Source organism: Polypterus senegalus, chromosome 3 (assembly GCF_016835505.1).
Source record: "Polypterus senegalus isolate Bchr_013 chromosome 3, ASM1683550v1, whole genome shotgun sequence".
Classification (NCBI taxonomy): domain Eukaryota; kingdom Metazoa; phylum Chordata; class Cladistia; order Polypteriformes; family Polypteridae; genus Polypterus; species Polypterus senegalus.
This window is the reverse complement of record NC_053156.1, coordinates 26,044,825-26,114,290: the sequence shown is the minus strand read 5'-3', so window position 1 is coordinate 26,114,290 and position 69,466 is coordinate 26,044,825. Positions and strand designations below refer to the sequence as shown.

General features: G+C 40.8%; 1 protein-coding gene and 1 long non-coding RNA gene across 3 annotated transcripts; one reads left to right on the top strand and one right to left on the bottom strand.

The window, feature by feature from the left end:
* Positions 1-11,262: 11,262 nt before the first annotated feature.
* On the bottom strand, positions 11,263-13,838 carry LOC120524944 (transcription factor Sp1-like). Its single transcript, XM_039746828.1, has 3 exons — positions 13,647-13,838; positions 12,945-13,024; positions 11,263-12,702 (listed from the first exon to the last, which is right to left on the bottom strand). The coding sequence occupies exons 1-3, from the start codon at positions 13,651-13,653 to the stop codon at positions 11,278-11,280; spliced, it is 1,512 nt and encodes a 503-aa protein (XP_039602762.1). The 5' UTR covers positions 13,654-13,838; the 3' UTR covers positions 11,263-11,277.
* A 15,686-nt stretch (positions 13,839-29,524) lies between these two features.
* LOC120524945 lies at positions 29,525-48,203 on the top strand. 2 transcript variants are annotated; one of them, XR_005632868.1, is made up of 3 exons: positions 29,525-29,684; positions 38,913-39,022; positions 48,165-48,203. It is a non-coding gene; the product is annotated as an uncharacterized LOC120524945 (long non-coding RNA). The 2 variants fall into 2 exon arrangements; XR_005632869.1 differs by lacking the exon at positions 48,165-48,203 and adding an exon at positions 47,060-47,126.
* The last annotated feature ends 21,263 nt before the right edge of the window (positions 48,204-69,466 follow it).

Below are 69,466 nucleotides of genomic sequence, written 5' to 3'. Positions count from 1 at the left end.
TGTTACGTTAGCCTTTCTTGCAAAAAGTTACAAAGATACTGTAGTTTAATTACACAAAAATGCAGTGTTACTGTTACAGTTATCATTAACAATCCCAGTCAATTCATCAAGAAGGAACACCCCCCCAAACCCCATTTCCAAATGCAGTCTGTGACTCGTAAAGGAATTTAAAAAGGTAAAATTGCACTCAAAGTGAATGACATTTACAATAACGAAAGCCAATCTAATGTAGCTTAACAAATGTAATTAATTTTTAAGTTTACATGAAGATGTACTTTTCCTGTGACTTTTTAAATAGGAGTCACACTCAACAAACATCATATCTTCTTCTTTCTGCTGCTCCAGTTAGGAATTACCACAGCAGATCATCATCTTCCATGTCTTTCTGTCCTCTCCATCTTGTTCTGTAACACCCAACACCTGCAAGTCCTCCCTCACCACATCCATAAACCTTCGCTTAGGCCTTCCTCTTTTCCTCTTCCCTGGCAGCTCTATCCTAAGCATCCTTCTCCCAATATACCCAGCATCTCTCTTCTGCACATGTCCAAACCAACGCAATCTCACCTCTCTGACTTTGTCTTCCAAACATCCAACTTGAGCTGACCCTCTAATGTCCTCATTTCTAATCCTATCCATCCTCATCACACCAAGTGCAAATCTTAGCATCTTTCACTCGGCCACCTTCAGCTTGGTCTCCTGCTTTCTGGTCAGTGCCAAAGTCTCTAACCCATATAACACAGCTGGTCTCACTACCGACCTTCCCTTTCATTCTTGCTGATACCCGTCTGTCACAAATCACTCCTGACACTCTTCTCCACCCATTCCACCCTGCCTGCACTCTTCCACAATCCCAATTACTCTGTACTGTTGATCCCAAGTATTTAAACTCATCCACCTTCGCCAACTCAACTCCCTGCATCCTCACCATTCCATTGACCTCCCTCTCATTCTCACACGTGTATTTTGTCTTGTTCCTACTGGCCCTCATTCCTCTCCTCTCTCGAGCATATCTCCACCTCTACAGGGTCTCATCAACCTGCTCCCTACTATTGCTACAGATCACAATGTCATCAGCAAACATCATAGTCCATGGGGACTCCTGTCTAGTCTCGTCTGTAAAACTGTCCATCACCACTCAAAGTAAGAAAGGGCTCAGAGCTGATCCCTGATGTAATCCCACCTCCATGTTGAATGCATCAGTCTCTCCTACCACAGACCTCCCCACAGTCACACTTCCCTCGTACATATCCTGTACAACTCTTGTGTACTTCTCTGCCACTCCTGACTTCCTTATACAATACCACAGCTACTTTTGAGGCACCATGTCATATGCTTTCTCCAGGTCCACTAAGATGCAATGCAACTCCTTCTGGCCTTCCCTAAACTTCAACAACATCCTTAGAGCAAACATTGCATCTGTGGTGCTCTTTCTTAGCATGAAACCATACTGCTGCTCACTAATCATCACTTCCCTTCTTAACCAAGTTTCCACTACTCTTTCCCATAACTTCATGGTGTGGCTCATTAATTGTATTCCCCTGTAGTTACTGCAGTCCTGCACATCCCCCTTATTCTTAAATATCAGCACCAGTACAATTCTTCTCCACTCCTCAGGCATCCTCTCACTTTCCAATATTCCATTAACCAATCTGTTTAAAAACTCCACTGCCATCTCTCCTAAACACTTCCATGCTTCCATAGGTAGGTCATCTGGACCAACGGCCTTTCCATCTTTCATCCTCTCCATAGCTGTCCTTACTTCCTCCTTGCTAATCCGTTGCACTTCCCGATTCACTATCTCCAAATCATCCAACCTCTTCTCTCTCTTTATTCATCAGCCTCTCAAAGTACTCTTTCCATCTGCTCAACACACTATCCTCACGTGAGTACGTTTCCATCTTTATCCTTTATCACCCTAACCTGCTGCACATCCTTCCCAGCTCGGTCTCTCTGTCTAGCCAATTGGTACAGGTCCTTTTCTCCATCTTTAGTGTCCAACCTCTCATACAACTCATCAAACACCTTTTCCTTAGCTTTCGCCACCTCTCTCTTCACCTTGCGCCTTATCTCCTTGTACTTGTCCACTTTCTGCATCTCTCGGACTATCCCCCTTCTTTGCCATCCTCTTCCTCTGTATACTCTCCTGTATTTCCTCATTCCACCACCAGGTTTCCTTTTCTTCCTTCTTTCCAGATGTCACGCCAAGCACCCTTCTTGCTGTCACCCTTACTACCTCTGTTGTACTTTCTCAGCTGTCTGATAACTCTTCACTGCCACCCAGTGCCTGTCTCACCTCCTCCCTAAACTCAACCTTGCAGTCTTCCTTTTTCAACTTCCACCATTTGATCCTTGGCTCTGCCCTCACTCTCTTCCTCTTCTTGATCTCCAATGTCATCCTACAGACCACCATCTTATGCTGCTTAACGACACTTTCTCCTGCCACCACTTTGCAGTCTACAATCTCTTTCAGATTAACTCTTCTGCACAGGATGTAATCTACCTGTGTGCATTTTCCTCCACTCTTGTACGTAACCCTATGTTCCTCCCTCTTCTTAAAATACGTATTCACCACAGCCATGTCCAACCTTTTGGCAAAATCCACTATCCTCTGACCTTCTTCAATCTTCTCCTTGACCTCATACCTACCCATCACCTCCTCGTCTCCTCTGTTCCCTTCACCAACATATCCATTGAAATCCACTCCAATCAACACTTTCTGTCCCTTGGGTACACTGTTCATCACTTCATCCAACTCACTCCAAAAATCTTCTCTCTCACCCATTGCACACCCAACTTGTGGTGCATATGCACTAACATCATTCATCATCACACCTCCAATCTCCAGCTTCATAATCATTACTCTGCCGGACACTCTTTTCACCTCCAAAACACTCTTGACATACTGTTCCTTCAGAATAACTCCTACCCCATTTCTCCTCCTATCCACACCATGATAGAACAATTTGAATCCACCTCCAATCCACCTGGCCTTACTCCCCTTCCATTTAGTCTCTTGCACACACAATATATCAACCTTCCTTCTCTCCATCATATCTGCTAACTCTCTCCCCTTACCAGTCATACTGCCAACATTCAAAGTTGCTACCCTCAGTTCCACTCTCTTTACTTTCCTCCTCTCCTCCTGCCTCTGGACACGTCTCCCCCCTCTTCTTCGGCCAACAGTAGCCCAATTTCCACCAGCACCCAGTTGGCTAACAGTACTGCTGGTGGTCGTTGTTAACCCATGGCTCGACCATTCTGGTATTGTAATTTGTATTGTTGTCCACATATTGATTTGGCAAAATTTTACAAATCTCATATCTATATAAATAAAATTGCAAGCCGTTTCAATATGGATGTCTGTTTCTTTGCTAATCATGAATAAAGAGTTGAACCGATTTTCACAAAATTTTACATGTGTTTTTGCGGTTTGTCCAACTTAAATGGAGTTGCTAAATTTAATCAAGCAAGTCAAGGCACTGGTTTTATTTAAGCAAGGCAAGTCAAATCATAGTTGAGAAGACGAGTAAAAAAAAAGTGCTGACATTTTCACTACTACACTGTGTGCACAATTATTAGGCAAGTGAGTATTTTGACCATATCATCATTTTTAATGCGTATATTCCAACTCCAAGCTGTATTAACTTGAATGCTTATTGGATTTAAGCACGTCAGGTGATGTGTATTTGTGTAATGAGGGAGGGTGTGGCCTAAGGAGATCAACACCCTATATCAAGGTGTGCAGAATTATTAGGCAGCTAGTTTTCCTCAGGCAAAATGGGCCAAAAAAGAGATTTAACTGACTCCAAGTCAAAAATTGTAAAAAGTCTTTCAGAGGGATGCAGCACTTTTGGAATTGCTAAGATATTGGTGTGTGATCACAGAACCATCAAACATTTTGTTGCAAATAGTCAACAGGGTCAATTTGAGAACAAAAGACGCAAATTAGCTGCCAAAGATTTGAGAAGAATCAAGAAGCTACCAGGAACCTATTATCCTCCAGTACTTTCATATTCCAGAGCTGCAACCTACCTGGAGTGCCCAGAAGTACACAGTGCTCAAAGACATGGCCAAGGTAAGGAAAACCCAACCACCACTGAACAAGAAACATAAGTTGAATAAAACTGGGCCAAGAAATATCTGAAGACAGATTTTTTCAAAGGTTTTATGGACCGATGAGATGAAACTCTTGATGGACCAGATGGATGGACCTGTGGATCAGTAATGGGCAAGAGCTCCACTCCAACGTGGAGGTGGGGTACTGGTATGAGCTGGTATTTTTAAAGATGAGCTAGTTGGACCTTTTGCATTGAAGATGAACTCAAAATCAACTCCCAAACCTACTGCCAGTTTTTCACTTTGAAGTGATTTTTATGCTGACTATATATACTATAGATTTTCTACCATTTCTGATAAAAATAATAATACATTTTATTTATATAGCACCTATTTAATCATAAGTGCAGGGTGTCTAATACACATAGTAAAGAAAATACATTTAAAAAAAGTTATGTCACTTCAGAACTTCAGAGTACCCATTCCTCCATTTTCATTTTTACTTTGAAGACCTACTATAGATTTTCAGGTGCCTTACCTAGCATTTAAAAAGTTATGTCACTTCAGAACTTCAGTGCACCAGGCAAGCAAGCATAAAGTGCAAGGCAACAATCTTTCACCAGGGCATAAGTTCACCTCTGCATGAACACATAGGCTCACACTGCGACCAAGCCACCTAGTGTGCATTTCTTTGGAATGCGAGTAAACCCATACGCCACGATGAGTGGACCCAGGACATGAACTCTGGGTTGCCCACTTCAGAGTACTCTTAAATAATTTTAAAATGAAATTTGATTATGTAATTAATACATATGCAAAATTATGTAAAGCAATTGATGTTTCAACAATCAATCATTTAAAATGCACTGCACTTGCAGAAAATGAAAGTTTATCACTTATTTGTGAACAATTTGGTCACTTTATCATCCCCCATAACTTAACACCTACTCATTAAGGTAACTGGTTAAAGGCACTCCCATTACTCTCATTGGTACTTTGAACAATGAGGGAGAGTGGGGTAGACCATTCTGACCATCATATTAATATATTAAAATTATATATTCAAGTAGTGCTTCAACGTAACACTGCAACTTTTAGGTTTTTTTTTTTTTTAAACACTTATGGTAGGATGCAAGAAGTGCGGATTCACTACTACCATCACTTGGGTCCTGCTCACTTAACTACGATCATTTCTAACAAAAAAAATATATAGAAATATTAAAACTTCAATACACCTAAACTTGCAAAAATGTAATGACATGCCAGCTGTAGATCTAACTGTATAACTTTGGCAATGTTCCGCTTGTGTAATGTTTGTATTTTCTCAGCTCCTGTGATACAAATCAAAGTTGCCATGTTACAATGAAACATGAGGGTCACTGCGAACTCTCCAATCAGGGATACAGCCAGTGTGTTAAAGCAATCTGAACTCTGATATAACTTAGGTTAGTTAACTAAATGTTAGGTATCTAAACGTTATCTAATTTAGCATTTCTTAATCTTCAAGACTGCAGAGCCTTATTATAAAAAAAAAAGAAAACAGAACTGATATGCAGAACTGCTGTCAAAATGTTAAAAGAAAAAACAAAAATACTAGATATTTCTAAATATAAGTGTATATATACTACATATTCATAAAGATAAAAAAAACTTTTATATTTCAAGCATAAGTGTAAATGAAAAGTATGTGTACCTACCATATGACACAAATCAGCAGTATTTGATATAAGATTTGTTAAAGATGGTTTTAAATGTAGGGGTCAGAATTGGCCTATTTTGATAATTTGTTTTCATTGCACCGACAGTCCAAAGTATTTCATATAAGCATTTCAAAGCCATTTTAAATTGAGGAACTATGATCCTAAATATACGCCTACTTAAAGGTCCATATTCACAATAACATTTTACCTAAAATTTATCACAAAGTAAAGTTAATCTACAATTTTTTTAATATATATATTTGAGACAGATTGGTCTATCTACAAATTAACATATGTTGACTATTCTTAACTTGTTCATTAAGATTAAATTGATCCAAAACCCACAATAAACCTTCTTTTGAGTCCCAACTTTTAGAAAAATAGTCTTCATATTTAACAAATGAAATTTTGCAAATGACTGATCGCAATACATATTTGTTGGTTAAAACTGATACCTTCATGTCTCTTTTCTGTCTCATTCATCTGGTCAGTAAGGTGTTTATCAAAGGAGATATTTGTATCCACAGTTTAATAAATACAGGGCTTCAACACTGGACATAACACCAGTAGCCTTGCAAAGCACTTAGGAAATAGCACTTAGTGGCTTCACTTACTGCATATAATAAAGCACTTACGAGTTCTCTCCTTTGCAGCATCCATTTGCCTGGCTTAGCGTTGGATAAGACACAGGAAAACAAGTACCATGTGTGTTGCACTTACAACCCATGTGGTGACTCGAATCAGCACAGACGTGTACAAAACTTCAACAGAATTAGTCCATTGTTAATCAAAATGTTTCATGCCAGACGTGAAGATGATTACAGTAGGTGCTTTGTGCATGAATTATATACAAAAGTGACTAAAAATAAACATTTTCACATTTACATACAGATTATACTAATAAAAATAAAGGTGGACCTTGAAACGTCATTGTATTTTTAAATTTCATGAACACCCTTGAGAAAATGGTCCTGGACTATGAGTCCTCTAGTGGTACAACATCTGGACACAATGTAGTTTTCATATTGGACGAAGTGGAGGAGTCAATTATCCATCTGCTACACAAAGCTTTTTCTCACCTGGACAAAGCTGGCAGCACTGCGAGGATTACGTCTTTTGATTTGTCCAGTGCTTTCAATACTATCCAGCCACCCCTGTGTTAAGGGGTAAACTCAGAGATGTCTCTGATATGGATGCGAGCAGCAATCGAGCGCCACAAGGAATGGCCCTGTCTCCTTTTCTCTTTACACCTCTGACCATAAATATAACACCAGGTCATGTCACTTGCAGAAATTCTCAGATGATTCTGCAATTATGGGGTACATTAATAAGAGGGATGAGACAGTGTAGGAGTCAGGTGGAGAACTTTGTTTCTTGGTGCAGAAACAATTCTTTTACTGATATTAAGTTGTAGACCAATCACTTTTACTGCTTTTATTCTAGGAGACTGTGTTTCTTTAATGTGGGTAATGACATCCTTCACATATTCTACAAGTCTAGGACGGTCAATGCAAATCTTCTACACTGTGGTGTACCGGGCCAGTAACATCACTTCAGAGAGGCCCACTGAATGAAGCCAATTTAAAAAAACGAAAAAAGCGGGCTCAGATATGGCATGCACTCTGTACCTCATGGAAGTCATAGCGAAGGAGACAATTAAAACAAAACCGAGAGTCATTAAAATGCTGCACATCCTCTCTCTGACACACTAACACCGAGTACTTTTAGACAACAGATAAACCCAAAGAAGTGTGTCAAGAAATGCTAAGGCTCCTTTATACCAATGGCAATATACCTTCACAATGCCTCACTGTAACTTTAACTGCCAAGTCAGAAACCTTCTTTTCAGTCGTTCTTGTGTGTGCTCATACCATATTATGTGTGTGTGTGTGTGTATTATATATATATATATATATTTTTTTTTTATTTAAAAAAAATCCATACACACACACAATCCTATAAATCTAAAGAGCTTCTGTAAAAAAATACATTTTCCCTCTGGGACAAATAAAGTTCTATCTAGAAGAAAGGACTGTGTCATTCAAAGGCTCTTTTTTGCACCCTAATTTTTGACCACTCTTGTAAAAATAAAAAAACAAACAACAACAGATACTAAACTACAAAAAACTGTTTAACCATCCAGCTGATCCTGTTCCCGGTACCATGGCATATTCAGATGTCTAAATTGCACCTAGAAGATGTTGATAATAAACACACTGAATAAAATGGATGTTAATAAGGGCTGAAATTTGTGCAAGAGCAAAGGAGAGAGGATGGTGGAGAGGTTATTAGGTATACTTACCTGAACAGGTCAGGGCACTTGAAAATTTTTTTGCTTTATGTCTGATCTTAATACAACAACTAGGGCTTGTACCGATTTAAAAAATGAACTGCATGTTATTAAGCGTGATTAAAATGCATCTAACATTAAAAAATTTAATCATAAAATAAGAGAAGAAATCATGTGATAAATACCAACTGAATCAAGAATGAACGAAAAAAAAAAAAAAAAAACATTTAATGACATAGCTTAAACAATGAACTTTTAACAAAATACTACTTGAGAAATACACAACCCGATTTTTGAATGCCTTCCTATAAGGCATGATGAAAAGAAGGTAATAATAAAATAAGGGCCAATAAGCACCAACAAAAATAACAAATAATTTGTGTATTAATTCTCAAATTGGCATAGTATAAGAAACACTGATTTGTCGAAGTAAAACTAAACGATCGATGCGACTGTAGACTTTGAATGCACTGCTAAAGTCGGATTTAAATGAAATACAAGCATCTCTTAAATGGGCATACATTAAAACTTGTGTTAACACTCTGCAAATATCATCCTCAATTGCTTATCATCATCAACGACTTGATAATTATACTCTACACAAGTGTTTCTCAACTAGTGCGGTAAGGAAATAATAGTGTAGTGCCCCTGGGTTGTGATCTGAGAGAAACACATTCCTCAGATAGTCAAAACCTGGCCGAGGGCGACAGGACTACCTGGAGAAGTATACATAAAAGCAACTCCATGATCACCGTTTTGCAGAGGGAGCACTTTAGCAACCAGGAGACATCCTGGTGGTCCATCTACCTGGGTGCAAGTTCACCAGCAACCCTTGCAGAGCCGAGGTACAGTGGGCATACGACTTGCCTCGGACCCTGGGTCTGTGGAGTGAGGAAGAGAGAGGATCACCTGTACGAATGGGCAAAATGAACAAAGCAGCTGGAAAATGCATCCAAAATGCTCAATAAGTGCTGTGTCTGGGAATGCCAATCTCCAAACTGATTTTTGATGGCATTCCTGGTGGTTCTGACCATTTAGTTTTTCACGTGTACAGATTTAATGCTTTTTTGGTTGATAGAATCATGGTGTGCCGATTTTTTAGGTTACAAAAAGTGTGCCCCCTCAGAAAAAAGGTTGTAAAACATTGCTCTACATCTTTGCTTCTATCTTGCCTATAAATTGACACCGTGCATTACTTGGGTGGTTATGTTGTATTCTTTGCATAAATTAGAAAAAAGATACTGCAAACTGGAATAATGGGTAGGAATAATCATTATACTTCTATTTGGTAGAATTTTGTCATTATATCAGTAAGCAATGTAAGCTACCCGACAGATTGGCAAGTTAAATACAGAGGTATTAGGGGCTTATTTTGGTTTTAGTGCCATTTAAAGATAACTTATTTTGCACTTGTATGGTATGACATTGATTCAGTCTTATTACAGAAATGTGAAAAAAGAAAAAAACAAAAGAAGCACAATCTTTGCAAATTTTCTCTAGCCTTGCACCAGGACTGCCATAAACCAACCTATCCAACATCTTTCCTCCCACTCCCCTGCATCTATGTCAGTATGTATAAATCAAAAAAATAAACACAAGTATGAAGCGATTGCCTTGTTGTCCGCCCTGGATGCAAAAATATTTTTTAAAATATTGCAACTAGTATAATAAAGGCTGTTAGAAGAAAAAAAAAAGAAAACCAATAGCATGCTTATATTTAAATAAAACTTATTTTGGACACTGAATACCTAATCTTCTCGTGAAGTTTAATATGAGCTCTAGTTTTCCACATTAGCTTGCTAAGATAAAGTACTTGTACCCATCCATCCATTTTCCAACCCGCTGAATCCGAACACAGGGTCACAGGGGTCTGCTGGAGCCAATCCCAGCCAACACAGGGCACAAGGCAGGAAACAATCCTGGGCAGGGTGCCAACCCACCACAGGACAAACACAAACAAACACACCCACACACCAAGCACACATTAGGGCCAATTTAGAATCGCCAATCCACCTAACCTGCATGTCTTTGGACTGTGGAAACCCGGAGCGCCCGGAGGAAACCCACGCAGACACGGGAAGAACATGCAAACTCCATGCAGGGAGGACCCGGGAAGCGAACCCGGGTCTCCTAACTGCGAGGCAGCAGCGCTACCACTGCGCCACCATGCCGCCCCAGTACTTGTACCATTATATAAAAAAAAAAAAACATCATTATAACATCACTCTACTTATACAAACTTTAGCTACATATAGTACATACATACAAACATGCATGGACAAGCCTGAACCACTGGTATCAGATTGCAGAATTCCATTTGCCTATTGTCACAGCAGATGAAGCTCTTCATGAACTATAAAACTTAACTATGCTCAGTAGTCCCACACAACCAGACAAACTGGATCTTCAGGAACAACTAGTAAACTAAGGCAGTCATTACTTCACTGTAGTCATTTCATTATTTCTTACTGATCTTTGTAGCTTAGCAGGCTTCTGTTAAATTAGGACATTGTAATTTAAGTCTTCAAGGACATGTGCATCATTAGTCTGGCACATTTCTCATTATAAAATTAAACGAAGGACATCACAGAATTTTCTAGTTTTACTTTCACCTTCAAATGTAAGAAAAATAAATGGCCAATAATTCTACCTACTCATCCATTCATAAGTAACTATTAAAGGGCAGTGAAAGACCTTGAACTGCCACTTTAAACCAAGCAAGCCAACCAGGAAAGGGTTAAGAGCGGAAACAGGGGAAACTAGGCAAGATTTGTAGTATGAAAGGAAATGTAGTTTCACAATGGGGAGGAAACAGACTTTGTTGGAATTAAACATCATGCCAACAATGGATCCATAAGCTTTATTACTAACAATATTACTAAATGTCTAAAAGAGCATTGTAATTTGTGGCATGACTAACTGTGACGTTATAAAGAAATAAACGTTATTACATTTTACAAAATGGGTGTGATTATAAAAATAACAACATCATACTTAAAAGGATTTACAAATGAAGTTTTTTTTTTATATAAATGTTAGTAAAATCACATTAAATAAAGTCACGAAACGGCATATAGTACTTTGCAAGAAAAAGTAACATCTTGTGTGTATTAACACTTTTAAACCATATTGAATAAATACCCACAGTAATATGCCAGTTAATAAACAAAAACAAAATGCACAAACACGCACACACCATTCTATGCCAGGAATATCATGTCTTTCACAACATCAACCCTGCTCACACACTAAATAACGTAGGTTGTTACCTGCAGTGCTGGCAATAGCAATCGGCACACCTTGCAGTTGATGCATCTGAATGCCAGCGGTTCCCAGGGTATTCAGGTTAATGGTCTGAAGGCCGGGCACAGCAGAGAGTTGTGCTGCATTAACAGCTACTGTTCCAGCTGAAGTATGTGCCAATTGAGGGATGGACTGCATTGGTGCCAAAGTGATTGTTGGAGTGCCAGTTGGGTTCTGCACTTGAAGTGTCTGCCAGGTCACCTGGCCATTAGGACCCATGGTGCGAATGAGGATTGATCCAGTATTAGGGATTGTCTGGATTTGCAAACCATCCTGAGAGATGGTCTGAGCAGCGAAGGCTTGGCCAGCAGGCACCGTTGCACTCTGCAACGCAGAAATAGCTGAAGTCCCTGGAAGAATTTGTGGCTGGATGACAAACTGCTGCTGAGGCTGGGAGTCTCTACTCTCTTGCTGGCTAGGCTGGATCTGCCCATTGTTACCATTTCCTGAATTCTGAAATGCACCTCCTTGCCCACCACTTCCAGAACGTTGTGCTGACTGAGAGCTTGTGATAGGTACACCACCTATACTGAAACTGGGCAAGCTGTTACTAGTGGCAGCCTGAGTGGTGGATGCTAAAGTACCAGATGTGGTAAGGAATACCCCACTGGAACTGGAGGTTGGCTGATGGAGGCTAGTTGTAGTGCCAGACTCTGAACCACTCACTGCTACTGTCTGAGGGGTACCACTGACTGGCAAAAGGGTGATGTTCCCATTTAGAGTCACAGGCACATTTGCAAGAAACTGTGTTGGACTCTGGAGCACATTGTTTGCTATGCCTATATTCTGCAAGGGAACAGCTTGCTGGATAAGGTTGGGCATGGTAATAAGGTTGCTCCCTCCACCTCCGGAGGCAGCAGATCTGTTTGCAGCAGCAATAATATGCTGGCCGCCTCCTTGAGAAATGAGCTGAAATTGTCCAGAAGCATCTGCCTGCACATTGACTTGTGCGGGAGGGGCAAATTGCAACTGCTGCCCGTCCACTGTTTGGAACTGGGGGATTACCTGATACTGAATATTGGGCATCACACCAGTCAGACTGGCTAACACTTGCTGACCCTGAAGCCCAGCAGCTGAAGCAACTACAAACTGTTGACTGTTGGCAAGCTGACGATTTTTACTGGCATCGCCAGCTGCTGAAGTGGTGGCAGCGGTGGAGGCAGAGGAGCTGGAGACCCCGGAGACAACAGCTGGAATGATCTGCCAGCCGTTTGCAGTCTGAGTGATCTGGGCGGTGGTCAGGTCCAGCTGGTGGTCAGCAGAGCCTGGCTGGCCCTCTTGTGGGCTCTCGTTAGGAGATTCAATCCGACTGCAGGTGGCTGCCAGCAAGGCGAGGGGGGACGGCTGCGAGTCCTGAAACAGACACAATGGGAGGGGTTAATTCCGACGGAGGCCACCCTTGTCTCTCAGCAGCAGCCCACAGTGGGCAGTGCAAATCAGCCCAAGAGTGTGGAGCTTAGGCAGGAAGATCAACACCCCGATTTTTTTAGCATGTGCAAAACGTGCTGTCAACAACAGACCCCGACCCACCGGCTTAAGCCATGAGGCAAACCTTGACACAAGAGTCATGATGACAGAAAACAAAAGTAAGGCACCTGGCCGGAGCTTGTGCTTCTCTTCGAGAGGTAACTGCTTTCCACCAGATTGGCCATGTCATCTGGGTGTTGGTCCTGATCTAAGGAAAAAGAATACAATTAGAAAATGTACAACCGGGCTCAAATATATACTTATCCTTAACACAAGGCCGGCGCTTTTTACCATATGCGCGCGCGGGGAGGAGGGGGTGGGGGCGCTTTACGGGTTAAAGTCTACTTTTCATTTACTTAAAATGTGACGGTTAGCAGGACGAAGCAGGGGAGCACATAATTAAAAATAGATGCGGTCAAATTCTTTTCCGTTTTACATATTTGGCGGCATTCTTGCAAATCGAATACGGCACATTTTAAAACTCCCACCAACGGAACATTCTACTTCTACGTACGTTGCAAACTTTTTTGAACTTTTCGTGACTCTTTACACTGATGCAACCCTACGTGCATTTATTCCGTGTTACGAGAAGTTTTGAATTCAACCGTGTGTCACGTACACTGGTTCACACTTTCACATCCAAACAACTTGGAAGTTTGTGTCACACTAACTACTTTGAAGTGGAATAAACGGAGCCATTTTAGACCTTCCGGGTTTTTGGCGAGGGGATCTTAACTTGAACCTAACCTGCTTTAAAATAATTGCTTAATTTTTGTAATTAATTTGTTGTTTTATTTTCCCCATGTAACTAAAAAAAAAAGTTTCCTTACCACTCATTTTGGGGGGACGGGAGGAGCTTCGCTGAGCTTCTTGTGGGCCGACATCAACTTGGAGACGTTGCAACCGAACTACAGAACACCAAACCTCAAGACGCGGAGCGACGTGTCCTACCACCAATCAGCACGCAGAAAACGTCGTCAATTGGCCATTACTAAGCCTCTGGAGGTGGGTTTTAGTGCGCGAAGGCGGTAGGATTTTTTCACCGCCTCTTTCTTCGTGAGCTTGGAATGTTAGACGTGAGCGACAGACTTTGATAGCCAATCAAATAGAAGTATGTTCTAGCGAGCACCCAATCAATAACTTCAGAGGGGGGGTTGGTTTTGGGTGGGGTTAAATCCGGGTAGGTTGTACCGCAACTGTTTGACGAACGCCTTTGGGAGGGAGAAGAATTTATTTTGGCGGAAAAAGGTCGCCATTAAGGAGCATTGGAGGGAAGTTTCGTTTAAAAAGTAAAAAATAATAAATACAGTAAACAGCTAAAACATTTTACTTGTCGCATAAATCCCGACGCGTAATCAGTAACAATCGTGATCTTCTTACGTACAGAGAAAATTGCTGTTTTTCTTTTTTATTTAAACGTATTCGCTTGTCCGGAAATAAAAACTTAATTTATGAGAATTAAGGTTTTTGGTTATCTTGGTTGCTGCTCAGAAAGTGTTTATATTTTAACTACTTATTGTTTGGCCGTATTGGTTGATGTTGCATTAAAGAAGTGGAAATAATGGCGTGATTTTTTTCATTAGTACGTCGTATAGCTGTTAAACGAATCGTGCAATGTTAAAAATTAAAATACGGTGGCAGTTTTCCTTTGTCAGATGTTAAGACTTTTTTGGTGTCTCGGTCGCTTTGAAAAATCCTATTTTTTGTATATCTCCTTGAGGTTGCTTTTAGTTGTTTAGATAATGTTTCTCAGAGAAGTGTCAGAAGTAAATAGTATAGTTATTTGTTTACCACCGGTATAATATTTATTTTGTTACAAAACTACTTTGGAGGATGCAGAAGGGGTCGGGAAAATTAAAGTGAGGCATAGTGGTTAAGGCTTTGGACTTCAGACCCCGAGGTTGTCAATTCAGATCCTGTCACTCTGACACTGTGTGACCCAAATCATTTCACCCGCCTGTGTTGCAGTTGAAAACACAAAAAACAAACAAAAAATGTAACTAATTGTGTCTTAGTTGTAGTAAGTCGCCTTGGATAAAGGAGTCAGTCGAATAATAATGTGAAGGCTGTGTGGCATAGTGGTTAAGGTGACATTGTGTGACCCTGAGCAGATCACTTCAACTGCCTGTGGTCGATCTGGAAAAACAAAAGTGTAGGCAATTGTATGTCAAATATTGTAAGTCACCTTGGATAAAGATGTCAGAAAGTAATAATAGTTCACATAACATTTGAAGTGGCAGCATTGTAATTCACACTGCAATGCCAAAGACCAGCTTATAACTATTGATCCAGTATATTATTGTCAGTCAGATCTCTTTTATTAGGAACTTTTTTATATTAATTTTATATTAAAGCTTTTTACAGATGGGACAGCAGGTAAAGATATTCCATATTTGTGTGTTGTTTATATTTTAAATATTAACTTTTTATTTTATCTTATAAAGCACTTTGAGGCGCATTGTTTGTATGAAAATGTGTTGTATAAATAAATGTTGTGAATACAGGTGGGGTCTTACAGGGGAATTAGTAGCCAAAGAAGCAATATTTGGGTTATTAGTCAAACATGAGTGAATGTACCCTTTGCCAGACTATACTTAACATCTTTTTTATTATTAATTAGAAGCTGTAATCCTATCCATTTAGAACATAAGAAATTTGACAAACAATAGGAGACCATTCAGTCCATCAAATCCGTTTGTTTAGCTAATATAGTGAATTTTAACCTTTTTTGAGTCACAAACCCCTTTTAAGAAACTGATGAAAGCTATGGACCCCCTTTCCCCAGAAATACTCACAAAGACAACTTTGCATGCAATGAACATAATGTACTTTATCCCGATTTAATTGTCTCATACATATATGACATACACAAAGTATTATTAAACTTTAAAGTAAACAATCTAAAAAAAATCACTCCTTTTTATGCAAATAGTAATGACCACCAATTATATTTATGAAATACAATCCTCTTGTGCAAATTTAAACAGATCTACTACTGCTACATCTACAGTACTCTAAATCAACAGTACTGGGCTTTATAGTGAATATAAACGTTAATTTTTATTTGACCCTCACTGACCCCTGAAACCCAACCATGGACCTCCTCAGGTTAAGAACCCCTGAGCTAATAGCTAAACTGTCCCAATCTCTCATCCTGATTCTTCTTAAAGGTGATCAAGGATTTTGTTTCAACTCCATGTCTCAGTAGTTTGTTCCAGAATCCCACAACTCTTTGCGTAAAGAAGTACTTCATGAATTCAGTTTTAAATGCACTTCTGCTTAATTTCTACTGGTGTCCTATTGTACTTTACGTGATGCACCATTTAGTTGAAAACATTTTGCTGGATCTATCTTTATCAATGCCTTTGAGAATTTTGAGGACCATATTCAGGTTTAATTCTCCCGCTCTGTCACAGTATGACATTTTCTTAAAGTCCTAGGATGTATCAGGTTGCTGTCCTCTGCACAGCTTCAAGTGCTGCTCTGACTTTCTTGTAGTGTGGTGACAAAACTTGCATACAATACTCCAGATGTGGTCTCACTAGACTGTTATGTAGTCTGAGCATGACGTTCTTTGATTTATATTCAGCAGTTATGGGAATAACCCAACATTTTACATTTTATTTGCCTTTTTAATCGCTTCTGCACATTGCTTAGATGATGAAAACATTGTGTCAACATAAACCCCTAAATCTTTTTCAGAGGTTGCTTCCTGTAGGTCAGTGTCTCCCATCAGGTATTTATTGTTGACATTCCTTTTGCCTACATGTAGCACTTTGCACTTTTCTATAATCTTCTTCTTTCGGTTGCTCCTGTGAATTGTCTTTTTCCATATCTTCTTGTCCTCTGCATCTTGGTCTGTCACATCCATCAGCTGCATGCCCTCTCTCACCACAGCCATAAACCTTCTCTTAGGCCTTCCTCTTTTCCTCTTGCCTGGCTGCTCTATTCTTAGCATCATTTCCCCAATATACTCAGCATCTCCCCACTGCACATGTCCAAGCCAATGCAATCTCGCCTTTCTGACTTTGTCTCCTTACCGTCCCACCTGTGCTGAACCCATTAACGTACTCATTTCTAATCCTGTCTATCCTCATCACACCCAGTGCAAACTCCATTTTACAGATGATGCTTGTCCAGGTCTTCTTGAAAACCTTTTCAGAGTTTGCTGTTCCTTGGATATTAGTGTCCTCTGCTACAAGCTATGGCAAAGTCTTTGTCATTAATGTAAATCAGAAAAAGTACCAGTCCAAGGACAGACCCTTGAGTGACTCTACTGGTGACCTCACTCCACAGGGAGCATTTTCCTTTTATTTGTCCTTCTTATCTCCAGCCAGTTAACCAACTTGAGATCCATTTCAATTCATAATGGACAATTAATATGACAACCTAAATTTTATAGAGCAGTATCAGTGTCAATATTATCACAGTTAGTCAAAGGTACTTTATGAGAACAGAGGTTGCCATAATTTTTTTTACTGTTATATCACAGGCTGTTTGTAACTTGCTCAAGGTCGTGAAGCAGGCTGGTGGAGACGCTTTAAACCAGCAGGATTGGGTCTTAAAGTATTGTGCCTTAGCCACCAGGCCTTGCTGTCTCCCCAGTGTAATATGCACATTTATTTCATTCTGAAAGGAGCTAAGGCAGCATTTACCCCACCACTCTTATATGATCCTATTCTGATATATTTTTGAAATGGATCTACTATATTTATATTAAATGTCAGTCAAATCTCTTTTGATGTGCACCTTTTTACAGTAATTTTATATTAAGAGTTTTTACAGATGGGGCAATAAAGTATATAAGTGTTGTGAATACTGGCAGGGTCATACAGGGGAATTAGTTATGAAGGTCTAATGCTTGCTGGCAATTAGTTGTGAAGGTTTAATTCTTGTTGGGATAGACTTCAGCTGTCCAGTAACCCAGTTCAGGATATAGCGGGTTTCAAAAATGGGTGGATGGTTTACGAATTCCTTTTCCTTCTTGTACACCATACCTATATTATATGAGACTTTCTGCAGGAGGTGGTCTATCTCCTTGATGAAGAACATGTATTTTCTGTAATTCAAAGTTTTTTTGAGATTATTGGCAGTAAACCTGAGACGTTAAGGGACCAGTTAAATATGTTTAAAATAAAGCCTGAGTCTTTGCCCAGAAAAGTTTTTTTTTCTTGCACCCTTTTATCTTACCCAATATTTTATAATTCATGGTTTTAATGTAGGTTGATTGACATCTTGTAATTGCCTCAGTGTGACTGTGGTCGTATGTGCCTTGCCACCTGTCCAGAATGGAGTCTGTGTTGTTCTCATTGCTGTTGGGACAGGTCCAGTTCTCTGTGCCAAGCCAAAACTGGAAAACAGATGGATTTCTAAAAAGCATTATATGCCTTTTTTGTGGCCTGTGTTGTTTTGGTGTGCCATGGAGGTGTAGTGGTTAGTCATGCATCCAGTCCTGGGCTCTAATCCTGGGTCTGGTCATTGTTTGTGTGTCCTTTAGGTGGATTTTCCTTTACACATCTTCAAAAAACATTTAGGTTCGGTTCAATTGATGATCCAAATTTTCTCTGTGTGGGCGTTTACAAGGGTGTTCTCTTCAATTGCATGTCACCCTGTCCAGGACTGCTTAGATAGATTCTAACCCCGAGGACAGATATTGTATTGGAATAAGTGGGTTGTGATTGTTATTTTGCGATTTTAGTGTTTTGCAAAGTGATTTGCTGATTATTTAAGTTACTAGTGACATTATGTTAAAGGAAGATCGATTTGATTCATGAGTAGATGGAAGGAATAGCACTGTAGCTTCCATTCCCTCAGGAATCTGGGCTACATTTCATACTAAATCACTGTCTGTGTTCAATTTGCACATTCTCCCAATGGCTGCAAGTGCTTTCTTCATGTGCTATGGTTCCTGCAGTGCATAATATTGCTGGGATGGGTTTCATCTTCTGTGACCCCAAAATGGAGAATGCCTCTTAAATAGATAGATAGATCGATATGAAAGGCACCTATATAATAGATAGATATGAAAGGCACTATATAATTCATAGATACAGTGGTGTGAAAAACTATTTGCCCCCTTCCTGATTTCTTATTCTTTTGCATGTTTGTCACACAAAATGTTTCTGATCATCAAACACATTTAACCATTAGTCAAATATAACACAAGTAAACACAAAATGCAGTTTTTAAATGATGGTTTTATTATTTAGGGAGAAAAAATCCAAACCTACATGGCCCTGTGTGAAAAAGTAATTGCCCCTGAACCTAATAACTGGTTGGGCCACCCTTAGCAGCAATAACTGCAATCAAGCGTTTGGATAACTTGCAATGAGTCTTTTACAGCGCTCTGGAGGAATTTTGGCCCACTCATCTTTGCAGAATTGTTGTAATTCAGCTTTATTTGAGGGTTTTCTAGCATGAACCGCCTTTTTAAGGTCATGCCATAGCATCTCAATTGGATTCAGGTCAGGACTTTGACTAGGCCACTCCAAAGTCTTCATTTTGTTTTTCTTCAGCCATTCAGAGGTGGATTTGCTGGTGTGTTTTGGGTCATTGTCCTGTTGCAGCACCCAAGATCGCTTCAGCTTGAGTTGACGAACAGATGGCCGGACATTCTCCTTCAGGATTTTTGGTAGACAGTAGAATTCAGGGTTCCATCTATCACAGCAAGCCTTCCAGGTCCTGAAGCAGCAAAACAACCCCAGACCATCACACTACCACCACCATATTTTACTGTTGGTATGATGTTCTTTTTCTGAAATGCTGTGTTCCTTTTACGCCAGATGTAACGGGACATTTGCCTTCCAAAAGTTCAACTTTTGTCTCATCAGTCCACAAGGTATTTTCCCAAAAGTCTTGGCAATCATTGAAATGTTTCTTAGCAAAATTGAGACGAGCCCTAATGTTCTTTTGCTTAACAGTGGTTTGCGTCTTGGAAATCTGCCATGCAGGCCGTTTTGCCCAGTCTCTTTCTTATGGTGGAGTCGTGAACACTGACCTTAATTGAGGCAATTGAGGCCTGCAGTTCTTTAGACGTTGTCCTGGGGTCTTTTGTGACCTCTCGGATGAGTCGTCTCTGCGCTTTGGGGTAATTTTGGTCGGCCGGCCACTCCTGGGAAGGTTCACCACTGTTCCATGTTTTTGCCATTTGTGGATAATGGCTCTCACTTTGGTTCGCTGGAGTCCCAAAGCTTTAGAAATGGCTTTATAACCTTTACCAGACTGATAGATCTCAGTTACTTCTGTTCTCATTTGTTCCTGAATTTCTTTGGATCTTGGCATGATGTCTAGCTTTTGAGGTGCTTTTGGTCTACTTCTCTGTGTCAGGCAGCTCCTATTTAAGTGATTTCTTGATTGAAACAGGTGTGGCAGTAATCAGGCCTGGGGGTGGCTACGGAAATTGAACTCAGGTGTGATACACCACAGTTAGGTTATTTTTTAACAAGGGGGCAATTACTTTTTCACACAGGGCCATATAGGTTTGGATTTTTTTCTCCTAAATAATAAAACCATCATTTAAAAACTGCATTTTGTGTTTACTTGTGTTATATTTGACTAATGGTTAAATGTGTTTGATGATCAGAAACATTTTGTGTGACAAACATGCAAAAGAATAAGAAATCAGGAAGGGGGCAAATAGTTTCTCACACCACTGTAGATATGAAAGGCACTATAAATACAGGGTGGTCCAGATCTAATTATGCAGATCCAGATCATCTGAATGACTTTGATTTATGCAGGGACGATTCCACAATTCTTCATGTCGTCATTTCCACACTTTTGATGGTCTGGAATTTTACGGGTGATTTTCTATGTAATAAACTTAAGTTATAGCGTAATGAAAATTGCATATTTTGATCTGGACCACCCTATAGATAGGTAGCACTTTATTTGTATTTGCCAGTTTAGATTATCAATAGTTATACCTGATCAGGTATTCGCGGATATGTTTATGTGATATGAAAATCAATGTGATGTAATAGGACTGTACACTATTTGGATCATGTAATGAATGTAGAGGGATGGATAAAAAAATGCTTAATGCTTTTTGTATTAAATTGAAATACGGTAGTGGCTTTCAACTCATCCACAGCACTAGAAATGAAAAAAAAAGTTTCAAGCCAAAAAAAATGGTATTTGGTTAATTGTCCAGGGGTAAGCAAATCTGTGCTTTATTAGATTGGTACATGCACCTGGGTTGCTACCTTGTGCCCAGGCATCCAACAACCCAGTAAAGGAACGTGCCTTGAAAAAACGGATGGCTGCATTTTAAGTTGTCCATGTTTGTTTTAACTTTATTTGTTATTAGTTCTGTATTTGGTGAGTGGTATAATCTATTCTTGCATTTTGCTTTGTAGTTTACACTGTTGTAGTTCCGAGGTGGCAATAGTAGATTGGCCATCAAGCTCTGTGATGAGGGTTACTTGTGGTTTCTTTTGTGGTTTCTTTTGTGACTTGTGTTTACACCATTTTTTAACACCCATTTCACACACATCCTATCTGGAAGGGGGTTGCTCATTAAATTGCTTTTTCTAAGATTTCTTGTACTTTTTTTCCTACCAGATTTTTTTGGGAGTATTTTCTTGTTTTCTTAGAGAGGCAAGGTTGATGGCAGGGCCTGTTAAAGCCCATTCATTCCTTTTGTGATTTGGCCTTTACAAGAAATAAATTGCTGTTGTTATTATTATTGATTAGAACCAGTAATACCATCCATTTCAGTTCATAATTGCCAATTAACATGACAACCTTACTTTTATATAGTAGTATCTGTATTAATATTGTCACTAGTATGCAAAGAAACATTACAAGAATGAGCTTTAGTGCAGTGGTTTCCATTATATTTTATTTTTTGCAATTAGATTACAGGCATTTTGTGACTTACTCAGGGTCACATTGAAGGTTGGTGGTGAGGCCTTGAACCAGCTGCCTTGTAGCATAAAAGTGTAAACTACAGTTCTTTCACTACTAGGCCTCAATGTCTACCCAATGTAATTTGCACTTTTTGATGAGATTTTTTCCTGAAAGAACTGGATTGATTATATCATTTTTGTTAATCCTGTGACACATTAAAACAATTATGGCAGATGAAGTGAGCAGTCAGGCTGTGTCCACATTACTATGTTTTCATTTGAAAATGGCCTTTTTAGATGAAAACGATCTCCGTCCACACTAGTGTTTTCACATTGTATACCAAAGTATCTCCATTCCCCCTAAATATTATCATAGATAGATAGATAGATAGATACTTTATTAATCCCAAGGGGAAATTCACAAATGCATGTGATGTAGCCGTTTCCTACACTGGACGTGCACATCGGCAGAAAGAGAAAGAAGAAATGTCCTTCTTAAAGGGAAAGTTACGCCACAGTCATTATTACAAAGTTGAAGTGATCATTGTTTGCCTTTTGTGCATGCATGAAGCATTCACACTGTGCAAGACACACTTTAGATGTATACTCCGCAAAAAAAGAAACGTCCTCTGACTTTCAACTGTTTTTACTTTCAGTAAACTTAATGTGTAAATATTTGTATGAACACTAAAAGAGTCAACACCATAAAACATAAACTAAAAATGTTTCACAATGTGTCCCTGAATGAAGGGAGGCTCAAAATCAAAAGTACCAGTCAGTATCTGGTGTGGCCACCAGCTGCTTGAAGTACTGCAGTGCATCTCCTCCTCATGGACTGGACCAGATTTGTCAGTTCTTGCTGTGAGATGTTACCCCACTCTTCCACCAAGGCACCTGCAAGTTCCTGGACATTTCTGGGGGGAATGGCCCTAGCCCTCACCCTGCGATCCACAGGTCCCAGACGTGCTCAATTCCTTCGACGATAAACATGAATCCGTCCATCACCCCTGGTGAGACAAAACCGTGACTCATCGGTGAAGAGCACTTTTTGACACTCCTGTCTGGTCCAGCGAAGGTGGGTCTGTGCCCATAGGCGGCGTTGTTGCTGGTGATGTCTGGTAAGGACCTGCCTTACAACAGGCCTACAAGCCCTCAGTCCAGCCTCTCTCAGCCTATTGCGGACAGTCTGAGCACTGATGGAGGGATTGTGTGTTCCTGGTGTGACTCGGGCAGTTGTTGTGGCCATCCTGTACCTGTCACGCAGGTGTGATATTCGGATGTACCGATCCTGTGCAGGTGTTGTTACACGTGGTCTTCCACTGCAAAGATGATCAGCTGTCCTTCCTGTCTCCCTGTAGCGCTGTCTTAGGCGTCTCACAGTGCGGACATGACAATTTATTGCCCTAGCCACATCAGCAGTCCTCATGCCTCCCTGCAGCATGCCTAATGCTAGTTCACGCAGATGAGCAGGGACCCTGGGCATCTTTCTTTGGGTGTTTTTCACAGTCGGTAGACAAGTCTCTTTAGTGTCCTGCATTTTTAGAACTGTGACCTTAAATGCCTACTTTCTGTAAGCTGTTAAGGTCTTAACGACCATTCCACAGGTGCATGTTAATTAATTGATTATGGTTAATTGAACATGCATGGAAAACATTGTTTAAACCCTTTACAATGAAGATCTGTAAAGTTATTTGGATTTTTAAAACATTATTGTTGAAATACACAGTCCTGAAAAAGGGACATTTCTTTTTTTGCTGAGTATATATAGGTAAGTGACACAAAAAACACAATGGAAAGTCCTGTAAAAATAAAGTTTATTGTGTAAAGAGAGGGCCAGAAATAAGCACAAATGTGATTAGAGGCTGCATTTTCAAAAATCTGCGTTCTTGCCTGTCTACGGCATAGTGCTGAGGCTGTGTTTTCAGAAGTATACAGCTCTGGATATAATTTTCACAATTTTTTGCTTTTAGGGGTTGAAAAAGCCAGGATAGTGTGGACAAAAGGCACATTTTTTATGTTTGTAAACAAAAACGTAGTAATGTGGTCAGGGCCTCAGTTTGGCTGTGAGGAATGCACAGGTTTCCTAATTTTATTCATCTGCATTCAAAAGTTCTCCAGCCAGTGAGAGTCACCAAAACAGTCCCACCAGATTGTGTATCCAAATTTGTCTCTGAATGGAGATCCAGGAAATAACATAAAATGCCATAACCCTTCTTGCATAGACTTGCCATGTTTACAAAATGAGCACTGCTTCTAAAACTTGTAAAAAAAAAACAACATGCGGAGATCCAGGTTTTTGCCTTACCTGCGTTAAAAGTCATAGCACGTGCACAGCCCATACACATTCTACATACTGTAAGTTGAATAATAAACTGTCGGGCCACATTCAAGATAGTGTAATGCAAGTACCACAGACATCTCTTTGAGAGCTGGTATTGTAAACGTGGCCTGAGGCTCCTTGTGGAAAATCCACATGGAATGTGGGTGAGCTCTGCATAAACCATGACTAAGTTAAGAATTAAACCCAGGTCCCTGGAGCTGTTTAGGTGCCAGTATCAGCACTCGTTTAGGAATTAACTGTTAATACATCACAGTAAATATGTGGAAGTGCCTGAACTCAGTGAAACGTGCTGAACTGTACAAAAATACAATTTTTTGTATTCAATTGAATTGAATTCCTTCATTGTGATTCAATGTGCAACTCCTCCACAAAGCAATATTCTCCCCATAAAATGACAATAATAGCAGAATTATTGCATCCTATGAACAATTAAACTTCAGATACAACTTCTCATCAGCACAATTCCTCCACTACTTTCAAGCTAGAATCCTTGCTAAACAGAACCTGCCCAATTTTCCTCACCTTGTTCTATTCCAGAAGAATTATTGATCAGTCTTGGAGACTCAGATAGCATCTCTACAATTTATAAAAATACTAAGGGGACAAGCCTCCCGGTGCCTTCAGTGGCCAACCCCCAGTTGCGGCCAGTCTGCCGCTCGCATTGTGAAGAGGGGGGCTGAATGCATCCCAAGGCGATGTGGTGGCTCCTCCGAAACCCCCATTTAAACGGTGATACGATGGGAAACAAATAGTTTTTTTTTTTACCTCCTCTTTGCATGATCTGCTGCTGGCTTGCTGCTGCTGCTGTCGTGCCGCGTGATCTGCATCTCGCGCGGCACTTCGAACATTTAAAAGCCTGTACAGCAGCTGTCCTACTCTTTGTCTTTTATTTCTGGCCCTGGGCATGGTTAAATCTTTTGGCACTCTTGGTTAAGTCTCATCTTGGGGGACGTGAGTTCTTGATATTTTTTAGTTTATAATTTAATAACGGAATAAGAATCTGAAAATCTAACAAAATTAAATTAAAGTTCAATAAATTCTGAAAAGAATGATACCAAACATATATATGTAGGTTTTAAAATAAGCCCAATTTAAAGCATGACATAAAAACGTCACATAAAATCATTACACAAAATCGTTGCACTTTTAGGCTTAGGATTTTATATATAGAGAGTAGATTTAAAAGTCTCTTGGGGAAAGATTTTAAAGTACATTGGGGAAAGGATCTGTCTATTAATATTTTAGAAAAGAAGTGGAAGGAAGCCATGCCCAGAATACACTCAAGCTCCGTATGCGCAAAGTATTCAGTTATTCAACATTTTATCAAGCGCTTAGTAAGCGCTTCTCGTTTCAAATTGTCCAAAATGTTTCCAGGGCAAGATACTGTATAACCACATTACATCTTAAATGTTACATTACATCTTAAACGTCTTAAACATTACATCTTGCATGAAGAAGGGGCCTCAGTTGCCTCCAAAGCCTGCATATTGTATTCTCTCTAGTTAGCCAATAAAAGGTGTCATTTTGCTTGCCTTCTCACTACATTCATAATGGCTAACATGGTACAACACCCTAGTATTACATACAGTCAAGTCAAAATTAACAAATCGAAGCAAATTTTGACCCCCACCCAAGAGAAAGAGAAAAAAGCCAGCAACCAAAGCTACACTATAAAAGGAGTAAGAAAAGAAGGATATCCTCTTCTCTGAAATAGAAGCTTATTCTAAAATATTGAAAAGATCCTGACATATTTTTTAAAATTTTAGAACAGATCCTGACTTGTCACTACTTGACTGTATGGAATGTTATTTGTGTCTAATTAAAATTGATAAAAAAATGAAAAATACAGCACATTTAAAGTATTCAATAAGAAAAGCATATGTACATATACATAGAGTGTGAAGTGCTCTACTGGGACCGCTTAATGGATTGATTGAGTGTGCTTATACCTCTTGGGATGAAACTGTCTCTGACCCTCATGGTTTATGTAGAAATGGCTCCGTAGCATTTGCCAGATGGGAGAAGTTCAAATAGACTATGGCATGGGTGAGTGAAATCCATGAAGATGCTGGTAGCTTTCCTGAGGCAGCGTGTCCTATAGATGTCATCTAGGGCTGGAAGCTGCACCCTAACAATTCTGTCCGCTCTTGACACAACAACATTTATTTATGTAGCACATTTTCATACAAACAGTAGCTCAAAGTGCTTTACATAATAAAGAATAGAAAAATAAAAGACACAATAAGAAAACAAAATAAGTCAACATTAATTAACATAGAATAAGAGTAAGGTCCAATGGGCAGGATGGGCAGAAAAACAAAAAACAAAAAAACTCCAGACGGCTGAAGAAAAAAATAAAATCTGTAAGGATTCCAGACCATTAGACTGCCCAGTCCCCTCTGGGCATTCTACCTAACATAAATGAAACAGTCCTCTTTGGATTTAGGGTTCTCACGGAAAGGCTTGATGATGATGATGGTCACGTAGACTTCTGCCTTTTAATCCATCCATCATTGCTGGAGCATCATGAAGCTTTGAGTAAGTGGAGGTGGCGCAGGCCACCACCACAAATAAACTGGAAAAAGAAACAGAAGAGAGAGTAGGGGTCAGTACGGATTTTAGAGCCACCATGAGTAGTTATTATGAGGAAATTGAACATACAGAGTATCAGGATTAAGTTAAATTGAAGTTATAAAAAGGCCATGTTAAAGTAATGTGTTTTCAGCAGTGTTTTAAAGTGCTCTACTGTATCAGCCTGGCAAATTCCTATTGGCAGGCTATTCCAGATTTTAGGTGCATAACAGCAGAAGGTCGCCTCACCACTTCTTTTAAGCTTTGTTCTTGGAATTCTAAGGAGACACTCATTTGAGGATCTAAGGTTACGGTTTGGAATATAAGGTGTCAGACATTACGATATATAAGATGGAGCGAGATTATTTAAGGCTTTATAAACCATAAGCAGAATTTTAAAGTCAATCCTGAATGACACAGGTAACCAGTGTAGTGACATTAAAACTGGAGAAATGTGTTTGGATTTTCTTTTCCTGGTTAGGATTCTAGCAGCTGCATTCTGCACTCGTTGCAAGTGATTTATGTCTGTTTTGGGTAGTCCTGAGAGGAGTGCGTTACAGTAATCTAGTCGACTGAAAAGAAATGCGTGAACTAATTTCTCAGCATCTTTTAAAGATATAAGAGGTCTAAATTTTGCTATGTCTCTTAGGTGAAAAAATGCTGTCCTAGTGATCTGATTAATATGCAATTTAATATTTAGATTACAGTCAACAGTTACCCCTAAGCTTTTAACCTCCATCTTGACTTTTAATCCTAATGTATCCAGTTTATTTCTACCAGCCTCATTGTATCCATTATTATTGCCAATCACTAAGATTTCAGTTTTCTCTTTATTTACACAACCCGATGTAGATCTTTCCGATCACCAGCAGTGCAGCTGAGATATGACACACAAATACAAAGGGTGAAAATACCTGAGGTGCAGCAGTAGTAGGTCAACAGCACCTGTCGAGGGAGGCCATTTTTTTTCAACATTCTTAAGAAAATTCCTTCTTTAGCAGTGCCGTGGTTTTAGCTGTCCATGAAAGGTCCCTGGTGATATACTGTATATCACCAGGTTCCTAAAGCTTGATACCCACTCCACCCTGTCCTCATTGATGAAAACTGGAACATGATCCTCATCACGTAGTGATGTGGTCACGGCCTCAGAGAATCTGTAGGCTGAATTGTCATTGCATCTGCAAATGTTACCATAACATTGCTGGTATATGCAGGTACACTTGTGAGTGAAGAGGGAGTAGAGGATGGGGCTTAGTACACAGCCTTCTTCGCAAGTAGCCGAAAGGATAATTAATATGTGTGTATATATATATATATATATATATATATATATATATATATATATATATATATATATATTGTGGACTGTGCCCGGCAGTTTATCCCTGCCAAGTCCCCCAAGCCGCCAGATGAGCCCTCCCTGCAGTATGGAGGTGCCCCTAAGACCAGCAGGGAGTCATGGACTATGTAGTTTTTATCCTCAGCCCTGCTGGATACCACAGGGGCCGCAAGAGGGAGCTGCAGGGAGGACCAAAGACTTATTTGTACACTATGACCATGAAGTTCATCATAGGAAGAGCGACAGACTTCCGGGATGAAGAAAAGTACTTTTTACCTGACCGGAAGTGATACAAGATCACATGGACTGGGGACTGGGAACACTTCGGGTCAGGGAATATAAAAGGACTGAGGGAACTCCCAGACGCGAGCTGAGCTGGGTGGTAGGAGGGCAACGCGTCTGGGAGTGGAGGATTGTTGATTGTTGATTATTGATTTATTATTGTGGTTTATGAATAGTGTGGAGTGGAGGGTGCTTAGTGCACATTGTTATAATAAAAGAATAATTGTAGCACTTTTACCAGGTGTTTGGCGTGGTACCTGAGGGTTCAAGGGAACACTACTGCCCCTACTGCATATATATATATATATATATATATATATATATATATATATATATATATTTTTCTTTTTTCAGACTGTTTTTGGAGGAGCAGTTCCTAAAGTTGCATCTTTGTTCATCTGCCAAGATGTGAAATGTTTAAATATCTATGGCTGCACAAGCCAGCCAAATAAATGTAAGAAAGGAAGTGCAACCCACTTTTTTTTTTTTTTTTAAGTTTGTTGTTTTGATTCTCAGCACAGCTGCCTCAGTGGGCTCATCTCCTTCAAGTTTGACAGTCTGCCAATCAGACAAACATAGCGTGTGGCTGGCAAGCACACCTGGTGATCAAAAGGAAAATTGCAAATCAAATGACGGCAAGTTGCCTCATTTTGTTCCGTGACAAGATATCTGAAAAAGAAAGCTGTCTGTTTTTATGTAGGACTGCAGACATGCCAGGGTGGCTGGAGCATGTACCAGCAAGCTTCATTCTCTCTTCTCTCTTTATGATGCTGAATGGACTGTTGAAAACTTGCCATACAGTCCAATTTGGCTATGAACAGTTGTATTTAATGGCATGTTTCAGTCCTGATGGCTGTTTCTAAAAAAGGGATGGTTGTTGTGATTGCAATGATTTATTTGAACTGAATTCCATGCGTTAGGACCTGGCAGTGGAGTCGTTTTTGGTACGTTATACAGTATATCCCTGTGGAGGCCTGTTAGCCGGGGCTTAGACTGAGCACTTGTGTTTATCCTGAGGGCCTTGCCCACCAGAGGCGGGGTATGAAAGTGTGTAAAAGCTTGTGAATGAGTTGGGAGGGTGTGTACAAAGCATTGATTCATGAAAAAGAAGGAAAAAAAAGCACCCCCCCCCACCATCTCTTCTTCTCTGCTCTGCTGAGGCCCCTCCCCTCATTTTAAATGCTTGTTGACAGGTGGGCGGCATTGAAGGGGGCAGGAAGACTTTGGGGGTGGGGTGTCTTAAGTGCTTGAAAGCACATGCCAGCTCTGATCATGTAAACAGTGGACACCCAACTGAGGTGGAGTTGCCGAGCAGTGGGCTTTTCAGGCCGGCCTACCTTTCGTTCAGAGGCCGCTGAGAAGGAGGGAACTATGGGAAGGTGGCAAGCTCTGTACTTCCTCAGAGAGTGTTTTCTCTGAATCAGAAGGAAGAAGGCAGAGACTGAAGAGGGTCAAGTTCTTGAGAGTTATCAGTGGGCATACTTTGGTAAGTTTCATAAGATGAGTTGCAAAGGGTACATTAGTCCTCATCAGAATGTCAGGCAAATGAACGCAGATATTTTTTATTAGTGTGATTATTTTAAGGTCAATCCTTTCATTAACTGAACTTGTTTAATCCAGTGTAGCTACTGAAAAGGGGTTCATTAGTTTTCGAAATCTGTATTTTATATTGCATGAGTAGGTGTTTAACTGGCTAACATCATCCTCAAGGCGGGAACCAGCCCTGGGTGGGATCCACCAAATATATGTACTTGCTTAAATAAAATCGGGCAATTCATCTAGCATACATGAATTAGAATGTTGACGGCAAACTTGCACAAATATTAGGAGAATGTTAAAAATCCATCCATCCATTATCTAACCCACTATATCCTAACTACAGGGTCACAGGGGTCTGCTGGAGCCAATCCCAGCCAACACAGAGCACAAGGCAGGAAACAAACCCCGGGCAGGGTGCCTGCCCACCACAGATGTTGAAAATCCAGTTGTATAAAGACCACCCAGTCCTCTGAATCTGTGAAACAGCAGAATTAACTACTGCTGAAGGTTGCATTTTTTTAGATAATATGTATAACACTCTCAAGCCTCCTTAATCCAATTCAAGGTCATGGGGGACCAGATCCTATCCTGGCAGCAGTGGGTGTATAGCAGGGATTAGCCCTGGAAGAAGCAACAGTTCATCACTGGGCCACCTCATGCACATCCACCTAACATAAACATTTTCACGGTTGTGGGAGAAAACTTACTCAATCCAAGAGCAAAATAGTCACACTGATAACAACATTGTGCTGGATTCAAATCACGTTGTCATCATTTGAAAAACTCAAATAGTCAATGCCAAAAAAGACTCCAACTAGAATTAAAATCACACCCTGCCTTTCAAAGTGACAAACAAATGACTGTTGTGCACATAGTGGCAGGGAAAGTGTGTTAAATAATGGTCTCCACACACCTCAAACCCCACCGTATATATCCTTACCATGCTTGAGACAATGCACTTACACTAACTCACATTCAATACGTATTGCTATACAGACTTCACAGTAAAATGCATTCTCTGAACATTATCCACAAAAAATATAATGGCTCATAAGAATAACTAAAATCAATGAAACACAAAATAGACATTAAAAACAATACTAATGTGTAATATGAAACTGATTATGAAATGATACCCAGTGGTACTGGAAGGACAACTAGTTGTGAGGAAAAGGAAAAAATAAGATTTTTTTTCTGAATAAATATATATAACTGCTCAAAAAAATTAAAGGAACACTTTGAAAACACATCAGATCTCAATGGGAAAAAGAAATCCTCCTGGATATCTATACTGATATAGACTGGGTAATGTGTTAGGAACGAAAGGATGCCACATCGTTTGATGGAAATGAAAATGATCAACCTACAGAGCCCTGAATTCAAAGACGCCCCAAAAATCAGAGTGAAAAAATGATGTGGCAGGCTAGTCCATTTTGCCAAAATTTAATTGCAGCAACTCAAAATTGTACACAGCACTTTGTATGGCCCCTGTGTTCTTGTATACATGCCTGACAACATCGGTGCATGCTTCTAATGAGATGACAGATGGTGTTGTGGGGGATCTCCTCCCAGATCTGGACCAGGGCATCACTGAGCTCCTGGACAGTCTGAGGTGCAACCTGGTGGCATTGGATGGACCAAAACATAATGTCCCAGAGGTGTTCTATTGGATTTAGGTCAGGAAAGTGTGGTGGCCAGTCAATGGTATCAATTCCTTCATCCTCCAGGAACTGCCTGCATACTCTCACCACATGAGGCCAGGAATTGTCGTGCACCAGGAGCTACTGTACCAGCACAGGGTCTGACAATGGGTCCAAGGATTTCATCCTGATACCTAATGGCAGCCAAGGTGCCTTTGTCAAGCCTGTAGCGGTCTGTGTGACCCTCCATGGATATGCCTCCCCAGACAATCATTAACCCACCACCAAACTGCTCATGCTGAATGATGTTACAGGCAGCATAATGTTCTCCATGGCTTCTCCAGACCCTTTCACTTCTGTCACGTGCTCAGGGTGAACCTGCTCTCATCTGTAAAAAGCACAGGGCACCAGTGGTGCATCTGCCAATTCTGGTATTCTATGGCGAATGCCAATCGAGCTGCATGCTGCTGGGCAGTGAGCTCAGGGCCCATTAGAGAACATGGGGCCCTTGGGTCACCCTCATGAAGTCTTTCTGGTTGTTTGGTCAGAGACATTCACACCAGTGGCCTGCTGGAGGTCATTTTGTAGGGCTCTGGCAGTGCTCATCCTGTTCCTCCTTGCCCAAAGGAGCAGATACTGGTCCTGCTGATGGGTTATGGACCTTCTATGGCCCTCTCCAGCTCTCCTAGAGTGACTGCTTGTCTCCTAGAATCTCCTCCATGCCCTTGAGACTGTGCAGGGAGACACAGCAAACCTTCTGGCAATGACACGTATTGATGTGCCATCCTGGAGAAGTTGGACTACCTGTGCAACCTCTGTAGGGTCCAGGTATCGCCTCATGCTACCAGTAGTGACACTGACTGTAGCCAAATGCAAAACTAGTGAAGAAACAGTCAGAAAAGATGAGGAGGGAAAAATGTCAGTGGCCTCCACCTGTTAAACCATTCCTGTTTTGGGGGTCATCTCATTGTTGCCCCTCTAGTGCATCTGTTGTTAATTTCATTAACACCACAGCAGCTGAAACTGATTAACAACCCCCTCTGCTACTTAACTGAGCAGATTAATATCCCATAAGTTTCATTGACTTTATGCTATACTCTGATTAAAAAGTGTTCCTTTAATTCTTTTGAGCAGTATATATATATATATATATATATATATATATATACTTCTCGCAACTGAGAGGGCATGGCGGATGTCAGCAGACCGGCAGACCAACCACAAGCGTTACCCTGTAGGTAACTGCCCAAATATCAGATTGTGATCAGACATGCAAATAAATGTGTGTATATTTGTCTGTGTGTATATATTTATAGGTGTGTGTATGAATATACACATATATAGAAATTTGTGATAGATGGTACTGACTGACTGGTACTTTATTTGTCTTTATGCTGTATTTCCATGTGTATGTGTATTTATATATACTGTGTTAATATTGTCTTAAAAGAAAAAGAGAAATTTGGCATAATGAGGGTTGGGGTCCAAGCTGGGAAATATCCGTTTGTCAGAGGCAAGAAAAATAAAGGCAAAAGATTTGGCATAAAGCATTATTAGAATTCCGCTTCATGAAGAGGTCTGCTGTTTACAGTAGCCAAATTAAACTGAATGGCAACTTCTGGTGGTGGTGTTACTTTTTGTTGTGTGACCAGGGGCCTCATGCAAAACGCAGTGCGCAGAATTCGAACTATAACATGATGTAAGCACAAAATCTGAATGTGCTTACGCACAGAAAAATCCAGATGCAGGAATCTATGCGTTCAGCAACTTCTGCGTTCTTCCGCTACATAAATCCCGGTCAGTGTGAAAAGTAACGCTCGTGCACGCGTGTGTTGTCCCGCCCCAGCTCCTCCTAGAATTACGCCACTTTGAATATGCAAATCAATATAAATAGCCTTTTAGCTCAGCGTTCTGTGAAAAGACAATGGGAAGAGCAAGAGGGAAAATGGAAGAATTTCAGCAAATACCAAGTGGAGGCAAAGAAAAACGTACTATTTGTTGGTTTAAACAGTGATATAAACGACAAAAGGAAGCTGATCGAGTGACCCAGCGTGTTGGAGAAACTCGAAAGCTCAAGTTCACAAAGTCGCACAGTGCCTGAAATAAAAAAGAAGTTGTCAGATATCAAAGTCGACGTGAAAAGGTGAGTTGTAGCCCACCGTCTGAGTGTCATATGAAAGCTTCTTAGGGTACAAAGAAAAAAAAAAGACACAAAAAAAGCACGAAATGTCAACTTCAATCTCTCAGTTTCCACTTTAATCACGTAGTTTATGTTGTCATTCAAGTAGAACATCATAAACTTCATCTTAAAATTGTTTAACTAGTTTCTCAAATCACATCTTAAATAAAGTAGCACGTTACATGCTTTGTTTTTTATGTAATCTTCTATGTGCTCTATGTGTGTGAATCACTACGTGCTTCTTAAACCGGCTTTCACTCCCTCTGACAGGACACAGAATCCATTACATTCATGATATTACAGCTCTCTGAATAACTAAAATACTCAGATATATACATGATATAATTTTCATGATGATAGGAGTTAAAGCATGTTATTAAACATGGGAACACGGTGACGCAGTGATTGTGCGCGACCTTCAATGAAATAATTTACTGCAGCAGTACTCAGTAGCGGCTCTAGGCTCGTGGCGGCCCTGGGCAGAGAAAGAATCGGTAGCCCCTTCGCCCGCCAATGTCAATATAGTATCTTATGCACGATGGATTGCCATGTTCGTTGCGGACACTACATAGCCGCCTCATGCTCAAGACACAAGCGTTTAACTTTTGTCGAAATTTGCCGCTGTGTTTTTAGCTGTGTCGTTATTTTCTCTTTCTGTTCTATATTCAATATGTATTGGCTTGGCGGCCTTGTGCAGGTACAAACTTTAGTATTGTCTCTTTCAAACGTACTAACCTCCAATTCCTGTCCTTTCTTTTCTTTCTCCAAGTAACTGATCGCCACACAATCAGCTCTGTAATAGACGTTAAGCCATCTGTAAGCTTATAACGCCGATTCTTCAAAACTTTTAAGGAACATTGAAATATCTTAGTAGTACATGTTCAATTATTGTATCCTTCACGCCAGTCCCAGTGAGGCATACAGTGCGAGGCAGGAACAACGTTTAATTATTAACAATATAGATTATTTAAATGAAGTTAAAGTTTTATCTGTATAATATAATAAACATATTTTGCTGCATTTCATCTTAAAAATTATATTGTCATCATATGTAAATACGTGCTTTATAAAGTGGCTCAGGTTGTGCAATATTATAACTGTAGTGCAAGTTTTCAGTGAGGTGATTGTACTTATAAGTACAAACAGTTCTACAAGGAGCAGTTGATGGACTGATTGAGTGCGTTTAGAGCTCTTGGGATGAAACTCTTTCTGAACCGCGAGGTCCGTACAGGAAAGGTTTCAAGCGTTTGCCATGTGAGAAACAGTTCAAATACAGGATCCTCTCTTTCCTCAAGCGATGCCGTCCCAGTGACGCGGTGTCAGGTATGTTCCTCCGGCTGCGTCTATGGTTGTTCATACCGCTGCTTTCCCGGTGACGATGAACGTTGACGCATCCGCCTGTCTCTTGCCTTGGTTGGCATTCCACACCCCCCTCAGGTGGAAGACGGCCCGCTGGAGAATCTCCGATGGCCGCAGGGTGATTCGCGGAATGTCTGCGGTGTGTGTACAGACCGCCTCCCTGTGGTGTGTGTGTGTGGCCGACTGGGGTACTGGGCAGCTCACAAAAATTTTATTTGTTTAGTCCCCAGCTTTGGAACAAGCGGAAGGTCCCTGTTTGGGCGCCATTGTGAGACTAGCCCGGACACCACCAGTTGGAAACCACATCTTTATAAAAGTCACACGTTTATTTTCCACCAAATAATCACAGGAATAAAGTCCCAAACCACACACAATGCACACAGCTATTAAATCACCACAATAATCCTTCTCTTCCTCAGTCCTTAGCCGCCAATCTCCTCCTGGGAGCTTCGTCCTACTCCCACTCCCGACTCTAGCTCCTCGAGTGTAAGATGGCAGCCCCTTTTATTCCCGCCCGGATGTGCTCCAGGTGGCTGATGACGGCCTTCCGGCAGCACTTCCTGGTGTGGCGGAAGAGCTGCCCTTTGCCCCGGAAGCACTCTGGGCGTCCCTGGCAGGTTCATCCGCCATATTGCCTGGTTTGGCAGAAGTGACAGTTTTCCAAGTCTCACGAGGTTTACATCGCCCCCTGGCGGTGGCCACGGGTCCCAACGGATTAGAAGCTTTTCTTTCTTCTCCCGTGGTCCTCTCCTACTCCAGGGTGGTTGTCCCCTCCTGACTCGAAAGCTATTAATGCCTCCTTCTGGTCCTTTCAGGCATCCGACCGGGTAAGAACCCCAGACATCTGTGACTATATATATATATATATATATATAACATCCATTGTCTGTCTGTATGCTTTTCACGAGAGAACTATATTAATGGATTTAGATCAAGTTTTTTTTCTATAATTTGCTTGAACATTTCAGTTGATTTTGCAACTTCTTTTTATTGGGCTAAGTATCATAGTTTGCTTGCGGTACCGATTTATTTGTGCGAATCCGAGAGAGTGGCTATAGACTGAGGTGAGGGGGCGGGGCCCTTATCATTTACATGCCAGCCTCAGGGTGTTCCTTACCTCCACTTAACTAGCGAACGAGAGAACTACTTAACGGATTTAAGTTGTTTTTTTTTCAATCATTTGTTTCGAAATTCCAGTTGATTTTGAAACTTCTCTCATCGCACTAAGAATCATAGTTCGCTTGCAGGAGCGATTTATTCGCGATAATCCGAGACAGAGGCTGCGGGCCAAGTGGAGGGGGAAGAGTGATGTCAGGAGTGGGGAGCCGGGTGGGGCCCAACTCACTGTCGTGTTTCACTAATACGTGGGCAGAGCAGCAGGGGATGGCTAGTTTATGATACAATTGGTTACATTTTTTTTGGTTTTTCTAATTGGAGAGCAGTCAAGTGACTTGCTGATAGTCACACAGTGTCATTGATGGATTTTGAACCCACAACCTGAGTGTTTGAAGTCCAAAGCCTTAACCACTTCACCACACTGCCTGTCTGTTTTACACTCCGATGACCTCACAGTTTCCTGGTTATAGACTGCTTTAAACAGCAAATGAGTGTTGTAATCGAGCACAACGCAAATGCCATGGCAAATCAGAGCCACTAACATCTTAGGTTTAACTATCTGCTAAATACTAAACTACATCAGTATATTTCTTTTTGCAGCAGCTTCCAGAAGAACTGAAAAGTATAATTAGTGTTGAGCCTAAATCACTTGGCAGTTTTAATATATTTAAGTAACAATGTTAAGAGGATCATCTGCGATTTGGAAATATGTTGTTTTCAAAAGTGCACTATGTGAACTGTTAAACCTCCGTGCATGATCATTTATACAGCCATTTAAAATTCTACCCCACAATGCAGTATGAAAAGTTTACGACTGCTAAGCAACCAGCACCATGTCCCAGTTATTTTAGGTCCACAACCTAGATGACCATTAATTATCTGTTTATGCTATAACACATGTCCGTATCCAGCAGGTTATCGAAAGCAGATTCAGAGTAAATAAGCTATCACAGTTTATTTTTCAAAAGACACGGCTCCAGTTAAAGCTGTGTGTAATGAAGTTTTTAAAAAATGCCCAACACCTGGGGCAAGAGAAGTCTTCACCTCCGGCAATTATTCATCGGAAATTATGTTGACTTTACTTTACTCCATATTAAAATTGATCTGAGCCAAGTGTTGGCTTAAGCATCCACAACCAATTTGTGGTTAAGCAGACATATGGAAGCATGCCTGAGCATAATGGTTCATTATTTTGTGGAGGGATACATGCTGAAAAGCAGATGCTTGCAATGCAGCTTCTTTAAGTAGGTGCGCTTCTCCTTATAATACTGTCCTCAAAAATGGGGATGCCATTTGTCAAGGACTGTGTCTGGCAGCAGAACATTGCAGAAGAAAAATGAGACTTAGGGGTTGTATGGTAATTTTAGGGTAATATAGTTATTGCACATTAAAATATAGCATCTGTCTTTGAAGTAGTATAAAAGGGTTAATAAATGTCAGAAACCTATTCAAGTGTATCAGGAAACCAGTTAAAGGTCAAGTGAACCACAAAGAACAAGAAGGTTCTGGGCGATCGTTCAAGAAGTTGGCTGACTATCGTGTACCCAGTAAGACTTGACAGATGTCTCGCACATATAGGGCTGCCAACTCTCCTTCTCTGGAAATGAGGACATTTAGGTCGAAAAATAAAGACTTTTGAGGACACCTATCCCTATGATGCCATAATATGCCTTTATAATGTCTTTTTTTTTAACCTTTTTGTAACCGGCCACAATCACAGCCACCGGCAAACTAGTAACCCCTTAAATATTTTGAATATATCAAGCCTCTTAAATTAACCGACTTCATTCCTTCCATTCTTATTTGGATAGCTTAACTGTTGTAAACCTTTAATAGTTAACTCATTCATTTACAATTTTAAATCCATTTTGGAACAACAGGCGGTAATAACAATATTTTGCAATAAGCTATTACAAAGCAGTACTTACTCACACTTAAATACGATGGACTGTACCTGGATGTATAAAATTTCTTGTTTAACCCAGCTGATGAAAGAAAAATCAAAAGTAAGATCTCACATACAAAACGTGAAATTGTAATTTTGATTTTGAATAAATTTACTTAGTTACAATGAAATTAGGATTACAAATAATGAAGGAAAGAAACAACATTTATAATGAATTGTCTGCTCACTAAGAACATAAGATGAAGTGAAAAAGCCAAGTTGGAAAGACAAAAGCCAAGAACTCAAAAGGTTATTTCTATTCTTGTCAATTTCTGCATTGTTTACTACCGGAACGGAAGTGAACATTCTAGGAAAAAGTATGCACACTACTTCCGCAAATGCTGATTGTTGTACGGCTTTCAAATTTTACCAATGATACGGATAAAGAGATTTTCAAATTTTAGAAGGCAAAATTCTGGACATTTTCAAAATTTTATGGCGCATAAAAAATGAGGACATGTTCAACAACATTTTCAACAACATTTATTTATATAGCACATTTTCATACAAACAGTAGCTCAAAGTGCTTTACATATTAAAGAATAGAAAAATGAAAGACATAATTATAAAAAATAAATCAACATTAACATCGAATAAGAGTAAGGTTCAATGGCCAGGGGGGACAGAAAAAATGTTCGGGGAAAATGAGAATGGTTGGCAGCCCTACGCCCAGAGGAACTCAAGAAGTTGTGAAAAGTATTGTAAGGACCAAGAATGTAGTAGAAATGAGACTTTACTTTTGGAGTATGTTTGCTCGTTGATGCTCTCTGCTTGAACACCTTGTGTCTTTGCACCATTCAGAGTTAATATTTAGATGGTGCAAGCCAGCAAAGCAATCAGCGGATGACATGTAAGAATTAATTCAGCACTGTTATGCTAATTCAGTTATCTATAAATATAGCTGTCTGTCTTTAATTTATTACCATTCCTTTATAGGCTGCTGTGATGGAGTGCATCCCTCTTCATGAAGAGAAATAAAAGACACAATGGACAAGCTTCCTCCTGACTGGTTCTTCAGGTTGATTATTAATAGATATTTATTTAAGGTAAAAATTTCCTCCACAGTATATTAGCATGTCACTATCTAAATACTTATTGAGCTTGCAACATGTTCACATTGTGGCATTTAATGTGTTTACGTGCAGAACCGTCAGGATGGGTTCACAATAACTTCTTAATCTTTTATTACTGTCGTTTATGATTTTATTATTTAAAATTTTCTACACTTTACATTTTTGAATGCTGAGTGATGGTTATGTTTGGTTTTTCAGAAATGACGTTTATTTTGGAAAAAAAAGAAGCAGTGGTTGTGCTATACAGGGAGATTCTAATGAGCGGGGTCCCAAGTTATGACGTGTTACTCACGTAATAATGAAGCGATAGGCATGAAATAAATTCAGTGCATACCTTGACAGATGTGTAAATGATCCAATCAAATTGGCCGAAATAATCACCTTCTTCTTGCAAACACAGATCGACACGTCGCTCCATATTGGCAAAGGTATCCGCAAGCATTGTAGGGGTTATGGCAGCAAATTCCCGTTCATTGTTTCACTGTAATTGTTCTGCCGCCTGCCAACAGTCTTGACAGAAGAGCGCCATGGCCTCACTTGTTCGTATATTTGTCCAGGAATACTGTGGTTTTTATTTCATTTTTTTTTTTGCTTCATTTTAAAGACAGAAATATATCACCAACTCGGTGCTCCACCCTTTAGAATCACCCTGTACTTAAATTTTATATTATAAATATTTGAATGTCAGTAATTTATTTTATCAAAACCAGTTTTATAAGTGTGCCATATGTTTATTGTAAAAAATAAAAAGAAACATTATTAAATGTTACATTTTAAATTTTTCCAGCATTTTTCAATTTCATATTACTAATTCTTAGGTGGTTTTTCACAAAATGGAGGTCCACTGTACAGTGTGTAAATAAGACACAGTATATGCCGTTGGCAAGACAGGATGCTTATTTCATTGTACTGTTAATTGAAATGAATAATCACAATTATAATATCGAAAGGTAATAATTGTCAACTATTCATTTTGTTCTAATTGTCCAGCCCTATGTACATGAAATTTTATAGACTCAATGTTTGAATTTCCATCAGTATAACTTGTGATGGATACCCGGGTGCCAGGAAGCCCAAACCCTAACACAAACACACAAGCACAGTCCAGTCAAATAAAGGTAGATTTATTAGTCAAATTACCTCAAACATGTTATACAAGCACAAAACACTGGTTTTCTCTCCAAAATACTTTCTTCCTACTGCACTACCCTCCTCCAATAAAGCGTTGCTCCACTACCTCCCAGCTCCAATTCGCCAGGATAAGGGAGTGCGGTTTCCATTTCTTCATGACTGATTTAACTGGATATTTAGTGACTTTGATGTTTTCTTATCTCCGTCCCCTGACTCGTGCTTTTCACCAAGTTGCTTGCAGTGTTCTTTTGTCTTCATTGTGTAGGTTAGCCTACGATAGTGACTCACCACAAGTTTGCCCTTCCTCAAACTGGAGCATTTATACAAAAGTCAGACAGGTGACTTCCAATTGGCTGCACCTGTGAGGATTCTGGGGCATCATATTTGTTAATATACTGTGGATTCAACAAATCCCTTCACTTTTTCACATTTTGTTGAAGTCTTTTACTAATATCATTTCATTTTTCCCCTCATCACTTAACACTCAATATACCAGAATGCCAAAGAGAAAGCAGGATTCTAGAAATCAGTTTATTAAAAATAAAAAGCTGAAGGCGGCACAGTGGTGCAGTGGTAGCACTGCTGCCTCGCTGTTAGGAGACCCAGGTTTGCTTCCCAAGTCCTCCCTGCGTGGAGTCTGCATGTTCTCCCCGTGTCTCCGTGGGTTTCCTCCGGGTACTCCGGTTTCCTCCCACAGTCCAAAGACATGCAGGTTAGGTGCATTGGTGATCCTAAATTGTCTCTAGTATGTGCTTGGTGTGTGAGTGTGTGTGTGTGTGCCCTGCGTTGGGCTGATGCCCGGCCTGGGGTTTGTTTCCTGCCTTGCTCCCTGTGTTGGCTGGGATTGGCTCCAGCAGACCCCGTGACCATGTAGATCGGATATAGCAGATTGGACAATGGATGGAAAGGCTGAAATATCTCATTGACACAAGCATTCAGACTCTTTCCTCAGTACTTCATTGAAGCCCCTTTGCTTTGTAGCAGGGCTACATAAAATTCAAGTCGTGTTTGTTTAGTGTTTATATAAGTTTTGTGTTTGTTTGATCTTTTCCATGTATAAAATACCTAAAGAGGAGTTTGCTCGCTTCATCTGCAAGCACGACTCTTGACCCTTGAGGAGGTGGCGGTTCCTGTTACTTCTGGGTTGCATACCGTATAAGTACGGGCCGCACATTTCAATAAGAAAAAAAGGAAGCATCAAACAACCGCAATCCACTGCTATTATTACATCAAAGGCATCCACAGATCATGACTGTTTGTCCCATTACACACGGCAGTAAAGGGATTTAGGACTGTTCATCAAGCACACCCCATGGCTGTCGGACTGCTTTCTGGAATCATCAGTGAGGCTGTTTGGTTTCATACTTTGAAATAGCGCTGTTTGTATTGTGGTTTTCTGTCATTTCATCATTTGGGACTTGGCTGGCTTTTATCCGTTTCTCAGTTGCTACAGTTTCCGTGATTTCATTGGACTTTTTGTGCGTATCAATGTTTGTCATTTTGTGAATTATATATTTTTTCTGGTTAAGGCAAGGGAGGACAAGGGAGGTCAGGGCCGTGTCTGTTTTTTTTTTCTTTTTTTTTCTATTACTGTATTTATTTACATCTGCATCAGGATTGGGGAATAAGGGGATTTATGTGTATTACATTTCATTCATTTCCAATATATTCATTTTTTTCACATACCAAGCCTTTTATCTTGGACCAACTTGTTTGTTTTTATGGGTACTTGAGTGGAGAATGGGTAAGGAATGAAAGGGTAACTACAGTTTGACATGGCTGAGTCCGAATTTCGGTCCATTAAGTACGGTTTGCCGTGGCCAAGTCCGGACTTCCCTGCATTAAGTACGATTTGACGTGGCCAAGTCCAGACTTTGCTCCATTAAGTACAGTTTGATGTGGCGGACTCCAGATTTCACTCCATTAAGTACAGTCTGATGTGGCCGACTCTGGATTTCACTCAGTTAAGTACGGTTTGATGTGGCCAAGTCCAGACTTTGCTCCATTAAGTGCGGTTTGATGTGGCCAAGTCCAAACTTCGCTGCATTAAGTATGGTTTTTACGTTGCCGAGTCCTGACCTCGCTGCATTAAGTTCGGTTTGATGTGGCAGAGTCCAGACTTCACTGCATTAAGTAAGGTTTGATGTGGCCGAGTCCTAACTTCGCTCCATATTTGATGTTTAAAAGAATAGATGATGTACACTGAAAACAAGTTAGTATTTGAAATGAACAAGTACTGAATGGTATAAACCCCTGGAGAAATCTTTGACAACGTATTGATTAGGCTAGACCAGGGTTCCTCAAATTCATTCCTGGGGTACCACAGTGGCTGCATGTTTCTATTCCAACCAGTTTTACTAATAAATAAGCAACTCTTACGTTGCTTAATTAGTTAAACCATTTTCTCATCTTATCACACCTTCATAAAAGTTCTTTAGTATATTTACATTTAAAAGAAATTTAGAAGTGTGTATTTTTCCCATAGCCTAACCTTTTTGTAAGATTTTCGTTTTAATTTGCCTTTTGCTATGGTGATTGCCCTCTTAGTTGTATTCAAGAACTGACAATTAGTGAAAAGCAGTGCATACAGGTTCCAATGGCACAGAATGTTGATGGAAGCAGCCATTTCAGTGCATATGTGTGACCTTGAATTGGATTTAAGCCGGTTTTAGGCTCAGAGGGAGCTAAAAAGCTGAAATATGCAAGCCTTTTGCTGCCACCTGCTGGTTTTTTTAGGGATTGTCATAGTCCTTTTAATTTTTCGTACAGTATGTACTCCACTAGTCTACATATTACACGTATATACTGTAAATATTATATCTGTGTGTCTCGATGTGGGTCTGAAATTAAAATAATAAATATATTGTATGCTGTATACACAGTAAATATGTAGGTATATTTATTTAGTTATTAGAATAGATTAGATTAGATATACTTTATGTGTCCCCAAGGGGAAATAAAATGTTTAAAGAAACTCAAGAGAAAAAAAAAAATATATATATATATATATATATATTATATAATATATATATTATTTATAGTGGCAGTGTGAGGTAATGACAGCCAGATGTATATTGATTTGGGGCAAAATTAGCAAAAATAACGCTCATTATTTCAGGAAAACTAGCTCTGGCTCTTGGTTTTCAACTGAAGAACTACAGTCAGTCACGATCAGAGCTTCAATGACACCTCTTTCCAGGAATCTGATGACCATATTTTCACAGGAGCGGAAGGGGCGGAGTCTGGTGCCCTCGCGGGGTGGTTTCTCAGTGCTACAGGAAGAGATGGAGACCATAGTATTAGTGGCAGTACCCCCTCCTGGTCCGGCAGGTCATACCTTGACAGAGCCCAGTGGCAAATCCACATACGCACATGCATGACATGCGCCCTGAGGCTCAGCCCCTGGGGTGGCACATCGAACCGCGATGTCATGGGTCTGGAAGATGGCATCAGCATTGGTGGAGAGAATACCTTTCCGGGTAGGACAATAATCTTGGGTTTGAATCCCTCTGAGAACAGAGGCACTGTAGGGGGGTGTGGTCTATCACCAACGAGAACTCTACCCAGGAGACAGTACTGGAGTTGAGTAATGGCCCACTTGATGGTGAGAGCCTCCCCTTTAGTCACCACATACCGCATCTCCCAGACCAACAGTTTCTGGTTGAGATAAATGATGGGACAGTTGGCTCCATTGATGTCCTGGCACAATATGGCACCAAGGCTGGTGTCCAAGAGGTCAGTCTGGAGAATGAAAAGGAGAGAAATACAGGAGGTGACATCAGGGCTGTCTTTACCTCACTGAATGCAGCCTCAGTAGTGGGGTCAACATCAGCATATTGGGCACCTTCTTCCTAGTGAATTGGGTTAGAGGCACAGTACACTCAGAGAAGCAGGGTATAAACTGGCGGTACTAGTCTGCAAATCCGAGAAACACCTGGATGTGCCTCTTTGTCTATGGCCAGAGCCAGTTGCAAATGGTGGCAATCTTGGTCTACTGTGGTTTGATCCATCCTTTACTCACCACATAGCCCAATTATTTAGCCTCACAACTGTCAACCTGAAAAAGTATTTCTGTGGATTGATCCGTAAGCCAGCATCATGGATTGTACAAAGGACGTTTGAAACATGTAACAGATGGTCTGTCCAGGTGCTAAAATAGATGACTGTGTCATCCAAGTAGACAGTACTATAGGCTTTATGAGGCCATACTGGTCTGTCAACCAGACAATGCAAAGTCAATGGGGCTCCATGTAGCTCAAAGGACAAGATACAATCCTGCCAGTGGCTACTAGGGTACTGAACATGTTTTTTTCTTTTGTAGTGTCTGTCAGGGGGATTTGTGAATAGCCTTTCATCATGTCCAGGGTAGACAGGTATCGGGTGTTCCCAAAATCCTCTACCCTTGGCATGGTATAGGCATCAAACCAAGAGACTTGATTGAGCTGGCAGAAGTAATTGCAAAAGTGGCACCTTTCATCAGGTTTTGGTACCAGTATGATCGGGCTAGACCATGGGCTGTGACTAGCCTCGATTACCTCAAGGTCCAGAATCTGACCCACCTCTAACTCCACTTTTGGATTTCTGGCCTCTGAAAGGCAGAAGGGTCATTTCAGACCACCTTCCCTGGTTCTGTCACAATATATTGAGCATTCAGCGTGGTTTGGCCCTTCTTGGGGGTCAACAACTCCAGAGATTACAGAGATGGTGATTCCCAATTCCTTTTTCTGTTGGGAGTGAAGGGTGTCCCCATAATTTAAATGTTAAGCCTCTGTGAAAAGTGACAGAACTGGAGTGACCGCTGCGTCACTGGGGTCACGGTCAACCCAGGGTTTCAGGAGGTTCACGTGATACAAATGCTTCCTCAGACAGTGATTGGGCTGGCAGACCAGGTAATTTATTAATCCTTTACACTTTTGTACCTTGTACGATTCCTGTCAATAAGCCAGGAGTTTAGAATGGGATATGGGGATTAATATCATTACTCTGTCCCCTGGGGAAAACTCTCAGAGCTGGGAGCCCCAATCGTATAGTCGGGCTTATGCATGCTGGGCTCTCCTGAGATGCTCCCTAACCAAGGGGTGGAATTGTGTGAAATGATTGCATAAGCTGGAGATATATTCAAGGATGTTCTGATTGGGTGGGGATGCCTCCTCCTTCCAACCCTCTCTAATTAAATCGAGTAACCGTTGAGGTTGTTGACCATACCGGAGCTCAAAAGGGGGGAACCTCGTGGATGCCTGTGGGACCTTGCAGAAGGCAAAACAAAATGAGTGGTAAGAGTTGTTCCCTGCCTCTTCCATCCATACCATCTTCCTCAGAATTTATTTATGCATCTGATTAAAACAATAAACCAGACAGTCCATTTGGGGGTGGTAAATGAGAATTCTAAGGTGTTTGATATGGAAAAGTTTGGTGACCTGCCAGAAGGTTCGAACATAGATGGGGTCCCTCTGGGGATACCAACTCATGAAAAGACCCCTACTAGATTCTGTTTGATAGGTTTAGAATTAGCCAATTAGCCATCTGTAGAGGCATGAAATCTGGATATCAGGTGGTGTAGTCAACTAGGACGAGGATGTATTTGTGATCCCATTCTGATGGTTCGATTGGACCAGTAATGTTCATGCCGATAAGTTGAAATGGCTGTCAATCTTGTGTGTGCACTCTTGCCTGGGTATTTGAGTGACTTAATAATCTGAATAGGACCTGCAAACGTGGTGTACCTCCTCATGGACGCCTGGCCAATAAAGCGTGCTGTAATCTGGTCAAGGGTTTTTTCAGAACCTAGGTGCAACCTCAAAAGGTGAGCATATGCCAACTTGCATATCTCATGCTGATATGATCTGCGGGCAAGGAGCTGACTCCCTGATGCTCGGTTACCTGATACAACAGATCATTGTTCTACATGAAGAGGACAGAGGGTGGGAAAAACGTTAACTGAGGCCATTGCATCGTTCATCATCATTGTTCCACTGCTCTCGCTTGAAGGATATGGGCAGTGAATGAAACCAAAGTTGTACTGATGCAATAAGGACGGGGGGGTCTGCAACAGCTGACTCTGGGGTCAAGGATCGGAGGCAACATCACTGAGTCAGTGTTGTCGCCTTCTCCTGGCACCAGCTCCCTGTTGTCATACTGAATGGATGCTCCTTTACCTGCTCTCTTGCATGGCTGGGTGTCTCCTCTGGGCGGGGACCAGTGCTGTCCAGTGCTAGTCTCGTCGAGCCAGGCAGGTTTAGAGAATCCATATCAATGTTTCTGTGGGGCCAATCTTTACCTAGAATTACAGCATATGATGACCGGGGCAATACCACCACATGTTGCCTTCCTCAGTACCCCTTAAGTAACAGCCCAAAATGTACCCATACGCCTGTAATATGAAAGCAACTTGATACTTGATCTGGTGTTGAAAGTTGCTACATAAAAACATAATGCTACACAGTAAGACCTCACTGTTATGTATTATTCTAAATGTGTATACTTTATTGTTATTTTTGATTTATTACAGTATGTGTGGTGTTTGTATTTATTTTCTATTGTTACTATGTAATGTCCTTTTAAATCAGCGTTTCTCAACCTTTAAGTATTTGCAACTCGAGTTTTCATAACAGTTTTAATCACGGCCCCCTAACGTTTTTTTTGAAAGGAGACCACTAATACCAATTTGTTCTTTTTAAATTAATGATATATCATAGATGCATATTTTATTATACCTACTTAACTTTTATTGACATTTATCTAACTCTATATTTATGTTTCTAGTATCAGAATGTAGTTTAAGTTAATTTGTTTTGGTTTCAATAGATGTATTTTTCATATTTTTGATCCTTGTTTTTTCTTTTATTCACATCACATTTTTGCTACTTTGTGCCCCCCTAGGGGGGCCCGCCCCACAGTTTGAGAACCACAGTTTTAAATGTTCCTCCAGTCCTTGTGGTTTGTGAGGTGGAGCCACTGTGACATCACCATGTCAGATCCCTCCCTCTGGCTATTTCAGGAGCTCAGATCCGGAAATTATTGCGTTTGTTTGGGGTTCTTCGTAAGTATTGCTATTTTCTTTGGATTTTTCTGGTTTTGCTGAGTTTTGTCTGTAGGTTTCTGATCACTGGATTTCATATTGGGACTTGTTTGCTGTAGGATTCTCTTTAAGGCTACACCTTATACCTTTTTTTGTTCTTTTTATCAACATATTGTATTTTTCAAAGTTTTTAAAAGTGAATCCTAATTTATAAAGATTCTTTGTTTGCTCTCCTGTTCTCTCCTATCATGTAAATATATTATGTATTTACATATTGTAAAAGACCAGCCCAGCTATAGGCAGACACTAAGGCACAACGAAGTCCAAAATCACACACTTTTATTTTGTTTTTCAGAGTGCACACATCACACATTGCACAAAACCCACAAATGCTCTCTGTCCTTTTCCTCTCTTTTCTGTCTTTTTCTTCAGCTGCTTCCACTCCTCTCCTCACAAGCTCTGTCTTCTTCCTCCCGACCCCGGCTTCTCTAATGGAGTGAGACGACCCCTTTTATAATGATCTTCTGGCAGCATTTCCTGGTGTGGCGGAAGTGCTGCAATCCAGGGCTCCATAATCCTCCTCGTATTGTCCCTCTCCCGGTCCTTGCAGACGTCCCAGCTGGATAGGGTCCCCAGCCATCCACCGCAATATATTTATTTTATGTATATGATTTAATGATATTACTGCAAATGTTTTGGATCCAATCATAAATTTTTAGTTACTTTGAAGATGTGGTCGGTCAGTTCTTAATGGATACCACCAGACACCTGACCGCCTGACCTCCTCATCGGACTTGCATTTAGAGATTTCAAAAAACAATTTTTTATTTAAGGACTGTAATTCTCTTAATCATATATCTATCATGCATTATTTGTTTTTTGTGTATTATTTGGTCATTATTATTCTTCTCTAATGTGTATTTGTTTTGTTTTTTCTTGTAACTATCTCTTTGTCTATTTGTGAAGCACTTTGAGCTACATTCTTTGTATTGTGGAGGACTGCCGGCTTCCCATGCTGGTCCTCACCCCCAGGCCGCCAGGAGGAGCTCTCCCGACAGCAGGATCGTGCCCCGAGGTCCAGCAGGGCCTTATGGACTCTGTAGTGTTTATACACAGCCTTGCTGGATACCTTGGGGACCACCAGGAGTCGCTGTGGGAGGACTTATGGGCTCTGTTGTGCCTTATGACCCGGGAGTACATCACGATCACATGACGGGAAGGAATGGCGTGCTCCCGGGGTGAAATAAAAGACTGATTGCCCTGACCCGGAAGGAATAAGGAACTGTGGACTGCTGGGACAGGAACACCTCCGGGTCAGGGGCTATAAAAGGACGATGGCTCAGTCCAGACACTGAGCTGAGCTGGGAGGTAGAGGAGCAAAGTGTCTGGGCGAGGAGGAGAGTTTAAAAGAGTATTGTTTATTGTATTTAATATATGAGTAGTGTGGAGGGTGCTTGGTGCACTGTGAAAGAATAAAAATAAAAAGTCTTGGACTTTTACCTGGTGTCCGGAGTTATACCTGAGGGTTCAAGGGAGCACTAGCGCCCCCTACTGCCACAGTATGAAAATTTACAATAGAAATGAATGTTGTTTTAATTGTTGTTTAATAAAGCGACCTACAATGCAATACCTTGAAATGATTATTTAGTGGAATGATTCTTTACGTATAAAAACTGGTAGCATTAATGTAACACTGGCCATTTTCCTGTGATGTTATGACTGCTTTTAAAGGTACATCTGTAATTGACATGTTGTCTTATCCAGCAGCTAACAGTGACAGTGACAGCGACAGCAAAATCATAATGTTACCAAAAACTGTTCCATTAAACATGGAAATGTAATTTAGAACCCTAAAATAATCTGGCTAGTCTGACATGATCACAAAATTTGATGCCATCACAGTATAATAATGGTCTTTAAACACTAACCTTTTACTCCTGTTTACTGTTTCCATGCCAGGGTATGCGCACAACGTAGTGTCACCATCTGCTCAATCCACAATATCAGAGCGTTTGTCACTCAAGATGAAGTTTGTTGTTCCCTAGTGTTATTTGTTTCTTCCTATGTTGGTTTCAGCTTTTATGTTAGGTAGAATGCCTAGACGGGGCTGGGTGGTCTCATGGCCTGGAACCCCTGCAGATTTTATTTTTTTCCCCAGCCGTCTGGAGTTTTTTTTTTTTTTTTTTCTGTCCTCCCTGGCCATCCGTCCTAAATTGTATTCTATGTTAATTAGTGTTCTCTGATTTTAATTCTTACTTTGTCTTTTTCCTCTTTTTCTTCATCATGTAAAGCACTTTGAGCTACATTATTTGTATGAAAATGTGCTATAGAAATACATGCTGTTGTGTATCTTAATACGGTATATCAGATTTTCAGGTTGTCAAAAATTTGTATACACCAAGTTCACTGCCTATTTACTAATGGAAGATTCCAGAAATGAATGTTGTGACTATTCAGCACAATCAATAATAGAGAGAAAATTTCAATGAGAGTTTCACTGATTTATCCACAGATCGGATAAAGTTTAGTGCAACCACTGACCTTTTATCCTGTCTTGCTGATGACCTTGGTGGCCACACTCCTAGAAACACATTATGTGACTCTAATGACAGTTGCACAAAATGGCGTCTACCAAAGGAAAACAACAACAACATTTATTTCTAGAGCATGTTTTCATACGAATGATGTAGCTCGTAGTGCTTTACAAGATGAAGAAACAATATAAAAATACGATTAGGCAATACTAAGTAACATAGAATAAAGTAAGGTCCGATGGCCAGGAGGACAGAATAAGCAAAAAAAAATCTGCAGGGGTTCCGAGGCCACGAGACCACCCAGCCCCCTCTAGGCATTCTACCTAACATCAATGATCTCAATCAGTCCTCATGCTTTTCAGGCTTCACGTGGAAGAATTTGATGATGACGGTCATGTGGACTTCAATCCTTCAATGTAGGGACTGCATGGTGCCCTGATCAGGTGGTGCAGATCACCACCACAGAAAATCAGGAAAAGAACAGCAGAGAAGGTAGGGGTTAGTATGGATTGCGGAGATATGACAATTCAATGCATATACAGAATATCAGGGTTACGCTAAAATGAAGCTCTGAGAAAGCCATGTTCACACAATGGGTTTTTAGCAGTTTTTTAAAGTCCTCCACCGTATTAGCCTGGCGAATTTCTATCGGTAAGCTGTTCCAGATTTTATAAGACTATAAGACTCCAAAATTCAGCCCTGATCAGGACGGTTTATCTGTTATTCAGGCTATTTATTATATCTTTGACTGTCACTGATCACAGACAAACCAAACCAGGATTGACTCCACATGTCGTTTTTCATTCACTTACTCAGAGACAGGAAACAAACTGTATAGTAATGTAGCATGGTAGCAGGTACAACTTTTTAGTCACTCGATATAAGTCATAACCATAAATGCCCTTGATTCCAAAATGTGCCTAAAGCTGAAGCAAAGCAATTAGATAGGAGTGTGGCACTAACCCCCAAATACAACCTGGATAGGTAGCAGCCCTTGTTAGAGGCTCCCCACTCAATGTGCCTACTGCTCAGGTGGAAGGTCTTTCATTGCACTGTGAGCTGGCCAGGGTCTCCTTCTACAATAGTTGATGTGAGACTGTCGATATGCGCTGGTATTCATGTCTTTGTCAAATTGTTTTGTAGCAGTTTTGGGCCAAGGGGGTATAGGATAGGAGGGGCAGACCCCCTTCCCATGGTGTCCTCTAGTCCTATAATCAGTCCTATCCAGCACCTGCCTCTTTGCTCAGTTCTTCCATTAGTGAATGTTTTACCTATGACAACAATCTCGTAGGACATACCACGCACAATTAACCTGAAACTATACTGTGTGTATTATGTGTCTAGAAAATACAAGCATAAGATACAGGAAACACACAGTGTGCAGTTATTCATAGTCCATTATCGTCCATCTTCAGATATGTTAAATATAAAAAAATCAGGTGAGCTGAAACTGTTAGCACACTGCATTAAGGAAGTTAACCAACTTACCTTGGTAATTATTAAGTAATTCCCCCACGAAAAATGTCTAGCTGTTGTTCAGTTCTGATGCTTTCATTGTGCAGTGTTCTTTGTTAACTCTTTGAGGGCTGAATATTTTTTCCAAAAAGCATAGTTTTCTGAAAAGCAAAAAGAAATCAACATAAAACATCTGTTGCTGCATGCTGTGGCTGCCAGTTTGCCAAGAATATGTGGCAGGCTTGCTGCCAGGCTGTCTTTGTGTGGCTGGGACAAAGTGTCAGTGCACTGCAGTTTGGTTTCTACATCTTATCATTGTTAAGTGGCAGTCCTCCCTGGCGAACGTTGTCAGTATAACGATTGGCTGAGGACCAGTCAACTGAAGCTGGAACCTCACATTCGTTTTCGATCACTTGTATCAAAATCTGACAAGTCATAGTCCAGTTCAGAGATAATTGGCAAAGCGTCGTCCATGGGGTGTTTTGCTTTACGCATTCGCTTTGATCTCTCGCCAGATGTCGGTGCCATTTTTGCCGTTGCTGGCACCTTGCTAATCTTGGGAGTGCAGGAAATCTCGGTCAACACTTTCCTTCTAGCAACGAGAGCCCAACTAAAACATAACGGTTGGTTTTGTCACAGTTTACAGTCGATTACCATCGTCAACTCCTCCTTTTGACAAAAGTCAACATCAGCCCTGAAAGAGTTAATACCTTTATCATCTCTAAAATTGATTTTTAAAATCAAAAGGAGAGCAAGAGATGGCATAAACACCATCCATCACTGGCGAGACCAACGTGAAGTAGGTTTACCCATTTCTCCGTCACTTCTGAATTTTGTGAAAAGGGCACATTGTTACTGTTTAGCTTTGACCAGATGTCAGAGGCGTCTGTTATTGCTTCCACACACCCCACCGTAACCTCTCACCTGTGGAGAAGGAGCAAAAGCTTTAGATTCGACAAAAATTTTGATCTCCGGTTTTCGGTGGATCTCGACATTTTAGGGTCTCCGGATACCAAAAACATCGATATCTCGACAATGGGCATGTGTGTCTGTGTGTCACAGTTTCTTGAGGACAGTCCAGAGCTAAAACAGCTGGATTGAAAAATACCAGACTCGAAACTTAACCCTGTTATCAGATGACAATGTGCTGATTACTTCGAATCGTGCAAAAGAAAGAGGCACTCTAGAGGAACCTTCAAATACTATAATTCTGCAGTTAATTATAAACTCTTCTTGTAAATTGCAATCGTAATGGCCTCTTTTATAATCAGAAAGATCAGCATCAGAGCGGTAAATAATTACTGAAATATTAGAGAATAGTACGGTCACTTGGTTCCTGGGGTGCTCACATCTAAATTTTTTTTCTCTTTTGTTGTACAGTTATCTCTAGAAATTCACAGGAACACCCACAAATGTAAAAGCCTACAAATAAGTTTTAGACCCCACTTGTCCTGCTAATACTGTCCTGTTGACCTCAAGCCTTACCAATCACATACAGTCATATGAAAAAGTTTGGGAACTCCTCTTGTTTATCATTGGCTGAGCTTTCAAAGTAGCAACTTCCTTTGAATATCTGACATGCCTTATGGAAACAGTAGTATAGTCAGTAGTGACATTAAGTTTATTGGATTAACAGAAAATATGCAATATGTATCATAACAAAATTAGACAGGTGTGTAAATGTGGGCACCCCAACAGAGATATGACATCAATACTTAGCTGAGCCTCCTTTTGCTCCTTTGAGACTCTCGACGCTGTCCTCCTATAGCCTTTGATGAGAGTCTGGATTCTGGATGGAGGTATTTCAGACCATTCTTCCATATAAACTATCTCCAGTTCAGTTAAATTTGATGGCTGCTGAGCATGGACAGCCTGCTTCAAATCATCCCACAGATTTTCGATGATATTCAAGTCAGGGGACTGTGACGGCGATTCCAGAACATTGTACTTCTTCCTCTGCATGAATGCCTTTGTCGATTTCGAACTGTGTTTTGGCTCATTGTCTTGTTGGAATGTCCAACCCCTGCGTAACTTTAACTTTGTGATTGATGCTTGAACGTTATCCTGAAGAATTTGTTGATCTTGGGTTGAATTCATCTGACCCTTGACTTTCACAAGGGCCTCAGTCCCTGAACTAGCCACACAGCCCCACAGCATGATGGAACCTCCACCATATTTGACAGAAGGTAGCAGGTGTTTTTCTTGGAATGCGTTGTAAGCACTTTTAGTTATGACCAGATAACTCCATTTCTGTCTCATCAGTCCAAAGCACTTTGTTCCAAAATGAATCTGACTTGTCTAAATGAGCATTGGCATACAACAAGCAGCTCTGTTTGTGGTGTGAGTGCAGAAAGGGCTTCATTCTCATCACCCTGCCATACAGATGTTCTTTGTGCAGATTGCACTGAATTGTAGAATGATGTACAGATACACCATCTGCAGTGAGATGTTCTTACAGGGTTTTGGAGGTGATCTGTGTGTTGTCTGTAACCGTTCTCACAATCCTGCTCATATGCCGCTCATGTATTTTTCTTGGCCTGCCAGACCTGCGGGGTTTAACAGCAACTGTGCCTGTGGCCTTCCATTTCCTGATTCCATTCCTTGCAGTTGAAACTGACAGTTTAAACCTCTGAGGTAGCGTCTTGTAGCCTTCCACTAAGCCATGAGACTCAACAATCTTTGTTTTCAGATCTTTTGAGAGTTGCTTTGAGGATCCCATGCTGTCTGTCACTCTTCAGAGGAGAGTCAAAGGGAAGCACAACTTGCAATTGACCGCCTTAAATAAGTTTTACCACTCATGATTGGACACCCCTGTCTATGAAGTTCACAGCTTAATAAGCTAATCCAACCAATTTGGTGTTGCAAGGTATCAGTATTGAGCAGTGACTGGCATTCAAATCAGCACAGTGACAAGGGGGCCCACATTTTTGCACAGCCAGTTTTTCACATTTGATTTAATTTCTACAACTAAATACCGCTTCACTAAAAATCTTTGTTCGGAAAACACCCCAGTGCTCAGAAATGAAAGACATACCACTGTTATCTTTTTTGTTGAAAGGAGAGTCAATTATTATGCAGGCTCAGAGGGGTTCCCAAACTTTTTCATATGACTGTACAGTAAATGATTTAACAAATTCTAGAGAATACAGTACACTTATACAAAAAGAAAAGTAAAATAATATGTAAAGACAGCACTGTATATTATATTGTACTACAGCAATAGTATACAGAGTCAGGTATAAAATTTTTGTTAAAATATTATTTACAGTTACTTCCTGGACAGGCAGCATCCATAGTAAACAGAAAAGCTGTCATTCCCACAATGCTGTGCATTTGACTTGAAGACCTGCCTCTCCTCCACATTTATTGTTTTAAAGGCCTGCCTTTAATTCAAACGCACAGCATTGTGGGAATGACAACTTTTCTGTCTACCGCTTGCAAAGTTTGCTAAATAATTTCCATGCAATTGTTGATGACAAATCTGTAAATAGGCAGATCCACAAACCGTAAAATGAAAAGGGATGACTGTACTTTGCTGTTCTCTGGTGTTGTTTGTTTCTTTTTTTGCTAATAAAAAATATTTTTATTGTTACACTGGACTCCTATATTGGTGTTTTGGGTGTGGAGGTAGTTCAAGAGGGCCCCTGCAATCCACATTACCCATTAACACATGTACGCAATGATAGTATTGCATCTGCTGGTCACCCTGGCCCTAATGTACAGATTATGATAAGAAGTTTCAGCCTTGGGTAGCGATAATCCACATAAACATGCACGGTCAGAAGGGGCGGGTCCATCAGAAAGATGCTGTAAGAAGGGGCAGAGCCATTGCTGGGAGCCACGAATAGGGTGTGTGGGAGAGAGAGAGAGAGAACAACAAACACACACAAAAGGGGGCGGGGCCTGAGAGAGAGAGAGATGCTGCCAGAGCTGACAGAAACTGATCTGAACCAACCAGAGAAGCTGAGCATAGAAGGTGAGAAAGAGATTGAGAGATAGAGAAAGACAAACATGTTATCAGACGGGGCGGAGCCTGAGAGAGAATGCAAAAGAGAGAAATGCTGGCAAAAATGGTGATTTCATTCTGTAAAGCCATGCAGAGAGAAAGTGTGCGAGAAAAAGAAAGAGAAACATACACATGCTATCATATGGGGTGGGACTTATTAGAGATACCTTAAGAAGGGGCAGAGCCATTCTGAGAAGCCAATGCAAATGAAAAGGGTGTAAGAAAGAGAGAGAGAAAGGGAGACACTATCAGAAGGGGTGAAGCCATCCTGAGAAGCCATGCAGAGAGAATATGTGTGAAGAAGAGAGAGACATGCGGTCAGATGGGATGATATCTGGCAGAGAAAGAAGGAGAGAGAGATAGAACTGACAGAAGGGGTGGAGCCATCTTGAGAAGCTGTGCTGAGAGGAGGCAAGAGAAAGGACACAAACTTACTGTCGGGGTTAGGAGCCTGAGACAGAGTGACACTGCCAAAAGGGGCAGAACCAATATGATGAGAAAAGATATAGAGAGAAGAAATTAGAAGGAGGGAGAGAGATGGAGAGAACAGCACACACACACACACTGTCTGTCCGAAGGGGAGGAGCCTAACAAAGACAATAAGAAGAGGTGGAGCCTCCCCAAGAAGCAGTGCAGAGAGTGTGTGAGAGAGAGAGAGAGAGACATACACACTATTAAAAGGGATTGTATCTGACAGAGAGATACCAGGGTGTAGCCACCATGAGGAAGCCATGCAGAGGGTGCGTGAGAGAGAGAAAAAGATAGAGAGAGAGAGAGAGACACATGTACAGAATGGGTAGAGCCTAAGAGGGGCCATACTGAGAAGCTTTAAAGGGAGTAGGTGTGTGAGACAGAAAAGCTCACACACACACACACACACACTGATGGGGTGGGGCTAACAGAGATACCGTAAGAATGGGCGGAGTCATCATGAGATGCAGCACAGAAGGTATATGAGAGAAACTCATGCACAGAATGGACAGGACCTGAAGTGATGCTGTTGGAAGGGGCGGAGCCATCTTGAGAAGCTGTACAGAGGGTGTGTGAGAGAGAAAGAAAGAGGGAGAAACACATGCACAGAATGGGCAGGGCCTAAGAGGGGCCATCCTGAGAAGCTTTACAGGGAGAAGGTGTGTGAGAGAAAAACACACCTGGCTATAAGGGGCGGGACCTAACAGAGATGCTGTAAGACGGGGCGGAGTCATCATGAGTAACTGTGCAGAAGGTGGGTGTATGTGAGAGAATAAGACACAGAGGCAGAGAAAGAGAGATGATGAGGCACTTAAAGAGCAGTAGTTACAAGTTACAAGACTGGATCCATTGCTTGAATATGTGACTGCAGGTGAGTGTTTAGAAAAGACTGTGGTTTGGATCAGCTCTTGGAACTGGGAAAAGTGAATGCAGATGATGTTACCTCTGATCCTGAGTTTGTGGTATGAAGCAGAGCTTGAGGCATTTATGTACAAGCAATGGACACGCTAGAGAAAAGGTCGCTAGTGCTGCATGGAAGGTGCAGTGGAGGATCAGAGGGGTGGCAGCAGTGTTAAGAGCACAGACAAGTGGGGAGATAGCCTCTAGTGAACCTGCTGTGAGAGGGCGAGGAAAAGAAAGGCTACCAGAAACAGTAATGGTGTCCACCTAATAAATAAAATACTGTACAAAAATCACAGCAAAATGAGGAATGTATTTCATACAGTTCAACCACTAAATGACAGCATTAAATATATTAACATCAAAACTCAAGGCTAAAAGCAGAAATACAAATGAATATTCATACTTTTTAAATTTTTGCTCAATAAGCGAAATGGTAAATTATATTGTAGATAAGAAATTGGCATGATTCATGATAATGATGACAACTCTACTTGTGTACAAAATGGACAAGTTCACACAGCCTTTAATTAGCATCTTAGCAAAAAAAAGAAAGAAAAAAAAACAGTCAAAGGGTCAGTTAATAGGGCTTAGGCACCAAGTGTCAAAGTCGAGCCGAAAAGCTGAGGCTGCACTGGCATGAGACTGAGCAAAGGGCCTGCCCAAGCAACCCAAAGCCAGGCTGGGAGCACATATGCTACAAGAATAAGAAACTGAAATCAATACAATCATGGGAAATTACAAAAATTGGAATACGAAGGAGTTGAAAGTTGAGTTTGCTTTAAACATTGCAATAACATACAGTATTAAATTACTGAGGCAGGCGCACCACTTGTTTAATTTTTGCACAACAGTGCCATCTGCTGGGAGATAGAGGCGGTGCCCCACTTCCTTTCCTACTGTTAGTGAGGCAAACTGCCTAATCAGGACCACATATGAGTATTGTGGTCAGTAAAAATGTAATGGTGGGACTCCAGTATCTTTGTATGACGATAATCTACATTTACTGTTATTGGCTGATGCCTTTAATCCAACATTTGAGATGTAATTGGTTGGATTTCATTTGTTTGTACATGAATTATACAGTGCCTTTCATATCTATCTATCTATCTATCTATCTATCTATCTATCTATCTATCTATCTATCTATCTATCTATGTATCTATGTATCTATCTATCTATCTATCTATCTATCTATCTATCTATCTATCTATCTATCTATCTATCTATCTATCTATATATAGTGCCTTTCATATCTATCTATCTATCTATCTATCTATCTATCTATCTATCTATTATATAGTGCCTTTCATCTATCTATCTATCTATCTATCTATCTATCTATCTATCTATCTATCTATCTATCTATCTATCTATCTATCTATCTATATAGTGCCTTTCATATCTATCTATCTATCTATCTATCTATCTATCTATCTATCTATCTATCTATCTATCTATCTATCTACCATATAGTGCCTTTCATATCTATCTATCTATCTATCTACTATCTATCTATCTATCTATCTATCTATCTATCTATCTATCTATCTATCTATCTATCTATCTATCTATCTATCTATCTATCTATCTATCTATCTATCTATCTATCTTTTGTCATCTCTAACACCCTGAAGGGTCCTGTGTGTCATTTTCACATCAGTCAGTGGTCACTCTGTTTCTTCCTTCATCACTAAAGCTCTCACTGACCCTGTCAAGCTCAGTTCTTCCCCACATGGCCAGCCTAGTGGGACACAAAGTTAGTGAGATACTGAGATTGTGGTGCTGTCAGCCCCCCTTTGGTTTTGTGCCTCTATCATAGTCGTTGGTCATCCAGAGTCTTCCATGGTGAATGGTAGAGTAAATCAGACTTCAGTGAAGGGAAAAAGAATGAAATTGTTGGCTGGCTGGAGGAGGCGAGCGGTGAGGATCCGTTTTACTAGTCAGAGTGAATTATGGCATCTTTCAGCTTACACTCTTTGTCCCTCAAGAAAATAAATGGACTTCCTAACAGAATCCAGGTTTTTCGATACGTTGGCCCATGCTGCAGGGGGTCCTGGCAGCCCCCTGAGGAGGGCTGTGGCTCCGAGGCTGGGTTTGGGTTACCTTCCATGGGGTTAGGCAATTGGAGGAAATCTCTTTCAACTCGGCGAAGGAATCCATCCAAACCAAGGTGCAATTACACTGAGCGCGCCACGACTCTGCAGCAAGCGCCGGCGCGGTGGCGGCCTGCCAGCTTTCCAGCGTCCGAGACAACCCTGCGATGAAGCCGAAAAATGATGTCGTGGAAAAGGAAAAAAAATAAATGTGCAAGGGATTCCTTCAAAACTGGGTGCATTTCTTTCTTTCTTTCTTTTTTTTTTCCCTTTTCCTCTCTGACTTCATGATCAAAACACGCTGATTTTATTTCCAATTCCAAAATGAGGGTTACCGACTGGCTCCACGCTTCCAAAAAGCCCTGCCGCTGGTCAGGTTTCAAGCTGTGAGTCCAGATTTTCTGCTTTTATTCAACACATCAAATTGAGGGCAGAGCTCACTTTACAGCGTGTGTTTGAATTTCCTCCCTCTTTTAATCCTGAAAGAATTCCGATTCACAATTCTGGAATTCACTGCAAGGGCTCAGCGAGAGTGCAGGGATTCTATCAGACTGGTCTGGCGTGAGAGAGCGTGCCTCGTGATGGACGCTCATACCCTCCAAATTCTTGGGGTCTGGCACTGCCAGGCTAGCCTCCAGCCCTGGTGACCCTGATCGGGTTTGAAAATTGACAGACGGAGGAGAGCTTTGGTGATGCAGTGGTTAGCACTGTGGCCTCTCAGTAATGGAGTCTTGGGATGAAATCCTATGTACACAATTTCATTAGTTCCGCAATTCTTAAATAATAAGAAATTCTTTTTTTTTTTTTGAAAGGCAAGGTTTTTAATATTTTCGATGTTGGGTTGCTGTGTAATATACTGTGTAATGTATTTAGTTTAAGTGATACGTTTGTGACTGGATGTGTATGCTCTGTCAAATGTCCAGGATAAACTTCTCCTAAGAAAGACAATAAGGGCTAACCTAACCAAACCTAATGACAGTCGCCCCATTATGGACTTGTTCCTTCCTTGTAGCTGGTGCTGGCAAGATGGCCTACAGCTCCGGTGACCCTGATCAGGTTTGAAAATTGACAGACAGAGTAGAGCTTTGAGGATGCTGTGGTTAGCACTGTGGCCTCTCAGTAATGGAGTCCTGATACGAAAATCTGTGCAGAGAGAGTTTGCATGTTCTCCCTGTGCTGACAACATACTCCGATACTGCAGTAGACACCTTGGAGATAGAGTAGTTGTGTAATATTCTGTGTAACATACAGTATTTAGTGTAAGTGATACGTATGTGTCTGGACGCGTGTGTTCTCTTGAATGTCCAGGACAAATTCCTCTTCAGATAGACAATAAAGGCTAACCTAACCAAACCTAACCTAACGATAGACAGTCGCCCCATTATGGACTCGTTCTATCCTTGTGCCTGGTGTTGCCAAGATAGGCTACAGCCCTGGTGACGCGGATCAGGTTTGAAAATTGACAGACGAGTGAGAGCTTTGGTAAGAGCCGGTAAAATAATCGTCATACGGACCCCATCCTCTCCCCAAGAGATTTTTGAGGAGACAGTGAGGCCATCAAATAATCTGGTGACACAACTCATACTCCTCATATGGAGTATAAGCTAATGCCTTCAGGCAAGAGGTACAGGCTACCAGCCTATAAGCTGAACACGTACCCGTTTTCATTAGTTCCACTATCAATACAATTATGATATAATAAGAGATGAGTTTTTTGAAAGGCAAGGTGTAATGCTTGTGGTGTTGGGTAGCTGTGTAATATTCAGTGTAACGTATTTAGTGTAAGTGATATGTATGTGACTGGACACGTGTGTTCTCTCAAATGTCCAGGACAAACTTCTAAGAGAGACAATAAAGGCTAACCCTAACCAAACCTAACCTAACGATAGACAGTCGCCCCATTATGGAGTCATTCCTTCCTTGTAGCTGGTGCTGCCAAGATGGTCTACAGCCCTGGTGACCCTGATTGGGTTTGAAAATTGACAGGCGAACGAGAGCTTTGGTGATGCAGTCATTCACGCTGTAGCTTCTCAGTAATGGCAGTCCTGAGAGGAAAATCTGTGCAGGGAGAGTTTGCATGTTGTCCCTGTACTGACAACAGACTCTGAAATCACAGTATACACCTTGGAGATACAGGGGATTGTGCAGTGCTGTGGGGATCATAGTTTGATTTTAAGTGTTAATAAAACTAAAGAAATAGCCTTTGATCCAAGGTATATTGGTGATCAAAGTTTAGTTTTTATTAATGGAGAGAGGGAGTCGAGCAGATATCAAAATACAAATATCTGGATATGTACTTCGGTAGTCAGCTGCATTGGGTCCATCATGTGCAGTGTGTGTGTTCTTCGATTGATCAGCTCCTGCACTTCTTGCAAAGGCTTAGGGTCCATGGAATGGACAAAAATATCATGCTCTTATTTAATAGAGTAGCTGTTGAATCATTTGCTGTGGTATTATAATATGCTTTGGTGATTTGACTGTGAAACTTGGATCACAACCCCAAACTTTGATCATAAGAGCAGGTAAAATAATTGGCATACGGACCCCATCCTCTCCCCAAGAGATTTTTGAGGAGACAGTGAGGCCATCAAACAATTTGGTGACACAACTCATACTCCTCATAAGGAGTATAAGCTAATGCCTTCAGGTAAGAGGTACAGGCTACCAGCCTATAAGCTGAACACATATCCATTTTCATTAGTTCCACTATCAATACAATTATGATATAATAAGAGATGAGTTTATTGAAAGGCAAGGTGTAATGCTTGTGGTGTTGGGTAGCTGTGTAATATTCAGTGTAACGTATTTAGTGTTTGTGATATGTATGTGGGGTGGCACGGTGGCGCAGTGGTAGCGCTGCTGCCTCGCAGTTAGGAGATCCGGGTTCGCTTCCCGGGTCCTCCCTGCGTGGAGTTTGCATGTTCTCCCCGTGTCTGCATGGGTTTCCTCCGGGCGCTCCGGTTTCCTCCCACAATCCAAAGACATGCAGGTTAGGTGGATTGGCGATTCTAAATTGGCCCTATAGTGTGTGCTTGGTGTGTTTGTGTTGGCACCCTGCCCAGGATTGGTTCCTGCCTTGTGCCCTGTGTTGGCTGGGATTGGCTCCGGCAGACCCCCGTGACCCTGTATTCGGATTCAGCGGGTTAGAAAATGGATGGATGGATGGATATGTATATGACTGAACATGTGTGTTCTCTCAAATGTCCAGGACAAACTTCTCCTAAGAGAGACAATAAAGGCTAACCTAACCAAACCTAATGGCAGTCGCCCCATTATGGACTTGTTCCTTCCTTGTAGCTGGAGCAATGCTTATATCATAAAGAAAGAACTCTTATCAGAATTCATAATAAATTAAAAGAAATGTACAGGGTGCAGCATAAAGATCGCCATCATTTTGAAGGAATATTTAAAAAAATGAACAAAACTATCTAAAACAAATTGTATATATTTCTGAAAAGTACATAAAAAATCACATCTGATGAAGACCATGGAGCGGCTGCTGCTTCACCATCTGAGGCCACAGGTCCGTCACGCCCTCGACCCTCTGCAGTTCGCATACCAGGAGAAGGTGGGAGCGGAGGATGCCATCATCTATATGCTTCATCGATCCCTCTCCCACCTGGACAGAGGCAGTGGTGCTGTAAGAATTATGTTTCTGGACTTCTCTAGCGCCTTCAACACCATCCAAGCTCTGCTCCTCAGAGACAGGCTGACTGAGATGGGAGTAGACTCACACCTTGTGGCATGGATCGTGGACTCTCTTACAGACAGACCTCAATATGTGCGTCTTGGGAACTGCAGGTCTGACATTGTGTGCAGCAATACAGGGGTGCCGCAGGGGACTGTACTTTCTCCGGTCCTGTTCAATCTAAATACATCAGACTTCCAATATGACTCGGAGTCCTGCCACGTGCAAAAGTTCACTGATGACACTGCTATTGTGGGCTGCATCAGGAGTGGGCAGGAGGAGGAGTACAGGAACTTAATCAAGGACTTTGTTAAATGGTGCGACTCAAACCACTTACACCTTAACACCAGCAAGACCAAGGAGCTGGTGGTGGATTTTAGGAGGCCCAGGCCCCTCATGGACCCTGTGATCATCAGAGGTGACTGTGTGCAGAGGGTGCAGACCTATAAATATCTGGGAGTGCAGCTGGATGACAAATTGGACTGGACTGCCAATACTGATGATCTATGTAAGAAAGGTCAGAGCAGACTATACTTTCTGAGAAGGTTGGCATCCTTCAACATCTGCAGTAAGATGCTGCAGATGTTCTACCAGACGGCTGTGGCGAGTGCCCTCTTCTACGCGATGGTGTGCTGGGGTGGCAGCATAAAGATGAAAGACGCCTCACGCCTGGACAAACTTGTTAAGAAGGCAGGCTCTATTGTAGGAGTAAAGTTGGACAGTTTGACATCTGTAGCAGAGTGACGGGCACTAAGCAAACTCCTGTCAATCATGAAGAATCCACTGCATCCACTGAACAGGATCATCTCCAGACAGAGGAGCAGCTTCAGTGACAGACTTTTGTCACCGTCCTGCTCCACTGACAGACTGAGGAGATCGTTCCTCCCTCACACTATGTGACTCTTCAATTCCACCCGGGGGAGTAAATGCGAACATTAATTTTATTTGAATTGTTTTCATTTTTATTACTATTTAATTTAATATTGTTTCTTTGTATCAGTATACTGCTGCTGGATTATGTGAATTTCCCCTTGGGATTAATAAAGTATCTATCTATCTATCTATCTATCTATCTATCTATCTATCTATCTATCTATCTATCTATCTATCTATCTATCTATAATATAGTACCTTTCATATCTATCTATCTATCTATCTATCTATCTATCTATCTATCTATCTATCTATCTATCTATCTATCTATTATATAGTGCCTTTCACAATTATCTATCTATCTATCTATCTATCTATCTATCTATCTATCTATCTATCTATTATTTAGTGCCTTTCATATCTATCTATCTATCTATCTATCTATCTATCTATCTATCTATTATATAGTGCCTTTCACAATTTTCTATCTATCTATCTATCTATCTATCTATCTATCTATCTATCTATCTATCTATCTATCTATCTATCTATCTAAAAAACAGTTTTGTTTTAATGGGCTTCAAAAATCATATAATTTCAGATGTTGGCAATACATTGCTGAAAATGTTCCCAGAGTTTCTCCATCACTCTCTGGGTGAATGGCGTCAATTTCCTGTCTTATCCTTTCCTTCAAATCCTCAAGAGATCGAGGATGATGTTTGAAAACCTTTTCCTTTAGGTATCCCCAAAGGAAAAAGTCACATGGGTTTAAATCCGGTGGCCATGCCGGCCACCCCACGTCTCCCCTTAAAGAGATCAAAAGCCCAGGGAACATTTCCCTCTACACTATGAGTGAACGTCGTGCTGTGTGAGCTGTGACCCCATCTTGTTGAAGCCACACATGTTCTGTCTGAGGTCTGCCAGGTGTGGACCTAGCGGCCCGAAGGTTAGAAATCCATAGCAAGATTGTTTTCCGATCTGGTACAGATGCATTTCGACCGAGTGCGAAGCGTGTACGGAACCCTCTCTGCATCGCTATCACATATTACGTTGGAACAACAAAGCCCCGATGATCACCGGCCCAACTCATAATGGGTACTGAAAAATGGTACAGCCTAACCTACCGAATGAGAGCGGCCCCACCTCTTTACCCCCCACTACAGCCCGCACAGTTCTCCCTTGAAATGCGGGAGATCTTTATGCCCCACCCTGTATTAGACAGCAACAGCAACTCTGTCATAAATGTAAAGAAACTGCTAATTATTTTATTTTGACCATGTCTAAAGAGAGTCCATGAAAGATGGCACCTCACAGAGAAGCACATTTTCCACGAGTATAACGCGTTTCTTTGTGCTGTCCATGCTTGTTGCACACAACACACATATTAGTTGGTGACTGTTTGTGCTCAGTGATAGTGATCCCCTGACAGTTGTGACAAGTTGGATGCCTTGTGACGAAGAAACGCCTTCGGGGCAGCTATCTGCCTACGTGTTCCACATCATGTCACCATCTCGATTACTGTCATTATTCATTTTGCAACAGACCTAGTTGTTTCAAAACATCAGCAGCTTTATACCTTTATACACATAATGTAACTACAGACTTTCTAATGAGAGCACTGTTTTCTGCAAGCTGTTACATCTAAAAAAAATCTATGGCTACCCACTAGATGGCAGCACTGTAGTAGATAACTGAGATGTGGCAGCAAAGCTCTGCGGCAAGCTGGCTCTATCTGCAGTGCATGTGTACTGAGATACGAGTTATATCGTACGTCACACCTTGGCCGGTTCAATGAGATTCAGCTTAACTCGTACTTCACATTCAAAGTGTTAAGTGACTGAGATAATAAAGTAATACAAGGCACTTGGTGGTGGCAGTTTGCCATTTCTCTCCCACAGGGCTAGTGGCACAGGAGGGATACCCCTAGTGGTGAGCAGCACAAGAAGGAGTGACGTGCCATTAATATGATGGCAATGGAAAAAATGAAGCATTCTCCGATGTCTATGGGACACTCATCTGGTCATCTTCCTTGTATGGCAGTGATTCTCAACCTAGGGGGGGTGCGAAGTAACAAAAAGGGGGGTGCAAAGATGTGAAAAAAAGAAAACAAGAATCGAAAATATGAAAAAAACATCTGTTGAAACCAAAACAAATGAACTTAAACTACATTCTGATACTAGAACAATAAATATAGAGTTAGATAAATGTCGATAAAAGTTAGGTAGGCATAATAAAATATGCATCTACATTTCAAAAAAATGTTGGGGGGGGCGCGATTAAAACTGTTATGAAAACTCGGGTCACAAATACTTACAGGGTGAGAAACGCTGTTGTATGGAGTACTGAGGCGTGATAGGCTGTGCTTAAGTGTGTGGAAGTGTGCATCGTAAGTGTATGTGTGTGCTGAGCTTAGTTTGCATGAGAATATGCTGATCCATAATGAATCCGATGAACCCAGCTCATCCCATGATAGTGCAGGTGTAAGACAGGGTGGCATTTCTTACAGAACCGATGTTTCATAGGAGCTCAAAGGATGTGAGCTTCAAAATCACCAGATTTCTTATTGATTGGATCTTGTGTGTTTTGAAAAGAAATGGATGAATAAAAACAAACACAGGACATGCCCTTATGTCTAACTAAGGACACAGGACACACCCTTATGACTAATAAAGGACACGCCCTATTGACTAAATAAGGATGCACCCTTATGAATAAATAAGGATGTAGAACACGCCCTAATGATTAAATAAGGACAAAGGACACACCCTTATGACTGAATAAGAACAAAAGAAAGACCCTTATGACTAAATAAGGACACACCCTTTATGACTAAGAAGGACATGCCCTTATCACTAAATAAGGACACACCCTTTATGACTAAGAAGGACACAGGAAATGCCCTATTGACTAAATAAGGACATTCCTTTATGATAAATAAGGATACAGAACATGCCCTTATGACTCAGAAGGGCACAGGACACGTTCTTATGACTAAATAAAGACACAGGGCATCCTTATGATTAATTTGGACACAGGACACACCATTATGACTAAATAAGGACATGTCCTTATGATTAATAAGGACACAGGACACACTTGTATGACTAACTAAGGACACAGGACACGTTCTTATGACTGAATAAGAACAAAAGAAACACCCTTATGACTAACTAAGGACACAGGACACGTTCTTATGACTAAATAAGGACATGCACTTATGATAAATAAGGATACAGAACAGGCCCTTATGACTATGAATGGCACAGGACACCCTAATGATTAAATAAGGACAAAGGGCACACCTTTATAACTGAATAAGAGCACAGGATACACCCCTATGACTATACGTGTGTATGTGTGTGTGTTTTTGTTAAGCTTAGGTTGCATGAGAGTACGAATCACTCTGGCATTTCTAACAGAACTAATCTTTCGTAGGATGAATGAAAGGTTTAAACAAGGTGGATAGTGAGCCCAATAACATGGGTGTGAGCTTCAAAATCAGCAGATTTTGCATTGGTTAGATCTTGTGTGTTCTGAAAAGATGTGATGTGAGGAGATTAAATGAGAAATGCTAGTTTACACCTACAGACGAGGTCACTTCATCAAGTGTTACTACATTGAGAAGTCAGTCCCATGTAATCTAAGGTAGATTTATTTCAAGACACCTGGATTAGGGCTGATATACGAGAATTCCCTGAGAACTGACCTAATTGTAGCTGAAACCCACATTTCCAATTTCTATACTTAAGCCTAATACATATTGTAACCCTAATCCCCTGCATTGGGAACTTGAAGTTGACTTTAACAACAATCCTCTTAATTTTGAAATCCACCTCTGTGACCACAGAGACCCCATACAGAGCCAGACTAGAGACAGCTTTTGTTTGTTTAGGTGTGCCCATGAGGATTGCTAAAAAAAAAAATAAAAAGAGCAAACCAAAACTTCCAAAAATAGCTGGCAGGGATGTGCTTTGGGCAGAACCACCTCACTCAAAGTTTAGAATGGTTTTCAGGGCTGCAGGAATTGTACAAAAATAACAGCATTTCTAAATATAGCCTTGTGTGCACTTCCTTTTTACTACACCATGCTTTCAAAACTTTGCAGTGGGCCAAGGGGATGTGGAGAAAGTTATGAGCGCTCACAACATTCCCTTTGACAGAGGCGACTAAGATGGTCCTGTGGTTTGAAGTCATTACGGGGCAGTGTCTCGCTTGCTCTGTCGGACTAAAGTGTGATGCCAGGATTTATGGACAGTGAAGAAAGAAAGAAAGAAAGAAAGAATTTTGAAATCAACTTCATTAATCACAAATCAATAAAACCTCAACTTCATTAATCACAGATCAATTAAACTTTTCAATCAGTATATTGTTGAGCCCTCCATGAAACATGGGTAAAAAACTGGTCCACGACAAAAATATCCATTAGGAAGCCTTTACTAATTAATGAAACATTACCCAGAATTATTCAGCAATACATTTGCATTAAATTTAATGAAATAGATGCTGCTTAACAGGTCGTTGCTCTAGCTCAGAGTACGGAACATTTTAGCCTGCGTTCATACACCAAGCCCATCAGCAAACAATAATCAAAAATCTTGTGCTTTTACTATGCATTACAGCCAAGATAACTCACCACATGTTAAAGTCACTCTGAACATTAGAGAAGTTAAAACAACAGCCCTGAACTTTTTCTTGTCACTTCAATACCAAAGATAACAAAGGAGTAATACCACTCAACATAACAAAGACAAGAATAAAAAATCAAATCACATTTCAAATAAGAAAAATAAGGACACTGGACATGCTGTTATGACTAACTAAGGACATAGGACATACTCTTAAGACTAAATAAGGAGGACACACCCCTGTGACTATATAAGACCACAGGACATGCCCTTGTGCCTAATTTAGGACACGCCCCTATGACTAAATAAGACCACAGGACACTCCCTTATGCCTAACTAAGGACAAAGGACACACCCATATGACTAAATAAGGAGGGCACACCCTTATGACTAAATAAGGACATGCCCTATTGATTAAATAAGAACACAACCTTATGACTAATAAGGACATAGAACACACCCTTATTACTAACTAAGGACAAAGGACACAAGGGCAGATTAAGACCCCCGCAAGCTCCTGGCTGACTTAGCTCCTTAACAGAAAGTTGATCAGACTTTTAACAATACAGAGAGTGGACACTGCGTTATTTTATGCAGAGAGGTATTTCCCACTTTTGATTTTAGAATGAGACTCGATCGCTTCATTGCCCTCTTGGGTTTCCCCTCTGGCATTGTGCCACATGAATACTTGATTATTTCATTTTTTGGTAGTGGGGACTACTGTCACAGGACCCATGCCACACCCCCAGAATGCCCTGATGGTAGATCCACCCCTGAACAGAGCTGACGCAACTAAGTTATAAGTTAATTATGAAACAGTGGCACCAGTGTACCACATGCTGCAAGCAGCGTAATGTGGCAATGCATGCCATTGGCTGCCATACCTTGCAGAACTGTGCTGTTTAATGGGTATGTGAATTCACATAGTGTAGAGGCTCATGGAACATAAAACACATAAATGTTATTTTTTGTGTGAAACTATTGCTTGTTTGCTTTTCAGAAAACTGGGTTGTTTTGAAAAAATATCGAGCTTTGGCCCACAATGGGAAAAAAAATAACCCTGTCATGTATTGGGTTGAAGTTATGTGTGTTTAATAATATTTTTATTATCTTTGAATGATTATTTTCATGCCTTTGTGTTTCTGTTGATTTCATAGGTAACTCCCTAAAAGTGGGTGGAGCACTAGGAGGCGGGGCCACCCAAAATCACCATTCCTGGCCCCTCCCTCTGGCTATATAAGTGAGCTGAGAAGGGTGAGGAGCTGGAGATCATTCATCTATAATGGATTGTGTAACTATTGTGTTTCATGATGTTGGATTTTCTGTGTTTTTTTTATTTTTTATTTTTTTAATTTTTGGTACTGTTTTAAGGATTTCAATTTTTGATTTGAGTTTTGGTACTTTGTTTGCTTAGGATTGCCTTTTAGGCAACTCTATTGTGTCTAATTTTCTGCCTTTTCTTCATATTTTGATATTCATGTTACTACATCTTCCATTTATAAAGATTCTACATCTGCCCTTTTATTAGAAGCTAAGGGTATATGGTTATCCTTCCTCTTGTAGTATGTATTTATGGTTATGGGCGGAGTGCTGGTTCTAAGGCTAGGGATCTGTGCTGGC

Bases quoted from the DNA above. Each gene is read 5' to 3' on its own strand.
- LOC120524944 (XM_039746828.1), bottom strand. The intron at 12,703-12,944 runs GTGCCTTACTTT...TGTCTGTTTCAG, and splicing joins GAAGCACAAGCTCCGGCCAG to GACTCGCAGCCGTCCCCCCT.